Source organism: Eretmochelys imbricata, chromosome 21 (assembly GCF_965152235.1).
Source record: "Eretmochelys imbricata isolate rEreImb1 chromosome 21, rEreImb1.hap1, whole genome shotgun sequence".
Classification (NCBI taxonomy): Eukaryota; Metazoa; Chordata; order Testudines; family Cheloniidae; genus Eretmochelys; species Eretmochelys imbricata.
The window spans coordinates 16058409-16130497 of NC_135592.1; the positions used below are offsets into that span (position 1 = coordinate 16058409).

A 72089-nucleotide genomic window follows, 5' to 3' on the forward strand; every position below is an offset into this window, starting at 1 on the left:
CTTCAGAGGTCCTGAGTACTGACTTCGGAGGAGCTACTTGTGCTCAGCACATCTGAAATTCTGGCCATTAAAGATATATAAAGTATGGGGCTTACAAAGTGAGGGTGCAGCTTGCTCATCTAACATGAAAGAAGAATTACCAGGAGCCCCCCAGTACTCCTGGTTGGTGAAATGAGGCCGCTGGAAGCCCTGTACAAAAGCAGTTGGAGACTTAGGATTTGACTCTTTGTAGCTAGTGTTCTCCATGTATAGTCCACGCCGCAGTTTGCTGTCCATATCACAGCAGTCATCTTCCTCTTAAGTCTCCCCACCCTTTGCATCTACACCAACTCAGCCAAGAGTAGGATAAAGGGTGGAACTGAACTATAATTAGTGTCAATTGCGATGATCCCTTCCCCTACTAATTCCATATGCAAACATGTGGACATGGTCCAAAAATGCATTCCAGCTTTAATCAAGCTGGTCCATCGTGTCCTATCCTACTCCTCTAGCTGTCGCTATCTCTGATGCTTCAGAGGAAGGTGGCAGGAGAGGTATACAGAACAATACATTGGGCAGCGGGATTCCTTCCTGACTGCTGCAGCATAAGATTTGGGAACATAGGACCAAAAAGGAGCCCCGTGGGCCACTGAGCCCGCACCATCCCGGAAATCTTGTCATAGCATTCCATTTGTAAATGTGTCAGGATCTTATCTTACAACTAGTTTGGTTGGTTGTCCTCACTCCTCCTAGCTTCACTCCTCTGATACCTAGAAGCCTTCTACTCATTTTCAGCCTAAATCAATGCCTGGTCTGTGACATCTTCTGCAAAAGTGTCCGTTCTCTTAAATAACTCTTCTCCCTCATAGGTGTTTACTCTCTAAATACATTGGCAGGTAATCTGACCACCTCTCAGCCCACATTTTGCTAGACCGAACAAGCCAAGCATTTTTCAGTCTCCTCTCCAAGGATCTGTTCTCCATTGGATGGGATGGGAACCTGGGACACAGTGACCATGAGATGGTCGAGTTCAGGATCCTGACACAGGGAAGAAAGGAGAGCAGCAGAATATGGACCCTGGACTTCAGAAAAGCAGACTTTGACTCCCTCAGGGAACTGCTGGGCAGGATCCCCTGGGAGAATAACATGAGGGAGAAGTGAGTCCAGGAGAGCTGGCTGTATTTTAAAGAATCCTTATTGAGGTTACAGAGACAAACCATCCCGCTGTGTAGAAAGAATAGTAAATATGGCAGGCGACCAGTTTGGCTTAACAGTGAAATCCTTGCTGATCTTAAACACAAAAAAGAAGCTTACAAGAAGTGGAAGACTGGACAAGTGACCAGGGAAGAGTATAAAAATATTGCTTGGGCATGCAGGAGTGAAATCAGGAAGGCCAAATCACACCTGGAGTTGCAGCTACCAAGAGATGTTAAGAGTAACAAGAAAGGTTTCTTCAGGTATGTTAGCAACAAGAAGAAAGTCAAGGAAAGTGTGGGCCCCTTACTGAATGAGGGAGGCAACCTAGTGACAGAGGATGTGGAAAAGCTAATGTACTCAATGCTTTTTTTGCCTCTGTCTTCACGAACAAGGTCAGCTCCCAGACTACTGCACTGGGCAGCACAGCATGGGGAGGAGGTGACCAGCCCTCTGTGGAGAAAGAAGTGGTTCGGGACTATTTAGAAAAGCTGGACGAGCACAAGTCCATGGGGCCGGATGCGCTGCATCTGAGAGTGCTAAAGGAGTTGGAGGATGTGATTGCAGAGCCATTGGCCATTATCTTTGAAAACTCATGGCGATCGGGGGAGGTCCCGGACAACTGGAAAAAGGCTAATGTAGTGCCCATCTTTAAAAAAGGGAAGGAGGAGGATCCTGGGAACTACAGGCCAGTCAGCCTCACCTCAGTCCCTGGAAAAATCATGGAGCAGGTCCTCAAGGAATCAATTCTGAAGCATTTAGAGGAGAGGAAAGTGATCAGGAACAGTCAGCATGGATTCACCAAGGGCAAGTCATGCCTGACTAATCTAGTTGCCTTCTATGATGAGATAACTGGCTCTGTGGATGAGGGGAAAGCAGTGGACGTGTTATTCCTTGACTTTAGCAAAGCTTTTGACACAATCTCCCACAGTATTCTTGCCAGCAAGTTAAAGAAGTATGGGCTGGATGAATGGACTATAAGGTGCATAGAAAGTTGGCTAGATTGTCGGGCTCAACGGGTAGCGATCAATGGCTCCATGTCTAGTTGGCAGCCGGTATCAAGTGGAGTGCCCCAAGCTTCAGTCCTGGGGCTGGTTTTGTTCAATATCTTCATTAATGATCTGGAGGATGGTGTGGATTGTACCCTCAGCAAGTTTGCAGATGACACTAAACTGGGAGGAGAGGTAGATACGCTGGAGGGTAGGGATAGGATACAGAGGGCCCTAGACAAATTAGAGGATTGGACCAAAAGAAATCTGATGAGGTTCAACAAGGACAAGTGCAGAGTCCTGCACTTAGGATGGAAGAATCCCATGCACCGCTACAGACTAGGGACCAAATGGCTCGGCAGCACTTCTGGACAAAAGGACCTAGGGGTTACAGTGGACAAGAAGCTGGATATGAGTCAACAGTGTGCCCTTGTTGCCAAGAAGGCCGATGGCATTTTGGGATGTATAAGTAGGGACATTGCCAGGAGATCGAGGGACGTGATCGTTCCCCTCTATTCGACATTGGTGAGGCCTCATCTGGAGTACTGTGTCCAGTTTTGGGCCCCACACTACAGGAAGGATGTGGAAAAATTGGGAAGAGTCCAGCGGAGGGCAACAAAAATGATTAGGGGACTGGAACACATGAGTTATGAGGAGAGGCTGAGGGAACTGGGATTATTTAGTCTGCGGAAGAGAAGAATGAGGGAGGATTTGATAGCTGCTTTCAACTACCTGAAAGGGGGTTCCAAAGAGGATGGTTCTAGACTGTTCTCAGTGGTAGCAGATGACAGAACAAGGAGTAATGGTCTCAAGTTGCAGTGGCGGAGGTTTAGGTTGGATATTAGGAAAAACTTTTTCACTAGGAGGGTGGTGAAACACTGGAATGCGTTACCTAGGGAGGTGGTGGAATCTCCTTCCTTATAAGTTTTTAAGGTCAGGCTTGAGAAAGCCCTGGCTGGGATGATTTAGTTGGGGATTGGTCCTGCTTTGAGCAGGGGATTGGACTAGATGACCTCCTGAGGTCCCTTCCAACCCTGATATTCTATGATCACCCTAGAAGCCCTTTCCTGCACCTGATCTGGTGCCTTCATCTTTCTTGAACACAGGGGACCCATGTTGTGCACAATAATCCAGTTGAGGCGGTCTGACCAGTTTCAAATGGGCGTTTTACTCTTCAGTACTTCCACCAGCAGGGAAAGCAAAACCACCACCCTCCAGAGAGAAAAGTTCAAAGACGTTTCAGCCATTTTTATTGGATTTCAGATTTTTCCAGTGAAGCAAATACATATGGTGCAGCCAAAACAACTGACACTATTCTCATATCTCTACAGCATAGACCGTACAGCTACGGATGGGTCAGTTACAAAGACAGATGATGATCTGACACTTCCCTTTCCTAGGAATTTACAATACATAAAATGAAGCACATGTGGGGACCCCCCTCAACCCACAGAGCTCACCTCAGCCTAAGTTAAGGGGGTTATTTACATGACTACTGTCCTCTGGAAATATCAGGCCCAAACATGTGCGGCAGGGCCAGTATTGGGTATGTTCCCTCCCTGGTAATTCTCTTTCCCCCTCCCACCCACCCACTACAAACAAGAGCACATGCTATGTACACTGGGCTTGTTCTCACTGGTATTGCTTTGGGGATATGCTAAGCCCAATTTTGGCATTCAAACACCAACAAACAAAACATCCTTGGCTCAAAATACACTTAGAATGAGGGAGGAGAATATACTGTCGAAGAGGATGTCACAGTTAAAGATATGCATTTACAAACCAGCGCCTCTCTGAACAGTACGGCGTTACTCCCGGGAAGTGAGATTTATGCCCTTACCACGTCAGGTGTTTTGCTGAACTCTGTTCTCTGGCAAATGAGCTGCTTTGAGGGGACACACCCAGCCACTTGGTTGCAGTGACCTCTGTTATCCCAGTGGGCTGATTTTCCTTACAACCGTTTTATACCAGCATCATTCCACTGACTTCAGTAGAGTTACCCCAGATTCACACCACGGTGCGAGAGGAGACTAGAGTCTACTATCACCAATTTTTACAGGGAATAGTAGCTGTAAAATAGCTCCGGGGGCACAGAGATGGCTGATAATGTGTGATTTGCCATATCAGCTTCATGGGCTCTCTTATGTGATTCAGTAACTAACCCCACACTAAAGGGACAATGTTTTTGAAGAAAGAACAAGGAGGACTTGTGGCACCTTACAGACTAACAAATTTATTTGAGCATAAGCTTTCGTGGGCTAAAGCTCACTTCATCAGATGCATGTAGTGGAAAAAATGTTTTTGAAGCTATTTTCTAGCTTTAGCTAAAACGCTCTATGGAAGTAATGGAATTTATACCAGGTATGGATCTGGCCCTTTGAGTGCAGTAATTACTAATGAAATCCTATCATCTTTATAAAGTACCCAATTACAGCAATTTGTGCCTTAACGAAAAGTGATATACGACATTCAGCTACTCTGCAACTGACAGTGATGGTGCCTTAAAATAAAGGCACTGTATGTCAATTAACTGCAAAATTACACTGCAAGTCCCTCAGTATGCCATTGATGCATTTAACAGTTCATCAGGTTGTCCCTATCCCTCAGTATGCCATTGATGCATTTAACAGTTCATCAGGTTGTCCCTATTAACTTTACAGCTTTGGACATTCAGCTCCAGAATTTCAAAGGAGTGTGTCCCATTTACACGTACAACTCCATGCATAAACTGCAAGCGTACAATTGTTGAGATTGCACCTACAACCACCAGTAATGAGAAATGTGACGCCTGCCAAAAATATGCACAATGCACTTTAAAACAGAAAAGATATCTTGCACAAGCCAAGTTTGATGTTCTCCTAAGAACATTTTGAATAACATAAATGGAGCGGTTACGTATTTGAAAGGTATGATGGCATCATGTCCCAGGGCCAAATTCCCTCTTGAGACTGGGACTATGATTTTGTTTAGCCTACAAAGTTGACAAATCCATCCCAGGGAGCCTTTGTTCTCCATCTGTTTCACTTGGCTGACATCCTTGCACAGAAAGCTCAGAAATAAACATGTATGGGTACAAGCAAAGAGATATTGTTCATCAAGGTGCAAAGGGTTAAAAATACCTTTTGCATCCCAAGTGAAAAAGGAACTGGCTAACAGCTTCCACCCTACCATTTCCTTCTTGCCTTTTTACCCGGGCTGGAGACGCCCTCTCCATTCTACTGCAAAAGGGTGCAAGTTCTGCCCCTTTGCTCAGACCTAGAGAATAGCCATAGCAGGACCAACCTAAACTCGGTGAACCAGATCCCAGCTGGTGTAAACTGACAAAACTCCACTGACGATAACAGAGTTTGCTGCATTACCCCAGCTGAAGAGCTGACCCTAGACTTTTGCCTCCCAACAAAACACTTGCATTATTTTCCTTCTCTCTCACTCACTTCCTTAATGACTTCTTTCCAGGAGCGCCACAGAGCCCTCGAATCTGTAGAATGACTTGTTTGCGCTAAGCAATGGTGTCACATGCAGGACAACTAGCCCAGGTCTTCTGCAAACATGTTCCATTCACATAGCTGATCCTATCCCTTTCCCCAAACAATACACGTTCACTCAACAGCACTGGAGTTAGTGTGGACTTTTTCAAAAGAGCAAGACAGAGCCATCGGTTTCATCCTGCTAATGTCATAGAAGAAACTGATTAAGAAGAAATGTACTGGTAGGTCTTTTCTACCACATACAGGATGAACTGGATAGCATCTGGGACCGGAAAGTATTCCAGACTCTCTAACTTCCTTAACCACTCAAATACTAATATTTTATGTTGGTTTCTACCAACAGTGATAAAACAGCTGTTTGTCTTTGCCTTTTATCCCCATTTAGTATGCACAATGTCCCTGGGAAACAATGTCATGTCCCATTGTCAAGCTGAGCCTATCTAATGCCAAGCTTTGCCAGTTACAGCATTATTAGGAAAGCAATGGCGGTATTTAGTAAGATACATGTCTTTTATGTTTGCTGTGGTGTTTTAAATGGTTTGTGGCCTCAGCAGCTTCCATGCTCTACTCTATCGGTGACTAATGTACAGTAACATACAGCTTATGAGAAGATTTTCCAAGGCCCTGCTTCCAGTGATATTTCTCACACATGTTTCAGAGTAGCAGCCGTGTTAGTCTGTATACGCAAAAAGAACAGGAGTACTTGTGGCACCTTAGAGACTCACCAATTTATTAGAGCATAAGCTTTCATGGGCTACAGCCCACTTCATCAGATGCATAGAATGGAACATATAGTAAGAAGATATATATATATATACACACACACACACAGAACATGAAAAGGTGGAGTAAGGGGCTAATTAATTAAGATGAGCTATTACCAGCGGGAGGAAAAACTTTTGTAGTGATAATCAAGATGGCCCATTTAGACAGTTGACAAGAAGGCGTGAGGATACTTAACATGGGGAAATAGATTCAATATGGGTAATGACCCAGCCACTCCCAGCCTCCATTCAAAGCCAAGTTAATAGTATCTAGTTTGCATATTAATTCAAGCTCAGCAGTTTCTCGCTGGAGTCTGTTTTTGAAGTTTTTCTGTTGCAAAATTGCCACCTTTAAGTCTGTTACTGAGTGGCCAGAGAGGCTGAAGTGTTCTCCTACCAGATTTTGAATGTTATGATTCCTGATATCAGATTTGTGTCCATTTATTCTTTTGTGTAGAGACTGTCCAGTTTGGCCAACGTTTTTTACTCCTGCTGATAATAGCTCATCTTAATTAAATTAGCCTCTTACTCCACCTTTTCATGTTCTCTGTATGTATAAATATATCTCCTTACTATATGTTCCATTCTATGCATCCGATGAAGTGGGCTGTAGCCCACAAAAGCTTACGCTCAAATAAATTTGTTAGTCTATAGGGTGCCACAAGTTCACCTGTTCTATTTCTCAGACATGAATTTGCTTCTTGAGATTTAGAAACCATGTAACCTATGAGAGAAAATACTTATCTCTGAATATGAAAGCTCACTTGACAAAGAGTCAAAAGCAGAAAGAAGCCCATGTCCACCAAGTTTAGAAATAACCAGCAATCTAAAACATTATGGTTTGTATCTGTCTACAGTGGCCATCTACAATGGAATAAACACATAGCATATAATTAGTAGTTTTACACATTTGCATAAGAATGGGTTGTGACATGGGTTGGTACAGTTGTGTTTAGTGCATATATACACACACACACACACACACACACCTATATGGTGGGATTTTCCTAAGTGCCTAAGTGGGTGAAGGTGCACAACGCCCATTGGCTTTCAGTGGAAATTGCGGAATTAACTGTTTTAAGTATCTCTTTGGAAAATCCCACTCTGTGTGTATCTGTGTGTCTACACGCACACACACACAATTTGAAAAAAAGAGAGTTATTGACAACAGAAAACTTTAAACTCAAATTCCTCCTCCCCCCGCCCTCCCCCCAAAATGCTTTAAAATATCTGTATCAACCACAAAAAAATTGCATACTTAGTTTGCTTTACAGTTGGATTAACTCTATAAACACTGTATATCTGTAATGTCCTAACTCATCCCTTGAGGATTAAGTCATTCCAGACACGAACCAACGACAAACTCTGCAAGGGAAAGACAAACAAACACCTTGATTACTCATTTCAAAATGTCTTTTCCACATTCAGAAACGTCCTCACCCTTTGACTCTCCGTAATCCTCACATCCTTTCCCTGTGCTGTTCCCCTCCCCTCCCTGAATCTGTGCTAAGATTACAAGTATCTATCAGACCATGATTCTCAGCGGAGATGGTTACATTATTTGTCACAGCTGAAATTCACCGCTGTGCAGGGGGACTTGATTCCATCATTTTTGCCCCACCACGGGGACGTTTTGGGGGGCCCACAGTGTTTGACCACACAGGACATACCGGGGGGCCAATTACTAATTTTGGATGCCCCAATTTCTGGGGTGCCCAAACGCCAGATGTGAAAGGCCTGATGTGTTAGAGATGCTGAGCAGCCCCAACTCCTGTTCGCTTCAGTTGGAGTTATGGGCAATCAACACCTCTGAAGATCAGGTTCTCCCAGTGGCATGCAATTGTGCATTTGCATCCAAAATGGCGACTTTCACACAGCGTGATGTCACGCACACCATGCGTGTGAGGCCACGCTGTGCAGCAGATACCATTTTGTCCTACAAAATGGTGTCCTCCTTGTAGTGTGACCTCACACGTGGTGCATGCATGCCATTTTGTTTGCATGTTTGGAGACTGGACAGAATCGTCCCATGGGCACAGCCAGTCCTGGGGCATCCAGTACATGTGTGCATAAAATGACGGCATGCCACTGGACCCTACATGTCTCAGATTGCTTGACCAAAAATTGAAGCAATGAATTTTAGTGAGTACTTCAAAATCCTGGTGGCCTTAACCTCTCAGCCTTAGCTTCCCTACCTGAAATATGCAGATCCTAGTACACTTCTTAGCTATCTCAATGGGCTTTTCTGAGGACTAATGAGGCTCATAAAGTGCCTAGAAGCTGTTAAGTGCCATATTAAATTTGGGAATCATTCCACGCTAATCACAAGGTCTGATTAATGTGACTCGTGGTTCAAGAATTAACATGTTCTTGGAGAGAGCTGAAACAGAAGCTGCATTGCCCAATAATTGCATTCTGCAAACTGCTGTTGAACAGTTCATATTCTAGCTTGGGAAGAAAGGTCAAAGCCACTGAAGGGCTGTCCTAGTTGTAGAGAGGAGGTGTCACGGTCACATCACATGCTGTGTTCAATGTGCTAGGCCCTGTACGAACATAGAGAAGGTACAGTTTCTGTCCTGCCGACCTCATCTGTGTAGCTGTTACACCATGTGAGTCGGAAGGAAATGGCTTCCCTACATCTTAGACCCATGAGGCAATTTCTGTGTTAGAAACAGCTAGGGCTGATGACTGGAATTTTTTCCTCCCCTATTGAAAATTTGGACTGTTTATTGAAAAACCAAAAACTGGAAATTTTTGTTGACCTAAAACTAAGTTTTTGGCCAAAAAGGTTTTCGATTGAAAGTCAAAGGTTTCTTTAAAAAAGCACTTTTTTAGTGAAAAATGTCACTGACTCAAAAAAAACCCTGTTTTCTGGTGAAACAGGGTTTTCATGGAATATTTGCAACTGGCCCTAGAAACAGCCTCACATGCTTACCAAATGTAAGTGAGCAGAGCAGCATTTACATGACATGACACTGCTGCTGGTTTGTCCTTGAACACCATGTTTTTTCCAGCACTGACAATCCCCTTCTCACCTGCAGGCTGAACTTGTGCTGAAGGTCTCTGCTTAGAATCTGGAAGACAGGGTCCTGAAAGTGCTCCCGGTTAAGGACCCCAACATGTTCTTATCGAATCCTTGCTGCAGAATGAGACATGGAAGTTATTGGAAGGCAGTTAATGCAGGTAACTTGCAAATCAATAATTATCTAATGTCATTACTCATGAGTCAAATTCCTCAGTCCTACCTCAAAGGCCACCTGCATCCAGCAAGTTGGCTGCATTCACTATGTCCTTTGCAGAAACGTTAATGTTGTATGCACCTTATGCAATCTTTTGCCTGCACAAAGCATGCAGTGTGCATGCAAACAGTCACAGTTATTGAGGGAATGAGTCTTTCCTGCATTGTCTTCCCTCTATAGATAGCAGGACCTCAACCCGCCTTGCTAAGGAAATATCGTTGCCTATACTGGAAAGTCAGTAAGGATCAGGTATGTATGATGCATATTTGTGCAACGACCATGTGTAAAATATGCTAGAGTGACTGTCATGTCAAATTGGAGGTGGAATTGGTGTCTTAAGGAGGGCTGCTGTAAGGTTAAAAACAGGAAAAAAAAAACCCTCACCATCAACCTTTGTGTGGATTTGAGGCCCACAAGTTGCCCCCATTTTCCACATTTGCCCCTACCCCTCAGTCAATCCTTTTACTTCCTTATGCTGTTGGCTTTCCATGGTGTGGGGAGGAGAACCCCGGTTTGGTGAAAGAAACCAGTCTGGAACAGAGGCTAGTCGCGACTCTGCCAGTTTGGGGATTTTGCTGGGGAAGGAGAGGGGACCTGACAAATGCTGGCTGCTTCTCTTGTTGGTCTAACGGATTATTCTGTCCCTGAAGTAGGGGAGGTAACCACAGGGCAGGTCTGGGGATAAAAGAGGAAGTGTGGGACTAGAGAAAAGGAACCCGTGTTGGGGGCTGTCACAATCACTTCTCCTCTCGCCACACAAGTTAGGGACTGCATGGAGCTGCTTCTTCCACTCGTGCTGGCTTTGCACCAGTGGATCTGCATGGGCCTCAATGGAGTTATTTACACCAGCGTAAAGGAGAGGTGAATGAGGCCCATATGTTGGTGGGCAGCTCCAAGGGCATTCTCAAAGCCCCTGGCTTTTCTCATAGACACTGGCAATATTCAACACTGACTTACATCCCTAGCAAATTGACCTCGGGGGTAAATCCAGCCTGCTGCTATCCAGTTAGCTGAGAATCAGGAAAAGGCTAACACTTAGCTTCCTCACCTGTTTGAGAATGCCCTGGAACTCCCTGTATGACCACAGATCACCCAGCAGGAGGCGAGCGGCTTCAGCTGCTTTTGGACAGGAGCTGGAAGGATGAAAGAAATCCAGTGACTCTTAGCTGGCCACAACCCACCAATGCAAACAACCCAGCCCCTGTCAGCATGGGGTGAACCAGCTCCACCATTGCAGAGGGTTGGCCAGCCACAATGGAGATCATTCAGCTACATGCTCACAGGTTGCTTTGAAGACATCATTTGGGCAAATGCCAAGGAGGAGGGGGATTTCTGGGATGGTCCAAAGGGGAGTAACTCAGAGGAATGGGAGGAAGCAGAGCTAAAGAGACACTTCTGAACTGTAGAATCTAAAAAGCTGCAAGACAGGAGGGAAATGGCACAAGCCCCGACTCCTTTGGAACTAGACAGCACAGCTCACTCAGTAATACAATGAAAGGAACAACCTCGCGCTACTTTGGGGGGATAGCTGAGATGCGACAGAAGAAATAACAACAATACAGGTCGAACCTCTCTAGTCCGGCACTCTCTTGTCTGGCAACATTCATGGTCTGGCATGATTTTATTTTGTATTTTATGCTTTATCTACTTATTTCCTTGTGCCAATACAGTAAAATTGTGTCACAACACTAACACTTTGTTACGAAGAGAGCCGGTAAGCCTTGGCTAGGCGGCGTTGCAAGCGTTGTTCCATTTATTCGCCTCAGCGAGATAAAAATAAAGAGAGACCCGTTTGACACAATATTGTTCAGCAAATTCTCTGGTTCGGGACTGGTCAGGTCCCAAAGGTGCTGGACCTGTACTAGTACCACCCCTGAAATACTTACTCAGCAAAAATTAATGGGAGTTTGCCCAAGTAACAACTTTGTTAACAAGACTCAGGCCTTCAGGGGTTTGCTTCAGGTCTTCTAAGATTTTGGAACACTTCAGACCCAGAACTGGATCCAAACTTCACGGCTGACTCTGATCACTATAACAGGCCCAATATAAACCCTGACCACCCCGGACTTTCAGAGAGTTCTGACACAGTTCATACTCTGCAACTTGGCCCCAGCTCCAGCCAAAACCTGGACAATGAAGTGCTAGAAAGCAACTCACGCAGGGATGTGGCCAGCTCTAGGTGGGACGCAGCTGTGTCCACATGGCCAGACAAGTAGCAGCAGCAGATGCTGGTCAGACTATGTGAAATGAAGTCGACTGACTATTGGTAAAAACAAACTGACCCCTCCAAACAAGTGTGAAAATTACAGGCAATGATTTCTGCTGAGAGAGAAGGTCAGTTTATACTAGGGCCGATGTACACAGTGGCTGGGTTTTTGACTCTGGAAATCTTTCAGCCTGTGACAAGCTAGAGGCTCTACCCAGTTAAGTCCCAAAGGAATGCTGTAAACCTATAGCAGATTAAGGGTCTGATCCAATTCCTAATGAATCTTTCCACTGACTAATGGAAAGCTGGATTGGTCCTTATTCACCAGAGGTTGCAACAGTCCCTGGGAGGTGGGAGATCCCTGTTCTAGTCCCTTTGCAGAGGGGGGACTGGAACTGTGATCTCCCACAGCTTGGGCAGGTAGCCAGCCACAGGGGACAAAAGAGTGATTTGCATTTTATTAAAAGGGCCCAGAGATGGCGGATCCCTGTTCAATATCCTTCCCCTCAGCAGGCACAGAGGGGAATTGACCAAGGAGATCCAACATTCCAGGTGAGCACCCTAACCAATATACTATAGAGTATATTTAATTTCACATGCTTAGCGGTTGCTTGGCCTAATCAATGGTTAATTAAAATGGAACAACTTCAACAGAAAAGCCTGAGAGCGCTTGCTGTTTAAACCTCTCCTCAGGCCTCAGCAAAACTTGAACTCAAGTCTATAATAACCTAGGGGCTTCCCTAGCAAGTGGGCTACAGAGGACTTCTAATGCTTAGGCCCAATTAATAGTTAATTAAAGTGGAACAGTGTCAACAGGAAAGCCAGGGCAGCTCCCTGTTCAAATCCCTTCATGACAGTCGGTCGCTGGAGGACTCAAACCCCTGTCTTCAGCGGCCTGAGCAAGCTCCCCATCCCTTTACCACAGAACGCTGCTTACAGCAGTTTTTTGCCCAATTCATATTTAACTAAAGAAGACCAGCTTCAGCAGGCAAGACAGAAGGAAAATGTTGTTTAAATCCCTTCTTTTCATTAGGAACAGGGAAGAATTGAGCCAGAGTCACTGCCATTTCAGGTGAGTCCCTAACCACTAGGCAACAGAGGACTTCCTGTTGCTGTGTCTTGCCTTGGCCCAATTAATAGTTAATTGAAGTGGAACAGCTTCAGCAGAAATGACTAGCGGAGCCCCACCTCACCACACCTCTACGTCCAGCGATTGGGACATTCACTTGAGATGTAGGAGAACACTGCTTAAATCCCGTCTCAGCAAACAGCAGGTGATTGAACCAAAGCCTCCCATAGTCTAGGTGAGCACCCAAAATGGTGGGCTAGAGAGTGATTCTTAGGCTTTCTGTGGCCCAAGTAATGGTTAATTATTTAATTAAAGTGAAACCGCTTCAAGAAGAGATGGAGAACAACCCACATCAGAGAACCCCTGGGGTCAGTGATCAGGGCACTCACCTAAAAGAGGGTACACCCTTGTTCCCATCCCTTCCCATCAAGTACAAGGGGAATTGAAGCACATCCCAGCTGAGGGCCCTCGCCACTGAGGAAAGGGTTAGACAGTAGACAGCCACCTTCTTCCCCATCTCCCCTAGTTGTGCTCTGTGGTGCTGGGCAGGTACTTGACAATCACCCATGAAATGGTGTAGACGCCTAAGTCACCTGCAGGAGAGGGGTTCCTGGCTGTGGATCACAAGCAGAGATAGGGACCAAACTCCGTGACAGGCTGGGCTTAGCATGGTCCTCCACCCCCTCGGCAGCATCCCCCAGTGGCTGGCTTAGGTGGCTCTCTGCCTAGTGTGCTGGCTTTTGTGGATCCCATTCTGAGGTGCCGGTCTCTCCCCATTCACTGACGAGGGAGCCTAAGCACCTAACTCAGGCTTAGGGAGTCCCATTGTTCTTCCAATGGTTTTCTAGGCATTTAAAAGTGAGAGCTAGTAATACTGAATATTGCCACACCCAAGTCCCTGTGTGCGGAGACAGAGGGGAACCGAGTCTACTTGGCCCATATTACAGGCAAGCAGCTTGGCGACCGTATGGGTGCTGAGAATGGACATGACTCAGGCAAACAGCCCTGAGACCAAAGAGAGGTTGTTGGGTTCATACCACAGACTCACCGCCAAGTCCCCAGGAGCTGCGAGTGGGCCTGCTTTGTGAATGCCACAAGCACGGAGATCACTGGGGAATGCAGAATAGGCCCCATCAGTGCGCACCAGAGCCTCACCCCCGCAAACCAGGGTGGGGAACTGAGAACAAGCAGTCTCACTGCATGCCCTAGACACAGAGCCCTGAGCCTGGGGTGCCCAAATGGGTGAGAGAGACATTCTGGAGCTCCCCTTTCCCCCGTGCTCCTGCGGGGGGAAGGGGAGGCGCAGGGTGAGAAGAGCGCTATACAAACTCGAGCCAGTAACGGTGCAGTGACTGGGCGTTGCTCATGAAGTCTGCCTGCCCATTCTGCGCTTTCATTCGCTTTTCTCTGTGCGCCTTCTCCACACCTCCAAACGCTTCTCTGAGCGTCTGAGCTTTCTCCAAGACGAGTCTCCTCTCACCTTCTGGGAGAACCTCATTGCTCATGCCGGTGCCAAGTGCCAGCCAGTTCAAGCAGTTCTCTGCCTCATTTTTGAGTTTGTGGATTCTACTGCCATGGTTATTGCTTTTCCTCAGAGCCTGGCTGATGACTGAAGCACCAAGTGGATAGTGCACTGGACTGTGACTCAGGAGACCTGGGTTTGATTCCTGACTCTAGCATTGGCCTGCAGGTTGACCCTGCCTCAGTTTCCCCATCTGTAAAATTAGGATAATGATCCTGGCTTTCTTTGTCAAGCACTTTCTAGGAGTATCGTTAATAATTATAATGCTGGGAACCCAGAGCTATAGCAACTGATTGAATAAGAGGTACATGGGATTCATAACAACATCACTGATATTTAGGGCTGGGATTTCCAATGGAAGTCAGGTGCCCAAATTCCTACTGAATTTCAATGGGATGTAGGTTCCTAACTCCCTTAGGATATGTCTACACTGCAGCGGGGAGGTGCGACTCCCAGCATGGGTAGATAGACTCATGCACCAAATAGCAGTGCGGAGATTGCAGCATGGGCTAGCTGCCAGAGTCCAAGCCTGCCTGAGCCCTGGATCCAAGCTTAATTGGCTTGCCTGAACCTTGGCCCCTGCCACAACATCCACACTGCTCTCATTAACAACTCAAGCATAGCTATACGCGTCTGCCTACCTGCGCAGGGAATCCCGCCACCCGCTGCAGTGCATAGCTCCCAGGCAAGCCCCAGCCTCGATACATAGGGGTCCTCACTGTGAAGTGAGCGCTTTCCATTTGTCACCACAAGATGGTATCTGAGATTCTGCAGTAATCTCCCATAACAAACATCACAGCCTTCTCAGCCCTTACAGTGATAGTACCTGGTGACCACTGGGTCTTTACCAGTGGTCACTGAACAGCATTGCATCAGGGATGCAGTTGCTCTGGGCCCCATGGGCATGTGCACAAGTTGGCTGCATAATCTCTTAACGTGCTTGCACATGGCCCTCCAGCCTCCTCTTTGCCATCACTCACCCATTTCGGCTCAGGTTTACTACATTATTTAGCATGCTGCTCGTCAAATAAGGCTTGGCCATCTGTGGGTTGGACATGATTAGGTTCCGCATGGTGTAGCAAGCGGAGGACATGATATCTCCCAAATTGCTGTTGTTCCCGGACTGGAAGGCCAGGAGACGGGACACATCTGGAAGCACCTGGGGAGCTAAAGAGGAGGAATATTCCAGTCAGGACTGAAATAAAAACCAGTGCAGATAAATCAGATACTTGAGTAAGTCCTATGCAACATAAGGGCTGCAGAATCAGGCCCTAAGTGAGGCATTAATAATCATTCAATAGCTGCTATGGCCTAGATCTCATAGGTATCTATGCGCCTAACTCAGTGGGAGTTACACACCTAAATACCTTTGAGGATCTGGTCCTATTTGATCGAAACAATAACAATGGACCTGGCTTGGTTATGCTCGGGAAACCGTATACACCACCCCAAGAAGCCAAGTCCAGCCCAACCAGGGGAAACACTCCCTCTCCCAGAAAGAGGCCCAGAGAAACCAGCTGATCTCTCTTATCCATGAAGCATGCCAGGGATCAAGTGAGAGGCCCACTAATGGGATGAGGTAGCATTTGTTAATCAGACTGTGCATGACTCCAAAAGATGTCAGCTGAGGGTTCCTTATGGTGGCTACAGGCCAGGACAAATAGCATCTCTTGGCCAGCATCACAGCCCTGATGCTCACCAGCCGTGGGGAGGGGACGTGTGACATCAGTGCACTTTTTTTGGCGAATCTATGTCCGGTGGTGATGCTTGGCATAGTTCAGCTGATGGGTTTACAACAGAAGATGGGCTTGTGAAAGAAGGGGAGAGGCTAGTCAACCGCTCAGAAACTGCTTTTATGGAAGCTCCTTACCCATGGTTTTGTGGAGAATAGGATGTCGGGACATGTTGCTCAGCAAGGAAGCCCCAGATCGGACAACTTCACTGTTACTGGATTGGAGGAGCCGCGCTATACGAGGCAAACCCTTCTCCTTTAAGCCAATCAGCTGGCTCATTGCATTGGACATCTAGGGGATAAATTAGAATTTGTTAGTGATGCCCAACCCATGCAGGACAGGTGTACTTGAACAAAAAAAACTTCAGAAACAGACTTCAAAGAGAAACTGCAGAACTAAAATTCATTTGCAAATTTAACACCATTAATTTGGGCTTGAATAGGGACTGGGAGTGGCTGGCTCACTACAAAAGCAGCTTTGCCTCTCCTGGAATTGACACCTCCTCATCAATTATTGGGAGTGGACCACATCCACCCTGATTGAATTGGCCCTGTCAACACTGGTTCTCCACTTGTGAGGTAACTCCCTTCTCTTCATGTGTCAGTATATAATGCCTGCATCTGTAATTTTCACTCCATACATCTGAAGAAGTGGTTTTTTACCCATGAAAGCTTATGCCCAAATAAATCTGTTAAGGTGCCATCGGAATCCTTGTTGTATCTATACAGTATTTCTGGGTATACACACTATAGTATAGCTAGGTCATAAAATAATCATCAATATCATACTTTATTCTTCTGTAGCCTCTTGGATCCAAATCCTCAAAAGGTATTTAGGTGCCTAACTCCCATTTATTTCAATGAGAATTAGGTGCCTAAACACCTTTGAGGATCTGGGTCTCTCCTATGCATCCCTCTCTGTCCATGAACAACTTATATTAGGGGCTGGGGAGTCAGTTCTCGCCTCAGCCTGCGTGGGGTGGGAGGGTGCGGGGACAAGGTGGGGAGGTTTATGAGCTTAAATCCTATCAACATTAATTGGAGGGTTTTGAGTTTCATGCACAAACTGCCCCTCCCCTGCCACCCATCCCACCCCAAGAGGAACAAACCACTCCTTGTACAGCTAAATGATACTTTTAAAAAGACAGGTTTCAGAGTAGCAGCCGTGTTAGTCTGTATTCGCAAAAAGAAAAGGAGGACTAGTGGCACCTTAGAGACGAACCAATTTATTTGAGCATAAGCTTTCGTGAGCTACAGCTCACTTCATCGGATGCATACCGTGGAAAATACAGTGAGGAGATTTATAGACACACAGAACATGAAAAAATGGGTGTTATCATACACATTGTAAGGAGAGTGATCACTTAAGATGAGCTATTACCACTTTTAAAAAGACAGGCACTTGCATGAAGTTCTGTCCTTGTTTACACTGGTGTAAATCCAGAGTGACTCCGTTGGCTTGATGCATGCCCAGCAACTCAGTCCATTTAGTTAGGTGCCTACATATGGACACAGAAGCCTGACTTTACGCCTTGTTTTTTGAATTCTTGGCCTCAGAGACCAACACTGAACAATTTTATTATGTTGCCAGACAGCTGCATTCTTTCTTCCAATAGAGGCATGTATTATTGGCACAGGATCGTTTCTCCTCTCGGGTAATCAGCTGCAGTTCTAACCACTAGCACATTCTACTGGGTTGCCATGACAGACAGCTTGATTGCCTGCCCTGAGTACACCACAGACATGTGTTGTGTTACCTATTGGTGCTAAGAGGATTGAGGTAAGTATCCCAGGACACTGAGGAGAGAACGGATCCACTAGCCTGTGACCTAAAGGGCTAAAGGATTCCATTCTGCAAACTCCCTGCACGTAGAATTCTGTCACCTTCAATGGAAGATCTGTCTGAGGAAGGCTTGTAGGATAGGCTTTGCAAATTTCCTTTGCAAGTTTCTCCCTCGCAATGTTGAGCTCATTAAAATTCACATTTGCACATGAAAAGATAGTCCAACGGAAAAAAAAAAATCATGTACTTCCATGTCATTTATGTGCTGCTTTTGTTTTGTGCTCTGCAGTTCATAGATTCATAGATAGATTCATAGATATTTAGGTCAGAAGGGACCATTATGATCATCTAGTCCGACCTCCTGGACAACGCAGGCCACAGAATTTCACCCACCACTCCTACAAAAAAACCTCACACCTATATCTGTGCTATTGAAGTCCTCAAATCGTAGTTTAAAGACTTCAAGGAGCAGAGAATCCTCCAGCAAGTGACCCGTGCCCCATGCTACAGAGGAAGGCAAAAAACCTCCAGGGCCTCTTCCAATCTGCCCTGGAGGAAAATTCCTTCCCGACCCCAAATATGGCGATCAGCTAAACCCCGAGCATGTGGGCAAGTTCATTTCATGGCAACCCTGCAGTACTCTAGGAAATTTTGGGAGGGCAAACAGAGATCAATATAAGGAAAAATGCTGTAAATCTTAGCTGAAAGGAACGTGGATCTAACACACAAGGCATTGTGTGTCCCAGATTTCAGCCAAAAGACTCAGCTTAACAAAATGAAGTTTATTAATTGCCTACAAATATCACATTTCAACAAATCTCTACAGAAGAGACCTGGAATCTTCATGGCAGGAAATCTGAGTAGCGTGATTATTCCGGTAATAGAATGCTGACCAGTGTAGCATTCCATTCCATCTCCCCTTTTAAGTTCTACATTCCTACCATTCACAAAACTCTACCTTCCTGAGTCAGTAACTCACCTCACCAATCTCCCTTTTCCTTTGTTGACAAGTCTTTTCCTAAAATACATAATCAATCCCAGCTCGAGCCTGGGATATTCAAAGGTGTCTAAGAGAATTAGACACTCAGCTCTAAAGGAGGGGAAAAATTCGTTTTGGGAAGGATTCTGAAAATTGGCTTTATTTCGAATCGGAAATTCTCTGTGAAGGAAAATACTGAAGAAAAAAAAGGTTTCAGGGTGGTAGGAATGTTCATTTCAACAAAACCATTTCTTCTCAATGCTGACTTTTAAAAAATGTAGTATAATCTAGTGTTTTTAAAAACGGAAACAAAACGTCATTTCAAAATGAAACATCAAAATGTTTTGTTCCAAAAAACATCAAAACCAGACGTTTCAACATTGTTTTGGAGGAAAACCACAAAGATAAAGTACTGCCAAAGTTCTAGTGAAATCAACCTGATGTCATGAAGCGTTTGGATTTAGGCAGAGTTGCACATCCCAGAGGCATATGGTTCCATCAAAATTTCCCAAACCAGCTCTACCCAACTCCCACTGAAAGTCAAATTCCCTATGCCCCTTTGAGAAGCCTCACCCCACTGACAAAAGGGATAATTTTCTCAAATTTGAAAGAAATCAAAGCTTTTCATGTCCAAAGACTGAGCAAATCAAGGCTGACAGGTTAGCGTTATCCTTTCACCAGCTAGACATGCAGCAGAAGACTTCCCCAGTGTCATCGTCAGGTGACCTTTGGGTGGGATGCTGTAACACACAACACTTCTCTGTGCTGTGTACCCATGGGACCCCAGTAACAAGCAAGCACTGAGAGAATGAGCAATCAGTCAACGCTACATTCAGCTAACGCAGCAACTCATGGTGTCAGACTCCATTAGGTGGTCGAGGGACAGCTGCACAGAACACATCCCCGGACATCGGCAATACCAGGAGGGATGAGCTGGAGTGCCGATGAGAAGCGCAGTCAGAAAAGTAACAAATACTTTCTTCATGGATTGTATTTTCTAAAAGGACAACCAACCTCATTCTCAATTACCGAGGGACAATCTCCACTTGTTGATATACTTTGCTTCCCACAATCAGCTCTCTGTACAACTTTTCATGAGTGACGTACCCGAGTATTTGGATTCTAATATCTAAACTGTATTGTTAAATCTATTCACCGAAATTTGGGTTATTGCTGATAATGTACTCTAACATACGATTTTTAAAAAACTAACTTTGTATTTGTGGATAATCTAAACACTATACCCAGATATACAGACACTCCTTTCCCAACTTACGCATTATCTGTCTCTCTCTATATTTTTAACATTAGCTTTAATAAAAGCTTAAAATCCATTCATTTATCTATTTAGCCATCTCACTTAAATTAAAATCAATGAAGTTTAGGCACGAACAAGACCAGATATTCACCATGCCCATCCCCTGTTTTGCACACACGCAGATAGTGTCTTAGGCCCAGTCCTTCCTATCTTGGCACACAGACCTCAGAAGGCAACACAACCAGGGTACTTCTGCTGGGTGAAAGCCATGAAGAAGTGTGTGCTGTGCAGCTATGTCCATCATTGCTAGTATGGAAGAAGGTTTGCAGTGTCAGCCCTAGCCAGAGGAGTGCTGAGGGCGTGTCCAGAGGATCCACGGACTAAATCCTCAGTGCACTCTATGTCGGATGTGTGCGTGCAATGGCATTAGAGTTTAATGCTGTAATAGAAACTGTGGAGCAATTCTATGGGTGCTCTGCAGTTTAGAAGAGGTGCTTTCCCCCTGCAGAGCCCATTGAGGTGTGAGTATGTGAGAGAGAGAGAGAGAGCGCTCACCAGTCCTCTGCTGGCAGTGAGGTTCTGCAGGGCCCCAGCACAGGCCTCTAGGGTGGCATCTTTCTTGCTCTGGTCCATCAGGTTCAGGTATGTGCGGATGGCATCAGAATGGTAGAGCCAGCTGGGCCCTCTGGGTTTGTACTCCTCATCGGGAATGGGTAGAACATACTCATCGATCTAAGGGGAAGTAATAGATTGACATCCAGGAGCTTGGCGTTTTCTACATGAATCACACGTCATTATCCCTGGTTGCTTAGGCGGTCACATACAAATATCTGCATGCACCTATCACGTACAGACAACACATCTAGTGTGGCTGGGCATATGCGGCCACTCTCTCAACTCTCCCAGGTGTACCAACTGGAGGACATGTTACTCTATGTAACTCCTCATACCCCTTTTCTGGTCCTGACAATGCAGGGGCAGGGCAGCTCTTCACTCGAACCCAGTGACAGGGGCTGAGTGAATGGTGCATTTTGCAAGCACTCAGAATCAGGAGCACGTCTTACCTCCAGCTTCCCACTCCTGCTGTTGAAGCAGCCTGTGAGGGTCTTGTCCACATAGGCATTCCTGGCCATGTGGTTGAGCTGGGTGTATTTATTGGGCACCTCGGCATCCAGGCGGTAGGATAGATTGTGCAGGATACAGATGCAGTTCTCCACGGACTGAAATCAGCCCCCGAAAAAACACAACAGTTTTACAGTCAGACAGGAACATGGAACAGTATGCGCATTGTAACAATATTTAATGACAGTCAATGATGTGTTGCGGTGTAAGGCGGATAAACCCTGCTGCCTGAACATAAATATAATACACCAGACTCTGAGGTCCTTACTCTGATTTTATTTACGGCTTGTCTACATAGGGACATTCTGGAAAATTAATCTGAATTACCTTTTAAAGTGGATTAGTTAAACTGCATTAAATCCCTGTGTGGACACTCTTATCTGGAGTTAGAGTAGCCTTAATCTGATTTAGTTTAATTCACTTTCAATTCACTTCTAAATCAGAGCCAGATTTTCAGAAGTGTTCAGCACACAGCAGCGACCATTGTGACATGTAGGCCAGAATTTTCAAAAGAGCTCTGCACCCATTTGCGCACCAAAATCAATAGCCAGACTATCAAAAGAGCTGTGCACGGTCAGTGCTCAGGGTGTACTACTAATTGGCTAGGGCTAGGCACAGGCTGGTGAACTGTGTGTAAGTGGGAAGCTCATATGTCTGGTACCTTGTCATCAGGCCGGCTGGCAGCCACACAATTCTGGGTATAAGTCATGACTGAGTCAATCAGGCCAGGGTAGTTTCTCATGGTGTGACGTCCAGCATCTGCAGAACTCAGGTTTCTGAAGGAAGACATTTTATAAAATGTAGGGAGATAAAGCAAGACAGATAAGCAGCTCCGTTAGCTGCGTATTTTCCATCAGCCACTAAGCTCCCTACATAATTCTGTTAGAATTCAACCCACTTGGAAGGATTGCCTTTATAGGGTGAAATTCACCTCTCTGCAGGGGGCCAGTGCACCACTTAAGTCCCACTTCAACTCTGACGACTAAAGTGGGACCTAGATGGTGTATAGGCCTTGTCACGTTCCTCTCCAGAGGGGTGAATTTCATCCATGGAGATTTTCCTTTTAGGGTAAGTCCAGAGGGAAGATATCCCCTTAGAGAGAACAATGTAGGTACAGTGGGGACACGCAAGATATCTGCTTAGAGTTATTTCCAGAGAGAGGGTAGAATAATGAGTAGCTGGAGATCGCCACAGAGAACAAGGAGCCCACCTTCAACGGGCGTAGGTCAGTATAGCAACATTGACTTCAATACCACCATTACCACACAGCTCTTTCTAAACAAGCACATTTATTCTTAAAGTGAAAACATTACAGAGAAAACATATTAAATCAATACAACGTACACGCATGCTAATAAGCTTACCAGAGATCACCCCAAACTCACACAGAGGGTTTTCTGTGGTCATCAGTTCATAACAAGAACCCCCATGTCTCTCTGAGTCCCTCCTTTCTACTGTTTGGGCCTCTGATCTTGTCCTCATGTGACAGGTGACCACCATGACTAGCACACAAAGGTCCCCTCCTCAAGGAGAAGCTTTAAAAAGTACCTTGTTTAAGAGAGTCCTTTGAAGCCCCTAACATTTCCCAGGGTTTACATGAGTCGTGTCTCTCCCCTAGAGACATTACATACGATCTCACAATACAAACTCCTAAAATACTTTAACTGAATTCAGTAAGGTTTAGCTTAATCCAAGAAGGTTTGTCCAGGATATTGCCGGAATTTGTCATCTCTCTCACACGGGGACACCAGGTTTTAAGAAAAAGGGACAAAAAACTTAGATTTAAGTGGTGATGGTTTCGCTGCGCTATACTCTGGATCAGGTGTTGGCTAAGACAGCAGAGTTTTAGCAGCGGCATGACATGATCTTGTTTTAATGCACCGGTAGCTCGCAAATGAGTGGTTTGCAATAGCTCACAGACATCTGCCAGACAGAAACTCTTAACAAACCTGCGTGGCTAGGCTTTTGTCAATGAGCAGATGTCCAAGTCCCTCATTATTCAAGACCCATTTTAGGCCCAAACTGACCTCAAGTTTGGAATTATCTCCATGTCATTGCTATGCATTATGGGCACAAGACACGACAAACCAGTGCACAGAAGACTGACCCTGCCCCCTGGATGGCTATTTTTGCAGTATCCCCCAGTACTGCCATTTCTCCATTAACATGTATCCACATATTTGAGCTCCAGTGCCTTTACAGGGATGGAGCAGATGACAGCCCTGCTTACAAGAACCATTCTGCTGCATAACTGCACAGGGAAAGTTCTCCTCCAAGAGAGGGATGGAGGCAGGAGCGCGCTGTCCTTCAGAAGTGATCTCCAGCCTCTGGGGGCTGATAGTGACAGGCAGAGAAAGCTGCAGTCCCTGCTGCAGTCTGCTTCATCAGTTTCACAAGCGAATGTAGCTCCCATTAGCTAGCGTGTCTGGTAAGGGCGCGGTCTGTTGCTACATTCCCTAAGGCAGAGCTTTAGTTCATTAAAGTACCTAATTATACAGCTTTTTCATCTCCCCACTGAGTTGTTCCCAACGTGATGGGGAATTTGGAAGCTGGTAGAAGAAACTGCAAGTCAGGACGAAAATCTTCATGCCAAGAAGTTCTCTGGCTTTTCCAAGGAAGAAATAAAACCATCCCAGGCCCAAATACAAGCCTCTCACTTTGACACCGACACTTACACTGGGATGGGCCAACACCTAGTTACTGTAACTGGAATGAATGGATCCAGTATGAAGAAAGAGAATCAGCTGGAATTTGCTGGCAAGAGATAGTCATTAGAGCTGGATCGAAAATCTGGGGGTTTAGTCCCACACAGAAAATTTTGACTTTTCATCAAATAATGAAAACAATTTTTGTTTTCTGGCAATCAAAATTTAAAAAAAATTCAGCTGAAACCTGAATATTTTTGGCCCAAAACCACCAGCCTCATCCCCCACCACAAATTCCTTGTGTTAGCTAAAAAATTTCAAAAAGTTTTCTAATGAAAAATCAAAACTTTTCAAGGAAACAGGACACTTTCTGTGAAAAATTTTTGTTTTATCAAAAACCCAATTTTCTGTTGAAAAACAAGTTCAGTGGGAAATGTTCATCTAGCTCTAGACACCATGAAAACTTTATGAATAGGCTTGGCAGAATTTCACTTGTATTTTTTTAAATCATGACTGGCGTGGAGAAAGTGAATAGGGAAGTGTTATTTACCCCTTCACATAACACAAGAACTAGGGGTCACTCAATTAAATTAACAGGCAGCAGGTTTAAAACAAACATAAGGAAATACTTCTTCACAACACACAGTCAACCTGTGGAACTCCCTGCCAGAGGATGTTGTGAAGGCCAAAAGTATAGCTAGGTTCAGAAAAGAACTAGATACATTCATGGAGGATAGTTCATCAACAGCTGTTAGCCAAGATGGTCAGGAATGCAACCCAATGCTCTGGGTGTCCCTAAACCTCTGACTGCCAGAATCTGGGACTGAACAATGGGAGATGGATCACTTGATGATTGCCCTGTTTGTTCATTCCCTCTGAAGCAACTGGAACTGACCATTGTAGGAAGACAGGATACTGGACTAGATAGACCATTGGTCTGACCCAGTATGGCCGTTCTTATAATTTTGATGGATAATATCAATCATGCTTATTTTTAAGCTTTTTTTTTTTTTATTTTTTAATCAATTTAAATGTTCACAGTTGCAGGAAACTTTGGGAGATCAGACAATAATTAATGACAGTAGATGTTGAGATTCAAAAAGTTAAAGGTTTATAACTGTTAAAATAAGGGGCCCGTTTTAAGCATAGCCACAAAGGGTGTGAGCGATGCTTGTCTGCTGACCTACCTCAAACAGCCTGTAGCATTGAAGAATACCTCAGGGTCAACAATTTCTCTTGTCCTATTACTGACACCATCAGACCACCCCGAGAAAGGGATGATAACACAATCTGTCAAGACAGGGAGGGCTTCGTGTATCAAATCTTCTTTCAGCTCATCAGTGGAGGACAGGTTCCACAGCAGCCCTAGAAAGAAAATGCAAGACAAACATTAAACCTTAAGGTCTTGACGCAGTAAAGGCCTGAATCTCCTATCACTAACATTGCAACTAGGGAATAACTCCATGAAAGTTACATCCATGCAAAACTGGTGCAAAGAAGAAGAGAATCAAGCTCTAGGTCTACAATTGAGGCATTCAAGATAACCCCCAGGTTTGGAGAGAGACGCTCTGGTCCAATCTCCCTGTCCAATCTCAGCTCTAACAGAAAAGGCAGTTTCCTCTGTAACTAACCAACATGTCACTCCATGATCAACCTGCGTGGTGCTGCGTGTGCTGTTCAAACCAGGCTTCCCAGTACAGACCCAGAATGTCACCTCTTCTACCTAGTCCACGTTATCTTGAGAAGGATCTTGAAACTAGTTCTCCCATAATACATTGTACTAGCTCAGTGGTCTCCATCCTTTCCAGGCAACAAAAACTTCTTGTATTTCAAGCAATGTTCACTGCTTCCTATTTAACCATGTGCCCTCTAACCCCCCATGGGACTTGGGCATACTCTAAGTTCTAGTTTCAGAGTATATACAGTTAAATGGGAGATAGTAGAGGCATCATACCGGCCTGGGACAGAGGCCCCCTATTACAGTACAGAATGGAGCCTGGTGTCCCAGCCTCAAAGATCATATTTCTGTACACATTTCAGTCTGGGGCAGTGAGGGGAGTGGACCATCTACCCAAGGCTCAAGTACACTATAATCAAAGACAACTAGGGCTGACCCAGTGTTAGCACATGCACGTGATCCCAGTAGAACCCAACTCTTCAGGATAAGCCTGGGACACTAAATAGACTGTGTAATATTCTCTGAAACAAACCCCCAAAACTCACCTCCTGTCAGACCAGGAAGGGGAACTAAGTGCCAGAGGATGGGACTCTCCTCTGAGAATGCCCTGGACCCAGCTCTCAGGTGATCACATGTAGGCCCTGATGGCTCAAAAGCCCTTGATGGTCACAGCTGTGTTGGTAAACCTGGTTGCATAGGTGTGATCTCTAAGTCTCAGACCTGATTCACGGGCCAGTGGTTGGGAACCCCTAACACTGTACGCAAGATTCACAAAGCTGATAAATTGGGCAATCCAGGGGCCTGATCCTGCACAGCCTTGCACTTTGTGTTGTCATTTGCACATGGGGAAAGCGAGTACAAAGTGTCATGCTGGTCTGATAGTGTTGTACTTTGCACAGGTGCATATGGCAACGCAAGGTGGCAGGCAGGTGAGTCTCAGGCCCCAGTGTCTAGGAGCCAGATCCCCAGGTGTTATAGGCTGGTGTGGAAGTCAATGGAGGTATCCTAAGTTACACGAGCTGAGGATCTCTCCTTTGCTTGCATGTACCTGTCAGCTGTTTCTGTATTTCAGTGTTCGGAGTTCTCCTCAGGAGGCTCACACACTCCCTTATCCCATTCTGCCGTCGGGTTTCTAACTTGTTGGCAGGATTTCTGAAGACCAGATTTCTAAGAGCCCCAGCTGCAGCCTGCTGGACATTTTGGTTTGGGCTGCGGAGGAGTTCAATTAGCTTGCCAATTCCACCTAGCCGGTAGACCTGCAAGAGGAGAAGACAGACAAGGATCAGCATCCCATGAAAAGTTCATCTATTTGCTCTGGTGTATTAAAAGATCACGGCGACAGAAGTTAATGCAAGAAGACAGCATAGCGCGTACTAATTGGAATGGAAAGGATACCCTGAGCATTACAGGATGGCTAGACCCAAAATACCCCATTTTTTACAAGGCAGTCAAATGGCTTGATAGCTATAGTCAAGAGCGTCTGTGCTGACTGCCTTGATGACTAGGGTATAAGATTAGTGGACAGAGCACTGGACTGAGATCAACTGGGTTGTATTCCCGGCTCTGTTATTGACCTGCTGGGTGATGTTGGACAAGTCACTTCATAGCTCTGTGCCTCAGTTACCAAATCTGTAAACACAGGGATAATGAATTATACCAATTTTGTAAAGCACTCTCCACTCCACCTATGAAAAGAGCTGGTATTGTTACTAACAGATGTCAACAATTAAGACTTGCAAGTAATGACCTCAGCTGGAGTAAATTAGTGTTTGCTCCCACTGACTTCAGCAGTGCTACGCTGATTTCTGTCACCTGAGGATACGGCCTCACAAGTCTTATTTCTGCGGTGAAAAGCTACCTAGAGACGACATTATAATTGTAATATAGCAACATTCCATAGTGCTTTACCTGCACCCAGAAACCACGGGCCACATTCAGAGGCAACACGTATGTTGGTGTAACATACACTCAGAATCAAGGGGCCAAACTCTGGGCTGATGTGTAAGGAGACGGGGGTGTGAATCTAAGTCTAAGGCAGCCTACAGTTGATGTAACATACATGTTGATGAGACTGGGAGAAGGTAGCAGTCACACAAGCTTAGACTCTCTGTAGACTGGTAGACTTAATTAGTCTCAGCACTGAATTGGTCCTACTTCTCTGAAGTAACCAGAGCTCCTGTGAACGGAATTCATTGCTGTGAGCCTAGGAGTTAGTGAAACCACCTGTTCATGAATGAATGAAACTGTCAGCTGGGGAAAAATGCCTTGATATTTGGAAGCCTCACTTAACGAGCCTCGGGGCACATTTTCAGAAAGTGCTCAGCACCCACAATTCCAGTCGAAGGCAATGGGAAATAAAGATGTTTGGCACTGCTTGAAAATCAGGCCCCAGATGTCTCACGTGGACCTTCTAAAATGAAGGCACCCAGACCCAGAGCCCACTTCTGAAAATGCAGCCACGAACAAGTTAGTTTACCTCTTGCTTGGCAGATTCATCCTGGAAGCAGGTATGCTGGAGGTAGTATGCACCCATGGCTTGAGATTTCTCATCCGAGGAGCACAGGAGCTGTATGGCTTTCTGGATGGTCATTGCCACATTGTCCAACTCATCAGTGCATATTCTAAACAAAAAGAAGGGAAAGGAGTGTATCAGTCACTATGTGGCAAGTGCAAGATGCTTTAGAGGCTGATGACTTCTTTGAAAGATGCCACCAGATTCAAGTAGGCAACGGCCCCTCAGCCGACTACCGTTAGATCTTATGGGTTTGTTTATCGAGACAGATCTATCAATATTGCAATATGGTCCCTGCAAAGAGAGCTGCAACCACCAAGAAACCTGGTGGGCTAAGTATTCAGGTCATGACTCAGTTTTTACCCAGTCCTTACTCCCATTGACATCCATAATAATGGAATGTCGTTGTTTGTTTACAGAAAGAAGACTGGGAAACTGCGTGTGACCTCTTGTAGATTTCAGAATGATACCCATGATCATACGCATCTACTTTAACCTTTGGGGTGCTAAATCACAGTCTTGTTTCAAGGAAAGCCATTGCTGTTTGTGGCCATGTTATTGTCAGAAAAAGAGCCTAGAGAGGGAGGTTTTAAGTGGAGTTACAGATGAACACTGACAGTGGAATGATTGCAGATGTCTATAGAATCCTGAGGTGAGTTACAAGAGAGTATGGACTTGGTGTGGGGCAGGGGGGATGGAAAGCGTGGGAAAAAACCCACCAGACCTTTGAAAATGCACCTCCTTGCCGTGGAAACGGGGGGGCTGATTATCTCCTGCCTTGCACCTATGCAGAGTGGGTAGAAAGTGCTCCCAATTCACAATGCTAATGACAACACAAGGTGCAATGCGAGGAAAAATCAAGCACTAGCAGTCCAATTGTTTGTTTAATTTTATTTAAACAATTAACTGAATGCAAGTGGAAAATGGTAGGTCACAGGATGGGTGAGACTAAAATGTTCAGGGGATTTGGTGGAGCAAAGCATCCAAAAGTTCAGCTTCTGCCATGATGTTTTCCCTTCTCTGCGCTCCCGTTTACATCAGTGGGGTTTTACCGTTGACTTCAGTGAGGTCACGATCAGGTCCTGTCAGGACATTATGTCTTTGGGAATTGGATGTTTCTTGGTTTCAGCATATGGAGGGAATATCCCTGATGGGAAAATCCAGCAGACTCTAAAAGAGAATTATATCTTTTCTATGGGATTTTTAAATTAACCTATGAGATTCTATATAGAGATATGATCCTCTATTAAATTCTATTAAACAATCCACAGAAAGGTGTCATTCTCTATTATGTTGTATAGGCTGTCCAGAATAATTTCCATGGCATTCTAATGGTTTCATCTCTACTAAGTTCTATAGGGCTTCCCCATAAAGGATAACCCCTCTTGCTGAGATTTTGTTATTAAGCCAGAAACCAAGAAGTGCGGAGTCATGTAAAATGGGGGCAGGAAAGGTTGACTTTGAACCTTCGGAACCTCAGAAGATGTTTGGTTCGGACCATGTTTTGGTGAAGGTTCAGGATAGTGTCATTTTATCTAAACCTTTCTGACCATCTCTACCAGGCTGATGGTAGCTTTGGAACCAAATCCCTCTCTCCACAAACAGAACAGGCACAGCATGAGCTGTGACAGGAGAAGTTTCTCCCTCCACTGTATCCATGCTGTCTGGGAGAGGAAAGTAGGAAAGTTCTATCTCCAGGGATCATTCAATCTTTAGCCATTCTGCTGAGAAGACCAGCCGATGACTGCCAGCTGTGATGGCGGCTCTGATGACGGCATCCAGTTCTAGAAGTTCTCAAAGCAGGGGCAATTTTTATAGGTGACCCACCAGGGTCAGTTTTTCAAGGACAACTCCCCACACGGGCATTTCTACAGAGCGACAAATCCATCCCCAGCCAGAACCATAGGGGGAAATCTCTGCAACCAGCTCCAGTTCCACAGTGGAAAGGGTCAGTAACCAGAATCCATTTTCTCCAGGGGAATTCATCCAGGGGAACAACTCCTCACTCAGGTTAAGTTCTACAACCAGAGCAACTAAACAGAATGGAAACTTTTCTTTTTTGTTATTGAGAGTCTAGGGGCGCAGGGGACAAAGGAGCAGGGAGGAGCTAAGAAAGCCACTGCTCATTGTTTATTAAAAACATTACAGAGAAGATAATATCCACAAGCCCAGCGATTCCTAACATATGACTCAAACCCCCTTGCACTGAACACCTTTCCACAACCATTAGGAACTCAAATATGGCTCAGAGCATTGTCACTCATCTTTGATCCACCCAAATAATTACTGTTGAAGCTTTGGCACCATAGGCAGCTAGCTAGGAGGATTCCCTTACATTCTTCATAGATTCATAAATTCCAAGGCCAGATTGGACCACAGTGATCATCCTGTCTGACCTCCTGTATAAAACAGGACTAAAATTTCCCCAAAATAATACATGTTTTGAATCAGAGCAGATCTTTAAGAAAAACATCCCATCTTGATTTAAAAATTGCCAGTGAGGGGGAATCCACCAAGATGGGGCATTTTTCTAAAGGATCTGCTCTGGAAATTATTTTGAGGGAAGTTCTATGGCTTGTGTCATACAGGAGGTCAGTCTGGATGATATAATGGTCCCTTCTGGTTTTCGAATCTCACCCTTGGCAAGTTGCTTTAATGGTTTGAGAGCTAAAGACCTGAGAGCTGAACCCCAACGTGCTATTCACAAGACACTGAAAGGAGACAGTTTTCTTCCTATCGTGAACGATTGCAGTACGAACCCCAGCCATGCCAGCTGTGATGGATGTCATAACAAAAAGATGCATCACTCTACCTTTGGGAAACAGACACACACTTCAGGGGACTCTTTCTGGCCTCTAGTGGACCAGGCTGTGATTACTTGTGCTGATAGTCATTTGCAGAGGCAGTTTACAGCAGGGAAGAACCACTCAGGGCTAGGCTCCACATTTGGGATTGACCCATGGTTCCATCAGCATGGACAGGGAGGATACACTCCCTGCTAGTGACCTCTCTTCAGTCTCCCAGTCATCTCCGGAAAGGAGCTCCATCAGGCATCACGACCTCGACCAGAGACGGGCCTGCAGTGGCTGGAGATAGCAGGTCAGTGGGGGGTTGCGCTCTGACTTTTCAGAGGACTTGGTATTGCGTTGCCAGGATGTCCTGTGTTAGCCACACGTGGACAGTGATGACCCTATCAGGCTTCGTCCTGCATTCCGGCCAGGCAACAAGTCCAGAGGATCCCATTCGAGTCAACAGCTTTGCTGCCTGTTCCATAGCATCCAGTCTGATGCCTGTGGCCCTTTTCTTTAGCCAGCTCCGGTTTCTCTCAGGTTTTTAGTGCTCCTGTGTCAGTTATTCTCTATACGACTTACGGTCATGCCCACACCTGCTGTCACTTCTGAAGTGATGAAGCATTTGCTCCATGAGATGTTTACCAACGGGGGCAGGTGGGTCACTGCATGCCATTGCCACCGACAGCCACGGTTCACAGCCACACATTTGAAGGTGTACCCAGCGGATGTATCTGAGCCTCTTTCTTCCACCTACAGCTGAACAGTTAGGGTAAAGCAAACATGCCAACCACGTCTTGAAAGATGATCGCAGTGCACATCCGGCATTATGGCGGACACTGTTCCCCTTCCGAAATTCAGGGCATGCTACAGCTCAGTTCCAGCAGTCCTCATGCTAGGGAGGGTCTGCAAGCACCAGAACTCACCTTTTCCTCCTTACAGAGAAGAGCACTGAGTCCCTCTCTGGCAGGCTATCATGGAGAAGGTCTAACTGGCCTAGCATGGTGGGATTTGAATCTGGGACTTGAAGTGCTAAAGGCAAGAGCCTCTACAGCTTCAGCTAAAGGTAGGACCTCCCTAGCTGGTGGCAGTAATAGTTTCCTGTCCTCCTATGTGTACCAGCTGGAGAGGAACAAAAGATGCCCTTGCTCCTAGTGTGCTTTATATACAGCATGCCCATCACTAATTGCTCATAGCGTTCAGTTTGAATCTGGTGGCCTTGGAGCAAAGGGAGCTTTCTCCTAACTGGGCAGAATCGCTACAGATCATTTAGCCAACATGGCCAGCAATGAGTGACCAAGTGCTGGCTCCAGATGACACACCATACGACTGGAAGAGGAACTGACTGCAAAGAGTTCCACTTTAGGGACAATCAAATGGCACTACTTGGGAACTGAGCAGCTGCAGCAGCCATTGGAATAAGCACAACAAAAGACATGTTCTGAGCCCTCAAAGACTTTGAGCTGGGACGTGTGGTTCTCAGTGAGTCCCACCATGTCCCAGGGCGTAGAACAGGAATATCATGCTTTACCTCCAGGCGAAGGGGGAAGCAGAGGTGAGCAAAGAGGAGATTGTCTGCTGTGAGTTAAACAAGCTGAAGATGTTGTTATTCACATAACCACTGCGTCTGCCTGATAACTGTTCAGAGCAAACTCTCCAGCCAGGACCTGGTGTATTGGAGGGAAGCTACAGGTCTTCAAGAGGGAAAATTCTCAAATCAGACTAAAATCTACAAGCAGATCTGAACAAGTTCTACAAGGGGTCAACTATCCCAACAGAACCAGTTCTACAAGGTGGGGGAAAACCCGCAACAAGGTTTTGTTTTACAAGAACAACAATTCCACAATCCAAATTTACGAGAGACAATACGCTTCAATCACAGCCAGATAGGGAAGGGAAGCAATTCCCCAACCAGAACCAGTGGTATATGACTGGAGTCCTTCTTGTACAGAAAGTACTGCACAAGAGAGGTCATTTCTCGAAGGGGAAGATTTGTTGCCTAAAGAACTCAGAGAAAACACACAACCAAGAATAGTTCTAGAAGTACAACACCACCCTGACCAGATCCAGTTCTGTACGAGGGATTACTCAGTCGAACTATCTTTACAATTCTAATGCACTTACCATCCTGGTACCAGAGTGTAAATAATACCATAGCCATACCAAAAAGTTAAATCAACGGTATTTTCCATTTTCTCTTGCTAAGAGCCACTGTGATATGTGCTTGTAGTTCTTTTTTAATTCCACTCATCCCCTTCTTCCTTTTACTTCTTTGTACTTCTCCTCCTCCTCCTCTTCTTTTCTCTGTATCATTTTACTTGTCCCCACCGAGGTAGCTTCGGAATTATTGAAGAAAAGCCAGGGTAAAAGGATGTCTTTACATTTTCCCAGCCCTCTTCCACAGCAAGACCTCTCCAACCTCAGCCAGTTCTACAACGGAGTGATGCAGCAGATGGATCTAGAACCAGATTGGCTACAGGGATCATTCTGAACAAGGCCAGCTCTATATTAGGGGTAATTCTCTGTCCAGGAATGGTTTTACAGCAGGGAGAGCACCCATATCAGAATCAGTTCCACAAGGACCACCACTCGCGATTGTAAACAGTTCTCCAAAAGAGAAAACACTCCAATCCAGCTCAATTTTGCAGGGGTACAATGCCTGCCTATGCACTGCATCAACCTGGATCGATTCTAAAAAGGAGAATTTACTCAAAACAAGACCAGTAGTGCAGTGTGGTCAACCCCAAAACCAGGGCTATCTCTGGAGAGGACCATCAGTCCAGAGAGATTGCTAACAGGGACCCCAGCCAGAACCCAGTTCTGCAAGAGGATAACTGCACAGAACCTGTTCTACATAGGAGGCAATACCTCAAGCACTCTCAGTTCTGTGGTGGGGAACCACTTATTCAACTGCATAACCATGTCCAGTTGTTCACAGGAGACAATTTGACCAGCAAGGCTAGTGTTTCATTGCAGAAAACCTATCTGACACAAAACGTTCCTAGCATGAGGACAATGCCCCACACAGCCCCTGTTCTGCAAGGTGAAAACTCCACCTTAAGAACCACTAGTACACAGTGAACAATGCCACAACCAGGGAAAGTTCTCCAATAGTAACCATTACTCAGCCAAGCCCAGTTCCTCAAGGACAACTCCTCTCAATGATGAGGACAGATGCCCAAGAAAGACCTGTACTTCCAAAAGAACAAAACACTGTCTAGGTCTCCAAGGGGCAGAACTCTCCAGCCAGATCTAGTTCTGCAACAAACTGCACCCAGTCCAGAAGCAGTTCTATAAAGATGGCATGTCACCAGTGAGAACACTTCTACAGAACCTAAAAAACGCACAGGTGACAACTCCTCAACCAGACCCAGGTTAATAACAACCCCCATCAGAACTAGTTTTCTTCTCCCCAGCCTCCAAGCAAGAGTGGCTTTTCAAAGGGAACAGCTCCTTAACCCGATCTACACAGAGGAAGTGTTCTTAATCTCAATTCGCTCTAGAGGGCAACACTCACTAGGCAGAGCCACTTTTACCAGACAGACCACTCCCCAAACTAAACTAGTTCTCTGGTGGGGGACAACCCCCCTGCCAGGTTCAATTTTAAAAAGGACTAAACTCCCCATCCAGAACCAGTTCTACCAGGATGACACCTCCCCAGCCAGGTCTAATGCTTCATGATAGACAACTCCTAAATCAGAACCAGTTCTGCAGGGTGAGCCACACCACAAGCTGGGAGGGTTCTGCAAAGGGGACCACTCCCTAACCAGGGGATGTTTGAAACTGGAGAGCATTTCTGACACAAGGGCAGTTCTCCCTGGAGTAAATCTTCAGAAAACCTCAGCCATTCTTCAAGATAGCATATCATTCCATAATTACAAGTAACTCTACATATGAGAAAAGCCCCGTGTATACCAGCTCTTTCGGTAGGGAAACAGCGATCCAGCTGGGACCAATTACTTAAAGGCAACATTCACCTTATGCAGAAAACATCTTCATTGTTGCAGCTGTTCACTGGGTGTATTTCTTCACCCTACAGCCTCTCAGCCTACTGCCCGTAACTCCTTGGTCAGAAATTCCTGGAATGAATTGCTTCTAGTTATGTAAACGGCGGCTTTCCATCCCAAAACAATGACAGGGTTTATGAAATGAGCCAATGGACAACATCATGCTCTGAGCAATGTGCCATCCAGCCACAAGGTAAGCCATGGCTAAACTGAGTAACATTTTGCACGTGTAAAAGAAGCGAAGAATGCGCATACATAAAGCCAAATCGCCAAAAGATAATGCATCAACAGGCCAGCTCATGGAGTCTCAGACCCTGCTAAACAGCTGTGGACAATTTTCAATGAGGGAGATTTACAAGTGGTATGTAAAGCTAAGAGCCAAAACTCAACGATAATCAAGGGGCATGAACTGGCCCCATAATGGAATTTTCACAACCTCTGGTTCGTGCTCTCAGGCTGAATTAGGCAAGGCTTTCACGCAGATCCTGTTGTGATCGCTATTTTTATTGTAATTATTCATTCTATGCAGTGAAGCAGCACCTCATAAACCAGGGCCCTATTGTGCTGGTGCTGTACAAACAGAGAAATGGCTAGTGAGACAACGCAGGTTTGAACACCATGGCTCAGAGCATCACCTCCTGAGCACAAGCCAGGCTCCTCAATCTCTGAATGTAGATGTTTGAGAGAAAGTGACGTTTGGGACACGACGCATCTCTGCCACCCCTCGTATACCTCTCACACTTGTAAGTAAGTATCTGATGGGATTGCATACTGTGTATAGGGAAAGGAATGAGCAGAGTAGAATAGATCACAGCATAATTTGGGATCCGATTTTGAAGTACTTTCACTCTGTCCTCTTTCTGGACAAACTCCCAGTTGGACTAAATCCCAAGGCCCTTAGTGAGCGTCTGCTCGTCCTTACTCGCCTCCTGCAGAAATCAGCCAGTGCTGCCTAAGCAAAGGCTTGGTTTGGGAGTGCAGTGGGACTCAGTGGCACTCAGCACCTCTCAGGATCAGACCCTTGGGAAGGACTCCAGGAGCTGACCATTTGAAAATTGGACTTGCAGTGTGAAAACCGGTGCTTTTTTGTAGGGAAATGAACGCCAACCCAAAGTGGCATGGTGAGCAGGAGAGGCACACAACAGAGGTCCCTGCCATTCTAGCAGTATCACCCTGCAGAGAAGTCCCAGGCTAATCCACTGAGCTCACAGGCACGTGGGAACTCACCTGGAGCTGGACATAGAATGCCCATACACCCCGTCCTGCCTGCCGCCCGTCACGGGCTGGGCGTACAACGCATCCGGCTTGTTGCAGGAGAGGTTGCGATCCGGGATGGGTTTCCTAGCGGTCCCATGGTGGGTGCTGCAGCTGCTGTACATGCTCTGGCGGTTCAGGGTTGCCTTTTGCACTGCATGGCTTCCCACCTGGTTTCTCCTGAGCGTGCCCCGGGGAGGCTCACAGCACAGGTCAGGCTCACTCCGGCTGCTCTTGAGGCAGTAGTTGCCACCGGGACTGGTGGGGCTGCAGACGGCTTTGCTGTGGTGCCGGCTGCCCCAGCCCTCCATCTGACTGTAAGAGCTGAAGCGTCGATTGTCTGTCTCTCTTTTAAGGGTCCCGTTGTACATCTGAAGGGGGAGGAAACAGGAAACAAAACAATTAAAAGGGGCTTGAAGTGACTCCCAGGAGTTCGTCAAACGGGGCCAAATCCTGAGGGGCACTGAGCCCTGGCTTTAATGGGAGCTGTGGGCACACCACACATTAACTACAACAGGACCTGCTCATGGTACTTTGATGGTCCCCATTATCCTAGTATCTGAGCACCTCACAATCTCTACCATCTCTCTCCTCACAGGTAGGGCAGTGTAATATCCCCATTGTACAGCTAGAAAACCGAGGCTAGAGAGACTAAGTGACTCACCCAGGGAGTTTGGGGCACAGCAGGGAATTGAACCCTGGTCTCCTTGCATCAGGTTAGCACCCTAGCCCCTGAACTACCCCACCTCCTTGTAGTTTTACTTAATATTGTGTATTAATATTCATCCCAAAGGCTTCTAAGCCTCTTACGAACTCTAGATACACCTGACCTACCTCGCCTACCACCAATGCGCAGCCACCTCTGGACTGGAACGTGGCAGCCTTTGAACAGAGCGCAGCAACGCTGCCATCCAACAGAATTTGGCAGGGCATCAGGGCACCTGTTCCATTTCTCACAGACTGGGATCCGATATGTACCCCAGGGGTCTGGAGCTCAGGTGTCTGTGTCACGTGAAAGGCATCACGCCCATCCCGTTACAGATGCTGACTCTAACCCTATTCTATCCTTCCCATTGCTTGCTTTGTCCTTATTAACTCTTCTTACCCATCTTCCACCCTGACAGATACACTAACCCGTAGGTGAGAATTCCCCCGTGGAGGCCCAAAATGGGGCCCATGTGGGGAAAAGAGGATGGATTTATGCATTAAAGGAGTGAATGAATAGCTCATGCCAACAATAACGTTTGAAGTTTTGAGAACAATAAGGTGGAATTTCTTAAGAAATGCCAGGGCTAAGCCAGCAAAAAGCCACCATATTTAGTTAAAAGAAAGGGCCCAGTTCTGACCTGATACACTGGTGTACATCCACAGTGACTTCAGTGGAGTTACTCCACATTTACCCCAGTGTAACTGGCCTGAGATTCTGTTGCAACAACACTTCTGGATGCTAACTGTGGCATCTGCCTCTCAGAGGGCTGCGCTTGGCAGAGGCTTGGGAACGTTGCCAGCTAGGAAAGGGGGTGCTAAGGTGTTTTACCCCACATAAAAAAAACCCAAACAAACCCAGGCAGTTATGGCAGCTTGCCTGATAGACACCTAGCAACACTGGAATTCCTGGCCCATTCCTCTTACAGCGCAGTGGAACCTGCATCGTCAGGACACCCATGCGGACACAGCCTTCGGTCCCAGTTACACGGCTCTCCTGGTCAGCAGAAGATGCCAGTGGGATACGAACGCTGCTGCTAAGGCAGCTGTGTCGTGAGGAGGCCCCGCGGCCATGCTGCAGGCCAGAAAAAAACGGAGCCTTTGTCCGCTGCCTGCTCAGTGCTATTCTAATGTACTCAGGTCCTTCTTCTTCTAATGTACTCAGGTTCTCCCATCACCACTGTGTCTGAGCCCCTAGGCAGGGAGAGCTGCGAGACACGTTGTCCCGATGCCCATGGCCAGTGCCTGTCTTTGACAATGAAGGAGCCAGGCACAGAGAGCGCGGAAGGGAAATAAAACGCACTCCTTAAATCTCCATCAACAGGCCAGGCCCTGAGCTCCTTGCTCAGCCCTACAAATGCTCATGGACGATAGGAAGCTACACCCTGAGATCCTGCCATGGGGCTAAAGCTGCTCTCAGTTCTAGCAGCATAAATCTGGAACGACTCCGGAGCAACTCAGCATCACTGAGGACAGAATCTAGTTTTCATGTTCACTCAGTCCTAACCCAGGCAGACTCCCATAAAAGATTAACAGAAGTCTTCAAAATTTGGCCCACCAGCATTGAGTGGCATTAGGGTTAAACTGGTTCCTCACAGGACCCCCCCATTAGGCAGGGTTCCTAATTCCACACATCCCAGTTGAGTGGAGTGAACTGCACTCTACTGAACAAGGGAAGGCTCCCTTTCTCTGCCTCCTCCAGCTAAGCCAAGCTTTGGCCCAATTTGCCCTGAGAGAACAGGGTAGGGGAAGAAATGACTTGGTAACTTACTGGTCAGCTACAGCGAAGAGGAACTGGGGAATGATGAAACACTGTCCTGGGCCCCCATCCAAACCCTCCCTATGAATTCTGGGAAGGGATAAGCCACAGCCCCATACAAATTAGGGCTCCCTTGGAAATTCAGGCCTCGAACTCAGTGTCCGTGGTTGAGAGTGGGGCTATAATGTTGCCCTGCAGCTCAGAACAGGGCAGCTGCAGATTTTCACCTCATGAACTCCCTGCCTACCCTACACATGGGTGCTGAGTGGATTTGTTGAGAGACCCACTTCTCTGCTTTGGCCTCTGCTCTACCTGCATATAAGGCCTGATCCATAGTCAGTGGGAGTCTTTCCACCGACCTCCCAGGGCTTTGCCTCAGGCCCATACCGTACACAGCAACCCTCAGATAACGACTAGGGCCATGACACTTGAAAGAGTTCTAGAATGGGAACAGCCCAGCAGCTGGCAGCATCCACAGTAAAGCTCATGCGCTGGCTTCGGTAATGAGCTTCTCACCACACAGCAGCTGTTTTCCCAGGAATTTGCAAGAGGTTTCCCAACTACCCTGCCCCACCCAGATAGGAGCTGTGCTGACTTGCTGGTGAGGGCTCACTGTCTACCAGACAAGAGCCTTCCCAAAAAAGGCAATAAGCTGGAATTTGCCATTCCAAGAACAGTGGGGAGGAGAGACAGGTTATCAGCTAAACAACTGCCTGCCTGCCGTGCTAAAATGCAGGATGAAATAATTCCCCCACTGCATACACGCCAAGACAAACAGTGTGCTCATGCCCCCACCCACACATCTCCCCATATCTGCTCTCCCGGCAGACCCCCAATGTGAACACATAGAAAAGAAAAACAGCAGCTTCACATCAATAATATATTAAGTCCTTAATGGAAACATAATAGATAGCTGAAAGGCTGCAGCAAAGGCCCCAGGAGCTCAATATCTCTGCCAAATTGCTGACAGCTCCTCAAAATAATCCTACCAGAGTGAAACCCTGCACTGACTCATAAAGGGAAGCCATAGCAAGGGGGAGGTGCTCAGTCTAACAACCTGCTGCGTCTTTATTCCACCCAGCCCGTAGAGATCACGTACCCTTGAGAGCTTGCAGAGAGCAAAGGTGATGATGGGTAGGCAGGAGAGAATGAGCCCAGCCACTCCTGAGATGTCAGAGCCTCACCCCACACTAATTGCATCCTCACCATTGCTAGAAGCTTCCCAAGGGTCACTGTGGAGGTTCCCATCTCTAAATATGACTTCTCCGTGTAAAATGTAATACTGAGATGGCTTTGGTCAAAGGCCATCTCCTTGGGGCCACTAATCATTGGTGCAAGGGTGGCATTAGCCACTGGATACAGCCAAGTCTTCCCCACACGGCCACGACTGGTTGATGGAAGTTGTCACAGGGCTGCTACTCAGCGAGGCTCTCTGGTGTGACACTAACCCGATACACCTGCCTGAAACTGTTACCAGAGTCCATCTTATACACCCACCTGCCTCCCTCATGTGTATTGCCCTTTCCTCATTGCACACAAAATCCTCCTCTGAGCTGCTGGGGCTGTGCTGTGCATTCAAGTAGCACGTCCACAGCGGGTTTGTGTTTGTTGGAAGGCAGAGGACATTTGGTCCTGCCAACTATTCACCAGCTTGAATTCAAACCTCTGCTGACTAGCATACATGAGATGATGAGAACACCTGCTGCAGGCAGCTTGTTCAGACCTCCAGAGTAGTTAAGAGAGCCCACTTATTATCAGGAACCTTTAGTCTAGACCCCTAGGTTACCTAGGGAGGTGGTGGAATCTCCTTCCTTAGAAGTTTTTAAGGTCAGGCTTGACAAAGCCCTGGCTGGGATGATGCAGTTGGGGATTGGTCCTGCTTTGAACAGGGGGTTGGACTAGATGTCCTCCTGAGGTCCCTTCCAACCCTGATATTCTATGATTCCTTAGCCAATCAGTGCTGATCCTGTAAGAGGCCGGTATTGAATCATATGATCGAGACCCTCCACCCTTCCCTAGGTCCTACTATTTCTCCTTCCTGGAAGGCACCAGCGCAAAGAGAAAGAGCTACTGGCTGGCGGGTTCATTATACCCGGTATTCTAACTCTGACTGAGGAATGAGCACGTCCACCAGAAAAGCAGCAGGGTCCCCTCCAAACCGAGGAATTGCTCTGGCTTCCCTGATAAGCTCATGAGATTGCCAGCCCTGCCTTTGAACCGCTTTAACAAGCGACAGGGGAAGGTCCTCTTGCCTGTGTCAGTCAACTCAGGTTGCAGGGACGGAGGAGATATTTCCCCTGCTTGGATGCAGTGTGACATCCTGCTGGGGCGTCCCTTCCTCCCCTCTCAGGATGAGCACAGGGGCCAAATCCCAGCTAAGTAGGCTCCAGCATGCCTCCTTCTCTCTTCGCTGAACAGAGTTTCCTAACCACGCAGAATGTCCTCTGCTGTCACACTGATCTGGGGCTTAGGCCAGGTGGGGAGGATATCCAAAAATCAACAGCTGGCACAAGCGAGGGAGGGAACGCTCCTGAGTACAAGGCCTGCTTCTCTACTCCCCATCACCAGATTTATGGAGAGGAGAGGACAATCGGGCCAACAGACTGGGTCAAATCCCCTCTCATTTACACTGGACTCTGGATCTACCCTAGGTAGAGCTGAGCAAAGAACTACTTTTTCGGTTTGGTGGCTGAACTGAAAAATACAAAAATTGTTCGTTTCATTCGACCCAAAATAGTTTCCCACCCCCCATTTTGGTTTTTTGGGTTTTTTTTTTTTTTTTTTTTAACTCTTGGTTTGTTTTAAACAAAGCTAGCTAAACTTCTAAATGAAACTTCATTTCAAAATGAAAGAGTTAAAACATTTCATTTAGAAAATGTCAAAACAAAACATTTTGACTTGTTCCATTTTTTCCCCCCAGACAAAAGTATTTGCTGAATTAGAGCCAAATACACGAATAGTTTCACTTGAGCCAAAGCTGGATTTTTTCAGTAAATAAACAATTCATCTGAAAATTTCTGACTGGCTCTCGCACTAGGGTCACAGAGCAGCCTGGATCCCTGTCTAAAATACACAGTGGTTATATACCTATCTGAGCACAGTGTCACCGGCTGTTTCCCCAACTACACCAGTTTCCTGGTCATAGCAAAGAGAGGACCAAAATATATTCGTGAATTGCAGCAGACATTGATTGCTCAAAGGTGATGTACAACGTAATGAATGTAATGAACGTTCAGGGAGTCCCCTGGAACCAGACCCAATAGTACGGGGTGGGAGAAAAGGAGCAGGAGAGGGGACACAGAGAGAGAATGTGCTGATTATAATTACCCTTGTTCTCCTTTATCATGTGGTGTTTCTCGGTTGGGAATTCCACTGGTTTGTACAGTCATCCAAGAGGATTGCTCATGTGCGCACACACATACTCACATTGGATCAGACAGGGTACAGGTCACCAAAGAATTTGTCCAAATCACTTCTTTTCTCTAAAATGTAGCTAAATTGATCACTTAATTAACTCCAAGCGTGGGCTTGGTGCCTCACCTGCAGTGCTCTCGACCTAATATCTAGCCAGCCATCCGTCCAATCCAGGGTGATCGTACCGTATAATAAGAGAATCTGAGCACCAAAAGGTAGCTCTGAGGAATGGCATTCAACCACTCTGCTTCACCTTGACCGGAAACTGGGGGCTGCCCCATGGGATCTTGTGGGGGGAAAGGAATGAGCAGCAGGGTAAAATTGATTAAGGATGCCTTGTTCACCATCTAGACTAAGGGGAACCAACTCTGGAGCAGGAGGCGAACATGTGACTAAGCAGTTTATGCACCCAAGACTCTTCTCCACTTTGCAAGAATCATGTAATTTTTCCTTTCCATTACGTGGACAAGTATCACTTGGGTGAAGCCAGGTGGTCCAGCATTTACTATGGGGAACAGGCTTATTTGAGGATTAACAAAGGGGAATAAATCACTACTTCCCACACACACCTGCCACAGACCCCCAGGCCATAATACAGAGATCTGAACTTCTCCTGGGTGTTTGCTCAGGGGTTTGGTTCAGCCTCACATCTAGCTTTATTATTTTTTTAAGAGTGCAGAGCAGGGCTGGCAAAGCCCAGAAATTGCCCCTGAAAATGAGAAATGAGGCAGCAAATCATGATTCATTCTGCACTGCAAGTTTTGCAAATCTCCATACAAAAGCGCAATGAGAGTCCCCACACAGAGATCTCACTGTGAGACTTTCTGCTCTTCCTACAGCAGCTCTGCACAGCCCTGAGCAGCATGGATTCACTCGGTGAGTTCAGAATTTCGTACAGTCCCTACCAGCAGGGCAGAAGATCTATGGCGATACTGCCTAAACTTGTAGCTCTGGAAAGCTGAGGTCCTCCTAGTCCCATTGACTCCAGGGAAGTCACACGTATCCTGCTAGGACCCTGAGTTTGAGTCTGAAATTCTCATCACCCCTGTAAAACGACCTTAGAAATCCAAGCCTAGCCCCTAGGGGTCATTGATCCATATAAAAATACAATGAGGAAGGGGGCTGAGGGGCAATGGCAGAGTTGCGAAGGTAGAGGAGCTCTAAGAGTCAGAACTTCTCTGACCAAATATCAATCCATTTCCTTTACGAGCAGTAAAATCCACCCACATCTAAATTAACAAGCGTATCTAGGACACCATTCCTCAGCCCAGGATTTCAAAGCACTTTGGGATAATTAATTAAGTCACATAACACCCACAGGGGGTAAGTAAAAATGTATCATTATCCCCATTTTACAGATGGAGAAACTGAGTCATGGCAAGTCACATAACAATATTCATTAGTATTATGGTTAACAACACTTAGCCCTGTTATGGTGCTTTTCATGCACAGACCACAAAGCACTTTATCAAGAGGGAAGAGTCATTCTCATGATCCCCACTGATCAGATGGGGAAACTGAGGCACAGAGCGGCGAGGTGACTTGTCAAGGTTGCATGTCAATGCCAGCACCAGGAATTGAACCCAGATCTCCTGATTTTCTTTGCAACTCCACGACACCCCCACACACTCCAGTGGCTGGACGTTTCTGAATTCTGCCACCTAAGAATGCAATCTTTTTATTACCCAGCTCTCTCTCTTTTTTTTTTTTTTTTTACACTCATTCCCAGTTTCAGTTGCATTTCTAGAGCAACAGACAGCAAAAAAGGAAATGATGCCATATAAACATGTTGAGACCGAGTCTCTCCCAGGCCGCAGGGAAAAGCTACAGCAATGAAATATGACTGGGTCCCACCCTGAGTGGATGGGTGGAGAACACCCTTGATCTTGCTTGTGAAATGGAGTGGCTGCTGCATGGCACGGCACGGCACAGCAAGGGGAACACTTGCAAAAGCAGCAAAAATACACTGTTCCTCCAGAGACGCTCATCCCCTCCCATCCACTTCTGGAAGCTGCTTCTCTGTCGCAGGCAGAGAGGTAACTTTGATCTAGTTCTGTGAGGAGCCAACTTGCATTGGCCAGGGAAGCAAATGTTAAGCTTGCGGCTATTGTGAAGGATGCAAAACCTTGGATCGGGACTCACGGATTTGGACGCCTGCGCTTGTGGCTGTATGAAACAAACAAAATTCCTTTTTCTTTAAGAAATATGCCCCAAGCATCCTTTTTTCCCCACAGATGTTTCAGTAGCAACAAATAACGACCTTGATCCTGAAATCCTAACTCAGGCAAAACTCCTGTTGAAGTCAGTGGGAATTTTGCCTGCAGAGAGAGTGCAGGACTGGGGATAACAAAGCCATATTCCATGGTCTGCTAAGGCCCATTCTGCGCTGCAGCTGCTGGAGGACTCAGTGTGAGCAGGTGGACTCTGCTGGAAGAAAGCAGGTAGCTAGAGCTCTGCCACCTCCTGCACCAGCTGCTTCCACAAATGTCATGAGTTTGAGGGTCTCAGGACAGTTCCTAGTGGAGAAGTGTCACAAAAGGGCATTTACTCATTAATGTAATAACAGGCACTAATTTACCTCCATGTTAGCATCATCATCAGACAGACCAAAGAGTTAAAGGGTCATGGACACCAACTTATGGCCTCCTTGCTAGGATGGCCAGCTGTCTGCCTCGTTTGCAGAGACAGAGCACTCTGCTGCTTAGTATGTACCCATTCATGGGTAAGCGGAGCACTCCAGCCTCTAGGGCTGCCAATCCAACACCTTGCATTCCCCACAACATTAACATAAAAGAAAAAACTAGAGGGCAGGGCAACATCGGCAGGGAAAGGCAACCGCGGGCCTAAAGGGTCTTTTGCTGTGCTAATTATATGGGGCTTCTGCTCCAAGCATTCCTTCCCCTTTCAGAACCCTCTGGGTCAGACGCTGGTCAGTTCAGTACAACAGCTGCAGCTTGGATGAGTCCCTGGCTGTCAATAGGTCTGTGATCACCAAGATGGGGAAGTGGTGGCAACCTCTAGGTTCAGGACTGACATGCAAGCTTTATCTGGTCTTTATTAATAAGTAATTTGCAGGCTTTTATCTATGTGTGCCAGCCACTAGTGGGAGACATGATCACACATGCTTATCGAGAGTGCATCACATAGTAAAATGAGATACAAGGGAAAACCCAGGAGTGACAATGCAGATTCTCCAGGTAAAGAAAACTGCAGAGGAAAGAGAATAAACGAGTAACACGCAAACCATAGGCCAACCAGCAACTCCATGTACTTCCTAGATAACTTCTCTTATCACCAAAGAGACATTGGGTAGAATCAGTGATTCAAGGTCACCTACCAAAAAGAACAATATTTAGAGTGCAAATTCTTCAGGGCAGGGACCGTATCTTACTGTAGGGGATAGAGAAGGATTTCCTTTAGTACTTTTCATACTCTGCGGATAGACAATCAAGGCTTGCAAGGATTATAATGGATCACTGTGCCCAACGTTTTGTCTGGACTCAGTGCAAAACCATAAGTGATGTCACGTTCTTATCACTGCCCTGCTAGCTCAAAAACCTTTAAGACTTCACAGAAACGATAATTCTAATCAAGACATCATGAAAGGTGTTAAGGAAATTGCCCCTCTTATTATTGCCACCTTTTCCATTTCTTAAAGTAGAGGAAATGCAAATGGGAGACACACCTGCATAACAGAGTTTAGACATTTTATGAGTTTCAAGCAAACTTGAAGACAGAGCTCAAAGTTCGCTGAAAACAGGTGGTGGTGGAGGTTGGGTGGTGGTGGTGGTTGCATTCCTTTAATACCTCTAGGGAGCAAGCAGAGTGGAAAAAGAAGTTCCCCTGTCTGGATGTAGTGTGTAATCTCAAGGGCCCAAGCAGATTTAGGCCTGGGGTTACATTTTCAAAAGCACCAATGTAACCAAAGACTCAGCACCGTTTTCAAAAGTCACCAAGGAACTTAGGACCCTCACTGAAAGTCTATCGGACTCAGGCACTTTGAGGAACTGTACCCCTGGCCCGTACCTGGAGAAGAGACCTTCAGGAAACAGCCAGGTGCGGCACAAGTCAATAGTGAAGTCGTGCCCAGCTGCAATGCTAGGGGGCACTGTGCTGTTGCGGGTGCCATCTTTGGGAGAAGATGTAGAACAGAAGCCCTGATCATTCCCAGTCATCTCATCTGCTTTTTTCCAAGAGGACTCGGTGACCCTGAACCCTAAGTCCTAACTCTAACCAGCACTGAGTTTGGGGATAGGTTTGCATTCGGATCTGACCTGTGAGTTCATTGCTAGTTACCACTCAGGTCAGACACACTCTCTGCCCGCTGCTCATTCAACACCGGGCGCTCCTGGTGGCCACAGCTGTTGTCGGTCAGCTGGCGCTGGCTAGGGGATATGGAGGATCATTCAACAAAGCAAAGCACAGAAGACGTGAACCAGTATCTAAATTGTAACCAGCCTTTGGCTTTCACCAGCCAACAAAGACACAGCATTTATAGCAAACATGCGGGAACAAGAGAAGGAGCAAGAACAAAGCTAAATAAGGGGAGATTTAAATCCCCAAACTGCCAGTTGTACCCCCAGGGTGTTTTTACACAATGGCCAAATCACTGAAAAGTATCACTGGGCTTTGTAGGGTGCTGCAAATACCACTCAGGTTATCCTGGATTCAGTGCCATCAGCTTGGCTAAACAGAGGGCTCTGAAATGCAGCATTTCCGCCTCAGGCAGAGCAATTAGGTGGGGCAACAGCTTCAGTGAGACCTACCTTCCTACCTACCCCCCGCACTCCTGTCACTGAATCTTTCCCTTATTTGCAGAGATAAGCCTGAAGCAAAATACTGGATCTGATTTCAGAAACAAGTTTCCTTGAACCTACCCCCATAATGGCCCCAAACCATCCACCCAGAAGTAGAGGAGAGTTCTGATCCAGATTGTGGACTGCTGAGATCCAGGCTTCTTGTGCTGCCCAAACAAATTTATTACCTCCGTTCTCAGGGAACAAGAAAACTTCCTCCCTTGCCCACCTAGAACATCTGGAGGCTGTGGATGTCCATCTTACTCTTGTCTCCACGGCACAGTTGGCTCCTCATATTGACCAGCAGTCCACTCCTATGGACTCTCATGCTGTGAGTTGCTCTCTGTACCCCCCAATAGCAAGGCACAGAGAAAAGAACACCTTACCGGATACCCCCAGTTGCTGTTTCCTGTCTGGGCTTTGGCATAATAGCTGCCCCGGGTCGTCCCATAGTTAATGCCATCAGCCAAACCATCATACATGGAACCTGCAAGCAGAAGAATAACATTAGGAACGGAAAGCTAAGCTCCTATGTGGTTTGCATGTGGGACAAGGAGTTCTTTGTTCTCTGATGGGTCAAGGTCTTCCCCACTGTCCACCAGAGAAGGACAATGGATGTATCACAAATCAGGCGGAAGAGAAGCCCTCTCTCAATGGACATGGCTGCATAAGGCTAGAAGCCCCTTCTGAGTAGTCATTGGGAAAGGAATAAAGGGCAGGAGAGGGGTGATCCGACCTTCCAGTCACCTCTAAGGATCACAGTCTTCCATCTTTTCTTGTGTTGGGTAATGCCTTGCTCTGAGAGCAGTCCCATGAATTTCAACTACTCATTGTGAATCAAGGTGAAAGATTCTAGCCCTTAGCTAATGGTGGTGGAAATGGAGTTTAGAGGTTCAGTTCTGTCCTTATCCAAATCTCTTAGATCAAGAAGAAACCCTGCAGGTTTTCTAATCAGCTACCAGCATAACTCAGCCCAGAAACATGAACTTCTCAACAGCCTACAACTGACCAGCCCTGCTGTGTAAAGCCTCTTTCCATCTACCTCCCACTGGCAAACTCTAAGAAGGTAATCCTTGCTTCATTTCGCCAATTTCCCCTTCCTTCCAAAAGCCTTTTATATGAGGTCGCATTGACCATTAAGAACAAAGATTAGAAGAAGTGTTAACTGTCCTCCAAGCTGGAACTCCATTGTACCTTGTGACAGCACAATACAGTGTGAGTTACTAAGACCTACATTTTTGAAAGTGCCCACTAATTTTGGGTACCCAAAATGAGACATCCAAGGCCTGGTTTAAGGAAACGTAAAGACCCACTGGCTCCAAATGATGGAATTCCACTGGAGCGCTGGGCACTCAACACCTCTGAAAATCAAGCCCAAAGCATCTCAATTTGAGCACCCAAATTAGCGGGCACTTTTGAAAATTTAGCCCCTTCATCTCTTAGTAGAGATGGTCCTAAACTGGAATTTCCATTCAACACAAAAGTCTGGAAAAGAATTTGTTCCATTTCAGAATGAAAAAGCAGAATTTCAAAATTTCACATGGAAAGGAAATCTGAAAAAAATAATCAAAAATACTTCATTATGAAAATTCCAAAAGAAAATTGAGCCTGGAAGCCCAAGCTCCATGGTCCCTGGCCCAGCCATGGCTGCCAGAGCTTCCAGGCTCTCTGTCAGTCTGGCTCACGGAGAGCCAGAAGCCAAGAAACTCTGGGAACCTTGGCTGAGGCCCTCCCAGGCTCCCAGCTCTGGGGCAGGCAGCCTGGAAGCCTTGGTGCCCATAGCCCCAGGCCAGTCTGCATGTCTGGCTGTCCCAGAGCTGCAGACTCTGAAAGGCCTTGGCTCAGCATCCCACCTGGTGAGCTTACAGGAAACCTGGCAGATTTCTGATGGACACCTGCCTACAGGTCATCCAAAGGTTCCATGAAATATTTTGTGTTCTAGAAACAGGCATTTGTTGATAAAGCCTTGTTTCATCAGAAAATTCCTCACCAGCTCTCTTTCTCTCTTACATCTTTGACTGTTTGGTGTGCCAGCTCTGAGACACCCTGCAGTCATTCACACTGAGCTGTTCCTCTTCAAAGTGCCTTACAGCCACTAATACCAAGATCCTCAAAGGTATTTAGGCTCCTAACTTCTAACTCATTAATAACACCCACATTGGGGCATGAACAAACATGGCGCAGGTGAGCACTCCAGCCCAGCCAGCCTCTGGAGGCTGGCACATTCTAGTTATCACTCTAGGCCAGAGTAATAGCATGGAGGATGACCACGACCATGTGATCATTCTAGGCTGGAGCACTATACCAGAGGGGGAGAAACACTGATCCAGAAGAGGTAGGAGAAATTACCCAGAATGGGCATCTGCAGGGAAATTTTCCCCGACCCCTCAGTGCCCATGTCTAGACTGAAGATTCTATTGTCCATTAAACTCAAGAGGTTCGGAGAGTAACTTCTCTAGAAACAATTCTTAATTTGGGCCAGGGCTGAGCACCAGCATCTCTAGGCTTGGTAGTTCACAGCCCCGGCACATCTGAGCTTGCCACATCAGTTATGAAAGTGAAAACGATTTCTTGAGCCCAGGCAAATAATTGCTTGAGCCCCAGCACCTCTTTCATTACAAATTAAGCACTGTCCAGAACTCTATTAATTTCTCTATAACCCTACTCATTTCATCCGTATTCACTTCCAAAGGACTTTCCTATAAGGGCTGTATTGGCAAGACATGTGTGGACGGATGTACGGCACACTCGCATCTCTCCAGTTTGAGTACTCCCCCACTCTGTGCATTCCCCTGGCACAACTCTCCGTGTTGATTTCAATGGGGCAGGTTGGTGCACTGACCGCTGGGGTGGGGAAGGAGGAAGGTGGGACACGAATCTATGGGTTTAACCCATGCAGTTCTTCCCGGTGATATGTGTTAGCTAACAAAGCCAGCACTAGGGACAGATCCTTTGGCCCCAGTTGCCTGGAAATAATTTCTTAGCTAACGCTCTCCTGATCTGTTCTCACGTCCAGTAACACCCAGAGTGGAGCTTCTATGCCTTCCTCCCTTGCCCACTTCCCATGCAATTCAACAGCTCCCCTTTTTGTAAAAGGGCCACTCTCTGCAGCCTTACAGCTCTGCAGGCTGGGAACTTGCTGCTTTACTCAACTTCATCACAAGAGTCAGGAGAAAACTCAATTAACTAAAAATAAGGGAGGGGTGGAGCCTGGCTCCATCCCATAATGCTCTGTGTAAGCCAGCTAAACATAGCACAACTACTTCATTACACACTCCTGAGGCCAGGAAGGGTTTGGTGCTCAGGGCAGGTCGTGGGCTTATCTGACCCTCACTGTTTTGGGGATAATTTTTCCCCTCCCCTCCTTTTTCATAAGGACCTTCCCCAATTTGCCCTGAGCTGCAGCAAGACCCTTTCTTTCCCTAGCTGAGCATCACCCTGAGTCATTCGCGCTCACTGCTCGTCAATGGAGAGAGCGCTAAATGCTTCTTGAACTGGGTCACCAGCCAGCAGAGTTGCATGGTCATGGCCTGCCAGGCTGACAGATATTGTCTCACTGTTTCTTTGTACTCCCCCCGTCGGTCTGTAATACTTAGACTGTAAGCTGTTTGGGGCAGGGGCTGTCTTTTTGTTCTGTGTTTGGACAATGCCTACACAATGGGGTCCTGTGTACTCCAACAATACAAATAATAAATAAGCCCCTTTGAGGCACATGTTTGCTTTTCTTGTGTAGCCTCATTACTATGGGCTGGACTCGCAAGGAATTTTGCATCATGGACAGTTCGCCCCTCCCTCCCCCCCGCCGCCGTGAGATTTAACGATTGGCTTTATTACTGAGAATTTCTGTTGTATATATAGCACCAAATGTGCTATGCTCTTTAAAGCCTGGGGTGTGAAATCTGCATTCTCTACTGTCATGGAATTGTGGCCCTCAGCTGGTAGAATTGGACAGGAAATTCAAACTCCATGCAAGAGAACATCAGGGGCATGGGGAAATCAGTGTAAAACATCAGCCTCATTTTGTCCTGTCCTACTTAAGTAGTTGATGCTTCGGTTTATCATGAGCAGGGGGGCTTTGATAGGAGAGGAGGACAATGTAGGTCTCCCATAATCTGCCTTTCCAAGTGGAGGTGGCTGTTGTGTATCCCAGATCTCGAGGCTCTGGAATTGAAAGCCAAAGTCTCCTGGAAAATGGCATGGCGAGGGGTGGAAAAGGGAGAGTACCAAGGAAAAGTCCCAGAGGAGGAGCATTTATGGAACTCTTTATTGGGGCTGGGAAATCCGCTGGTCCTGCTCACTGGGGAAGAGCCTACACTTGCCACCAGAAGTATTGAGACCTAACGGTTCAATGTGTACTGTACACCATTTATTTTAGCCCGGCAGTTAATGAGATCTTTAAAACGCGTGCACTTGGACTAAGCCGGAGTCTGTGTAAGCCAGAGGGTTCCTAGTGGCAGGGTGAGACACAACATGAAGGACCACACCCTCAGCAGGTGTGGATCAGCATAGCCGCCCCAGGGGTCCTGGCAGAAAGAAGAGGAGGACTGGAACCATTTGTCTAGTGGGGGTGCGGAGAGCCATTGAACCAACGGCAAACCCTGGATACAATGAGAACAGGAGGACTTGTGGCACCTTAGAGACTAACCAATTTATTTGAGCATCAGCTTTCGTGGGCTACAGCCCACTTCATCGGATGCATAGAATGGAACATATAGTAAGAAGATTATATATATAAACACACATACAGAAAACATGAAAAGGTGGAGTAAGAGGCTAATTAATTAAGATGAGCTATTACCAGCAGGAGAAAAAAACTTTTGTAGCGATAATCAAGATGGCCCATTTAGACAGTTGACAAGAAGGCGTGAGGATACTTAACATGGGGAAATAGATTCAATATGGGTAATGACCCAGCCACTCCCAGCCTCTATTCAAAGCCAAGTTAATAGTATCTAGTTTGCATATTAGTTCAAGCTCAGCAGTTTCTCGCTGGAGTCTGTTTTTGAAGCTTTTCTGTTGCAAAATTGCCACCTTTAAGTCTGTTACTGAGTGTACACGATGGAATCCACCTCAAGCCAGGGGGTGGGGCAGCACGCTTAGTTCCGGCGCCTGTGAGCTGCACTGAAGTCAACAGCAGCTATGCTGATTTACACCAACTGAGATCTGGCCACAGCATTATAGTTTGCAGCTGTACACACTAAAGGTGACATTGAACAGAGAGATGCTGGCAAGAGCAGGCTCGGGGCTGGTTAGAGTGCTGTATGGATCTCTATCGTTCCTTAGAAATAGCTTTTCTTTTACAAAGAAAGTAAGTCTTTTGGGTCTGCCCCTGCAAACCTTGTGTCCTGCTGAGAGGGTCTTCAGTAGGGCTGCCCATGTGACTAAGGGCTAGTTGCAGTGAGCGAGTTGCAGGAATGCCATTAGTCAATGGAAGTTAATCAGATTCCTCACAGGCAACCTGACCTTAAGCAGGGCTAAAAGGACTGATGGAGGGATAGGGGAGGAGATAAGCTATGTCAATGGAGCAGTTTTTCCATTTTTTTTGCAAATTCAGAAGGTTGTTTTTTTTCCAAACCTTATCTATTTAAAAAAATGCGAAGTGACACCACAAGAATAAACCACAGCCACCCAGTAAACAAGGAACAACCCAGGAACCCACACCACAGCGAGGGAATGGGTGTGTATTAATCTCGTTCATGTAGCGGAGAGCAGCACAACAAGAACCAATGGCTGGAAGTTGAAGCCAGACAAATTCAAATTAGAAATAGGGAGGGCGATTAACCATTGGAACAAACTAGCAATGGATAGCAATGCATTCTCCAGCTCTTGAAGTCTTCATCTCAAGACTGGCTACCTCTCTAGAAGACATGTCTTAGCCAAACACAAGTTACTGTGCTCAATGAAGGGCTAATGGGATGAAATTTTATGGCCCATGTTATGGCTTTAAAAAAAATATCAATGTATGTTTATTCTAACAGCTCTGGAGTACGCAAAGTCCTCTATCCAGCCACAACAGAGATCGGCCTGGGGCGGCAACAGAGTAAGCTTCCCACACTCACTGCCATAGCAGTAGGAGCTGTAGGGACTCATCCCAGGATGAGAGAGTTCATTTTCCATGGCCCATTTATTCACTGGCCTCTCTGCACAAGGTGGGCACTGAGTCGCTGTTGATGAAGACACCTGCTCACTCAGAATCAGCCTGATTTGGGGTGGAATTTTCAAAAAAGCACCTCATTTTAGGACCACAAGCCCCGTTGACTTTCTACAAGCTCCTGGGTCACATAGGACCTTTTGAAAAATCCCATGCTAATCCAACTCCTTTCAAGTGACTTTGCTTTGAGATTCCACCCCCGCCCCACTCTCTAGGGAACTTTGGGATATCTGCTCTGTCTTCTGGGACCTTGTGCAATTTATATATCATGTGATGAACCCAGCACAATGTTGGGTGCCATAACATGAAATGCTATTTAGTCCCTGAATACACACAGAAGAATTAAAAAGCAGAAAATGTCCCAGAGTCGATGTTTCCTAAATATCTGGGCCAGGAATGTCCAAGGTGATTACCAACAATTAGCCAAATTTTCAACAGCAGCAGCCAGGTGTGAAGCATGGATTTAGGAGCCTATCTACCTAAACAAGGTGCCTGGTTTTCTAAAGCACGGAGTGCTCTGCAGTTCCCATTGAGATCCATGGGAGTGGTGGGTGCTCAGCACTTTGGAAAATCAGGGTGTTTATTGGATCAAATCCTCAAGGGCGATTCTGTTTCAGAATGTAAATATCTGCCCAATTTCTCCAGACATTTTTTGAATGGCACCCACTCCTGCCCATCAGCCGTAGGCTGAATCCCCAGCAGAGCTGTGGCAAAGGTGTGGGGCAGAATCGTCACGGACACCTGCAAAGATTTCTGCCTACAGTTGAGGTGTTTGTGGTGAACAGCGACCATAACATCACGAACTGGCAAAGTTGTCTGAGTCCCTGCCTCTTCATCCGGCACCTACTGTCAGCCTGGTTTGTTTCTTATTCCACCAGATCCTGAGACCACAAAGCCTTAATCGATAAAAGTGAGAGGAGCTAGGAACAGATTTACACATGACCACATCTTCCAGTTACCCCTGTGATTAGCGCCTTCAGCTGCCACAGACAAGCTTGCCTCTGCCCTCTTCAGCACCACCTCCTGGCTCCCACAATCACAGCGGTCACAGCTTCATACACTACCATCCTGGCATAGTATGGGGTACTGCCTACACACATTCCGCCACAGAGCTGCTACATCCCCCATGCAGTGGGTTTGGCATGCAAAGGAAATAGTTCAAGGGGGCTTAGGAAGCCAGCTGGAACTGTATAAACATTTGGCCCCTACCCCAAACTCCATAATGCAGCCCTGCTTCTCCTCGGAAGCCAGCCCCACATTCAAAGTCAAGTGCTGCTGTTACCTAGAACATTTGGATATTTGACCCCTCTCATATTTGAGTCATCTATACATATCTGCCTTGAGACTCTTACAACCTTGCAAAGCCAGTCTAGATCCTCAAGGGTTGAGCAGAGACCTTTGCATGTCTCATTCAGCATCAGTGTCACTCATCCTTCCTGCTAACACCTCTCACTATCCTTCCATCACAGCTGGACATCTTCTCCCCAGGAGGATGTGTCCCAGCTTTGCCGCTCTTACAGCAGGAGTGAAATCCAGATCACAAGGCCACTGGAAATCACAAGCACAACTGAGACCGGAATAACTTGGCGCAATGGATGGTGAGAGCGGCTCAGCTGTAGGTGACCCAATCACAAAGCCCTTCCCGACACATGGACCACGCTGCACGGGGAGGGGGAGAGGGTGGGGACGCGGTTTGGCTCTGAGGTTTTTTTGGTTTTTGTTTTTTTCCCCCTCTGCTGGAGAATTTCTACAGTTCCCCAAAGGAAGAACAATGAAGCAAACTCTAAAGAGAAAGGATGGTCCTGGCGTTAAGGCTCTGCCTTAAGAGACAGGGCTCTTCAGTTCTTTTCCCATCTCTGCCACAGACTTGCTGTGTAACCACGGATGAGTTGCTTTGCTTGTACCTCACTAACCCGGTCTGTAAAATGTGAGCAACGTTGCTGACCTGCTTTTCAGTCGGGTTCATAAAAGCTCTTTGAGCTCAGGTGCACAGTTATAGTAATGAGCCGGGGGAGAGATGATTGTCACCTTTCAAATGTGATAGGGATTCCTCATCCTCCATCATCTCCTCTTAGGTGCTAACAAATCGACAGAGCAGCGATTGCTAGAGCAAACCAGCCATATGCTGTGATTTACAAAGCGCATTTACATTTACAAAGAATGTATCCTGTGATTTACAAAGCGTGGGCTCTCCACCACTCTAAACTCCTTAGCATGCCTGAGCTGCTACACTGTCCCTGTGTAAAGACAGCACATGTCTAGCTGGCTGCACTGAGCCTAGCAGGGCCATTACAGGAAACCATGCGTTGGGCTGCTCATGGTCAGTGTTCCTAAGCCTGGACTAGAGGGGGAGGAAGCCACCCAAAGGGCACAAAGCTGTGAGCCCAGATACAGAGCAGGTCATAAGACATTTGGCAAATAATCCAAACAGCAGGGAAATACTCAGAGGAAAGCTGGGAAAATAGATCACTGTCTGGGAAGTGAAACACTATTTAGAGTCAGGGAACGAGCAGTTAATAATGCTTTGCACCTTCCATCTGATGCTGCCAAAGCACATCATGAAGATACATTAACTATGCCCCAAAGCAAGCCATGAGAAGGGGATGATTGCCACTTTCCACATGGGGAAACGGAGGCACGGGTGGTTAAAGTCACTTGCTCAGGATCACACAGCAACAGTCAGGGATTGAACCCAGAGGTCCTGACTCCTAGTCCTGTGCTAGCCCTTCCAGAGGCTGTAAGATTTCCTGCCATTTCCTCTGGACAGAGAAATCCCAGCAGGCAACTCCAGAGAAACGGGCCAGCTTGTCTCTTTTCGACAAAACCCAGCAGAACCAAATAGCCTAGATTACAAAGACCCCAAATAAAAACCCACTGTGGGTTCTCAGTTGGCTCAGGGAGGGGGAACGTGAATCCCTTGCTACTCGGAGCGCGGCAGCGCGGAGCAAACCCTTCCTTTGTTTTACCTCGGTTGGAGTGCCCAAGGTTCGACGACTGAGAGGATTTTTGCTTCTGCCGTTTCACCGTCATCATCACCTGCTCCTGGACTCTCTGTTTTCCCGTGCCCCTAGTTTTCAGCTTGTGATCCGAGGGCAAGGCCAATGTAGAACTGGCCTGGTCTTGGAAACACTCATAAGCCAGGGCTGTTTTCAGCGGAGAGTGAAGCATGGCTGCAGAGAGAGCGAGTGGAGTACAACTTCACCTGACTGCACTTCAGAAAACACAATGGTAACAATTCTTGAGCTGGGGTTAAACCTCAAGAATCCCTCCTTGCCATACGGCCCTCTGCTGCTGGCTTCTCCGCGCTCCTTCCCCTGGCTCTCCAGCTGGGGTGTGAGCCGGCACGCCCTCCGTCAGACTGGATATACAGCCCCCTGCCTGCACACACCCACTCCGAGAGCACAGCACGCTCAGCTCAGGTGCTGCAGGGCAGGCAAGTTATTGCTGACCTGGATGCGATTGCGCTTTTTACACTCATTACATAAAGGCACCAGGCAATAGAGAAGCGAGAGCAGGCAGGTGGAGTGGGAGGGGAACAGACTCGGGAAACTTCATCCTCGGAGTGACGGCTTCCAGTTCCCCTTCGCAGATTCATTGCCAGCTGTGTGTCTAGATAGAAAACTCTACCCTGCGTGACCGTCCTCCTCCCTGGCAATTGATCACTGGGCCCTTCCCCGTGCAGCCTGCTCCCGCCCTTCTTTGCTTTGAGGTTTTTTCTTTTCCCTAGTACGAACTGGATCAGCATCCAGCACCAACGGCCTAGGGGATAGGTGGCTTCTCTACGCTGCAGGGTAAATCCAGGTCTGCTACAGCGGCCACGCTGCAGTGTAAACCTGGGTTTCAATTGCTGGACCCAGGTCTCTCAGCCGTGCCAACGCGTCCATATTGCGCTATGCTGAACTTCTGACTTTGTTGCAAGCCCTGTCATTTTGCAGCTCAAGCTGCAGATCCAAGTCTCAGCAGGACTCAGGCTCTGACCCACCCCCACAGCAGGGTCCATGGGCACAAGTTCAGAGTCGTTCCTGGCCCAAGTCAGACTGATTTCTGCACGGACAGGAGCGGGGTTTGGGCTCAATCCAGAGTTTGAGCTGCCTGGCTTGACAGCGCAGCACAGACGTACCCTATGGGGCAAGAGACGATTTCAGACGTGGTGTCTGCTCAGAGGACGTGTGTGGGGGCAACGCACTACACAGAGCTCAGGGGAGCTGGGTTCAGATCCTGGATCTTCCACAGACACCCTGTGTGACCCTTGGCAAGTCAATCTCTCTCTGACTCCGTTCCCCTTCTGTCAAAGGATAACCCTTCCTTTGTCCACTTAGCCTGAAAGCTTTGGGGGGCAGGGAACGCCTCCCACCATGTGTATGGACAGTGCATAGCACAATAAGGCTCTGTGCTCGGTTAGGGCCTCTAGACCCTGTTCTAGTCCTGCCACTGAAGCACAATGGGGAGCCCTCCCCAAGAGAGACCCCTCCGGAGTCAGAACTGGTCCTACTTCTGCTCTTCATTCCATGCACTCAACAGGAAAATGCACGGGACCCTGGCCCGGATCCTCAACTGTCTGTAGGTGCCTAATTCCCATTGATTTCAATGGGAGTTAGCCCTTTGAGGACCTGGGCATCACTTCCACTCCAACATGAAGATGGCCTACAGCTTCTCACTAAGAAAATCAAATGCAGGTACCGGATACATGTATGATACATGTGTAACCCTTCTGCCCATCAGAGTCAGCAGCAAGAAGGGCCAGGTTCGGTATCTAAGGGTTCCGTTCCAATAACGCAATGCAAAAGCAGCTCGAGCCCCCACCCAGTGACCTGGGACAAATATATACCACCCCCCTGGGCGCCTCTAAGAAGCAATACTTCCACTCTTGCAAGCACAGAGTCTGAGTGTAGCAAAAGCCTTTTAATAATAGAGAGAAACAATGTGGCATTATGTTGGGGAAACACCACCGACAGGATTCATAACACAACCCATGAGCAAAAACCCACCCCAAGCAAATTGGGCCATGTCCTTTCCCTTTGGTTCTTGAGTCCAGCAACCCAAAAGTCACCCAAAGTCCCAAAAGTCCAACAACCCAAAAGTCTCTGTCCTTGGTCAGGGCAGCCCCAGAGTTCAAAAGTTTATCTACAGTTTTACCTCCCAGCCTGGGTGGAAATGGGGGGGGTTAAGGGGCACCTTACGTGGTCCAAAGCCAACTGCCTTGCCTCTCCATGGGGCTCCACTCCGCTCTGCTCCACCAGCCGTCCTGTGAGCCGCTCCAGCTGTCCCACAAACTGTTCTGCTCCACCAGCCATCCCATGAGCTGCTCTGCAATATAGCTTCAGCCCCCCTCCCCAACACAGCACTTAGTGATTTCAGCTTTTAGTAATTTTAGCTCTTTAGTGATTTCAGCTTGTAATAGGGGAGCCTCAATGCTGGTGCATCATTGACCCAAAGTGAATTCAGCTCAGCAGCCTACAACTAGACTCCTAATAGAATCAAAACTAGCTCTGATATTCCACAATGGAGAGAGGAGAAGATACATTTGGAGCCCATACCACCAAATATTAACACCTATCCCCAACCTCTCTCAATTCACTGCATTTTGGAACTATGACCCTTGCCTAGTGAGTGCTGCTTAGTTGATGGCGAGTCCCTCCATCATAACAAAAGGCCAAGTACAGTTCCACTGTCCTTGATTCACACAATCAGGATACTAACAGTTTATTCTTCCTGCCCCAGTAACAGAGAAACTGGGGCTCCTACAGCAGCCAAAGTGACCATCTAGGCAGGGGGGTGTGCCTACGCAAATGAGACCAGCCCCTGAAGTTCTTTTCCACAACCTGCCACAACTCGCCACCAGGCGTCAGGGTAGAGCTCATCCTGACTCTGCTTGCACATGCATAAGAAGCAGAGCAGGTCAGAAAATTTAGGAGTGGGGGAAATTTACGGGGGGTGGGGGTGGGGGTGGGGTTGACATTAAAAAATAGAAAATTTCAACCCAAAACTACCAAAACCCATTTCCCCCTCAAATTTTTCAGCTTTGAGTTTGTCAGTTTTCCAACCAAAAATATAAACATTCTTGGGGAACCAGATACTCCCTGCAACCATTTTTGTTCGGTCAAAAGCCCAATTTTCCAGCCCTAACAAACAGGTGCATCTGTAGGACAGGGAGTGTGAAACAGACAAATTCAGATGCAGAAGCAGGCCGAGGCACTAATTAGGATCGGTGTAGGCACAGGTACCGCTGAGTACAGGTGCAGGGCTCAGACACGCTTCAGGAGGAACAAGCTCCTCTGCATTTCTGTACAGAGATCCTTATAATGCAGAGACTTTACATGCTTCATCCTGAGGCTTCTCCTTACTGGACCTCACTGACACAGAGGGTCAGTGATCTGGCTTTGCATGGCCGGAGGGCTAACTTGAAGTGCTGGCTGGGGTCACACATAAGGTTGATGGGCTTTGTACAGAGATGTGAGGAAAACACAGAGGGGACTTGGTCACCATTTCGTTCTGCCCTTTTTCACACCTCCCTGAAACATTTTGTGAAAACAGTCATTTGACTAGGGTGACCATACGTCCCGTTTTGGCTGGGACAGTCCCCTCTTTCAGCTCCGTCTGGGCCATCCATCCATTTTTGCCAAAACTGGGCATTTGTCCCAGCTGCAAGGCAGAGCGGGAGGTGGGGGGGTGTCAGCTGAAGGCAGCGCTGCTTACAGAGCTGACCCCCCCAGGTGGCGCGGAGCTCAGGCGGTCAGCCCCAGCCACGGGCGGCACGGGGGGGGGGGGTGGTCAGCCCCAGCCGTGGGCAGCACAGGGAGGCCAGCTCTGGCAAGCCCAGCGGGGGCGGAGAGGGCATGGCTTGGGAGAGCCCCAGCCACCCTGTTTTTGACTTTAAGAAATATGGTTGCCCTTAATTTGACTGCAAAAGTGCCACAAATTTCACGCTTTCGTGACGCCAGGATCACTGTCAAAACAGCAAGAAAACACGGCAACGTTCACACAAAGAGCACTTCAGGTGTAGCTACGAGTATTTCACCCACTTTTCTTCTCACTTTAGTCCCTACTCACTCTCTTGTCCACTGCACGACAAAGTTAATTATCCCTCGTCTGGGATAACCTACACCGGTGGAGCATCCGCCAACCAAACCAAAGAGTGCAGTTTTTAAGAATCTTACTGCAAAGAACCAAGGCCATCAAAATCACCGTAAACAAAGGAGCGTCCTTGCAGCTCAGTGACAATGGCAGGTCTGGCCGGCATTAGAGGCACCATCTGCACCGTGACACAGGGGAGACAATGCTGAAGGTGTGGCGACTCAACCCCAGACCTGCTGCGGTGTCTTATCAACAAGCAGGGTGCAAATCCATGCATCTGCAACTGTCATTAAGCAAAATGCCCATCTGCTGTCCTGGGGTGGAGCACACAATTCTCTAAGGCATCAAAGGAGCTTAAGATGTGAGCGATGGAAGTGTGGCGGGCAAAAGCAGCCGCTGGCCAGCTTCCAACGAGGTGCCTAGCACTGATGGATGCTTTCACATACCGGAGCAGAACATGATAATGCCATGAGTCACCGCTCCACACCTCGCAGACTAAGGGCGACACACCTTGTGCATCTGGCCTGTTCAAAGCATTTTTGTTCCGAGTTTCTGGGACTCTTGCCAACCCGCTGATTACAATCAAAGGGCTCGCTCGCCTGATACTGCTCCCAGAATGCTGCAGACCTCTCTGTTGGAACTTGTCAAGCGCTCCTGAATTAACAATGCCTACGGAGCTCGCTCTCAGGTATCTTCCCGGGAAAGAACAGCTGACCGGAAATCTAGCCCTCCACCAGATTTCCAGCATCAGCCCCTGACCACATGTAATGTTTCACAAAAGGCCCTTTCCTCCCCAGCAATAGGACCCACGTGATGCTGCCGTGGCATGTGGACCTGCAGAAGGAGCTGGCTGGATGGCCTCGCAGCCAAGTGCGGCCCAGCAGGGTGGGATTTTGACTCCTAATTACATGCCACAGCACTGAAGCACATAACATTAGAATGGCCCCTTCTATGGCACTGAGAAGGAGAAGGCTTCGGGGGGGGGGGGGCACTGGGAGTGTCTGGGGCAGCCTCCCCAACATTGCTCCTGCTTCCAATGAGCCCCCTTGAATCTCCCACCACCACTGTTCCCTCTAATTTTTGACAGGCCGTGTGCGCAAAAAAATGTTTCTGTGCAAATTGTTGTGCTTCTGTGCAAATTTGTGTGTGCGCGGTGTTTCGCCGTGTGTGTGGGATTTAGGATCTGTGTGCGTGTGCACACGTGCACAGCTTAGAGGGAACAGTGTCCACCACCCCAGCCTCTTCCCTTTCGCCCTCCTGTCAGCAAGACCCTGAGGGAGCCAGCTGCTGCATCCTCCTTTCCCTGGCAACTCCAATCCCTAGCGGGGCCATTGAGAGCAGAGCAGAGCCAGGTCCTCTGCCCTCCAAGCTGGTGCTATCATGTCTGGGAGGAGTCACTGCAGGATAAACCCTGCTCAGGCCCTGCAGCCTGGTCGGGTGAGTGAGACGGGTGCTACATGGCATGCCTAGAGCAGGGCCCAGTGTGCTGGATTCGGTACAGACACCAAATCCTTGCCCCAAGGAGCTCACACTCCAGACAAGGCAGAGAGGAATGTTCTGATCCCCATTTTGCAGCTGGGGAGGTGAGGCCCGGAAAGATTAAGTGACTTGGCCAAGGTCACACAGAAAGCCTGTGGCAGAGCAGGGAATTGAACCGAGGTGACCTGAGTCCCGGGCTAGTCGCAAGGCCAGCTCCTCCATCTGCCATTGGTATTTACGAGCTATAACAGCCCAGAGATCTTCCTGTGGCTCTGAGGTTTTGCAAAGCTTGGGTTAGTTTTTACAAAACTCAAATTTGGAGCCAAATTTGCACCTTAGAAATATCAATTTTATGCCAGCAGTCTCTCTGTAAGCCTGAGAAAAAAGTGAATGTTAATATTTTCCATAGTTTATGGCGCTCTGCTGGCTGCAATTAGCCAATTGGCTACAAGCGCGACAGGTGTTTATTGCCACTGGGACAGAGACTTCAGGCCTCTCAGAGGCCAGCTCCTGCCTAAACCCAGCTCAGTGCTAGCAAGAGGCACCATTTCTTTGTGAGTGACGGGATCTCAGCCGGGCTGTGGCCCATCCCGCGATGACGTGAGAAACTCCAGCCCTCTGTGAATTCCATCCCTACCTGGGGAAACCCCTCTCATGGGCCACTTCCCCCACTGTCCCACCGCCTGGGGCAGAGCAGCCAATCGGGGCTCCTGCAGGGCGCAGGCAAGACTCCCACCTCCTTCCCACCCCATCCCCAGGGACTGACGCCGTTCTCACAGGAGAGGGAGAGCAGAAAGCACTCAGCAGTTTAGGGCAGTTCCTCCGTCCTATGACCCCAACACCACCCAGCCTGGGAAAGGGCCCCATTGCAGCCTGAGGGACCTGAGAGAGGGGACGAAGAACACCCAGAGGAACAGAGATGAAGCCAGGAGTGGGGGAGATGACAGAACTGATAAGAGGACAGGATTGATTTGGAGGTTGGGGGACAGAATTAATTGCTGGGCAGGGAGCAGGCAGATGTGGGGCGAGCGCTCCTGCTGCAGGACCCACATTCACCGTACCCAAGACATCTGGGAGAGTGGGTGACGCTGTCACTTACACACCAGGGACGGGCAGGGGGAATTCAGCAACTAAGAGACACAAAAGGCAAAAAACAAAACCCCCAAACGATCTCTTTTTTTAATAAAAAGCTGACCGCTTTGGGGGTCGATCTCGTGATTTGCTGGGCTCTGACTCACGATTTTTGAACCGCTGGGGTTGGTGGCCCAGCCAGCTGCAGTCAAACAGGGGAGAGAATTTTTACATCTTTCTCTCCTTGTTCTTCAGTTTCCCTCTTAACTCCCCTACTTTCGATCAGTCACTTTGACTGTGGCAGTTTATGCTCCTCTCTATGGGCTTCACGAGGGTCAGGTTCCAGTTGTTGAAGGATCCCTGTGGGTTCAAATAACCTCTTTCCCCCTGCCATTTAACTGGGCTGGGTTTGTTTCTTGCCCTCCTGCTTCCTTTCTTTCCCAGGACGGCTCCCCAGGGGTTCTGGGACTCGGTCAGAGTTGCCTCAGTAGCCTCCATGCTGAATCTGAGGACTTCAAAGGGCTCGCTTTTGCCTGGGGGTGTTTTCGAGGCACTTCCTCAGTGCCTGACTCCAAGGGGGGGATTTTCCATTTCAGGCAGAAATTCAAGCCTGGATGGCAACAAACTGCCTGAGTGGGACCTCTGAGCCCTGCCACAGCCGGGCTGAAGCCGTTTGTTTCTGCAGGAGTGCTGTTTAGGAAAGACTGAAATAAAGGCAAAGGTGGTGGAGTAGCATTGTAGATCAATGAGGAGGTAGAATGTAAAGAAATAAGAAGCGATGGAATGGATAAGACAGAGACCATCTGGGCAAAAATCACATTGGGGAAGAAAACTATTAGAGCCTCCCCTGGGATAGTGCTTGGGGTGTGCTATAGACCGCCGAGATCTAATTTGGATATGGATAGAGCCCTCTTTAATGTTTTTAATAAAGTAAATACTAATGGAAACTGCATGATCATCGGAGACTAACTTCCCAGATATAGACTGGAGGACGAGTGCTAGTAATAATAATAGGGCTCAGATGTTCCTAGATGCGATAGCTGATGGATTCCTTCATCAAGTAGTTGCTGAACCGACTAGAGGGGATGCCATTTTAGATTTGGTTTTGGTGAGTAGTGAGGACCTCTAGAAGAAATGGTTGTAGGCGATAATCTTGGTTCAAGTATCATGAGCTAATTCAGTTCAAACTGAACGGAAGGATTAACAAAAATAAATCTGCAACTAGGGTTTTTGATTTCAAAAGGGCTGACTTTCAAAAATTAAGGAAATTAGTTAGGGAAGTGGATTGGACTGAAGAATTTATGGATCTAAAGGTAGAGGAGGCCTGGGATTATTTTAAATCAAAGCTGCAGAAGCTATCGGAAGCCTGCATCCCAGGAAAGGGGAAAAAATTCATAGGCAGGAGTTGTAGACCAAGCTCGATGAGCAACCATCTCAGAGAGGTGATTAAGAAAAAGCAGAAAGCATACAGGGAGTGGAAGAAGGGAGGGATCAGCAAGAAAAGCTACCTTATTGAGGTCAGAACATGTAGGGATAAAGTGAGACAGGCTAAAAGTCAAGTAGAGTTGGACCTTGCAAAGGGAATTAAAACCAACAGTAAAAGGTTCTATAGCCATATAAATAAGAAGAAAAGAAAGAAGTGGGACCGCTAAACACTGAGGGTGGAGTGGAGGTCAAGGATAATCTAGGCATGGCCCAATATTTAAACAAATACTTTGCCTCAGTCTTTAATAAGGCTAATGAGGAGCTTAGGGATAATGGTAGCATGACAAATGGGAATGAGGATATGGAGGTAGATATTACCATATCTGAGGTAGAAGCGAAACTCAAACAGCTTAATGGGACTAAATCGGGGGGCCCAGATAATCTTCATCCAAGAATATTAAAGGAACTGGCACATGAAATTGCAAGCCCATTAGCAAGAATTTTTAATGAATCTGTAAACTCAGGGTTTGTACCATATGATTGGAGAATTGCTCACATAGTTCCTATTTTTAAGAAAGGGAAAAAAGTGATCCGGGTAACTATAGGCCTGTTAGTTTGACATCTGTAGTATGCAAAGTCTTGGAAAAAATTTTGAAGGAGAAAGTAGTTAAGGACATTGAAGTCAATGGTAAATGGGACAAAATACAACATGGTTTTACAAAAGGTAGATCGTGCCAAACCAACCTGATCTCCTTCTTTGAGAAAGTAACAGATTTTTTAGACAAAGGAAACGCAGTGGATCTAATTTACCTAGATTTCAGTAAGGCGTTTGATACCGTGCCACATTGGGAATTATTAGTTAAATTGCGTAAGATGGAATCAATAGGAAAATTGAAAGGTGGATAAGGAATTGGTTAAAGGGGAGACTACAATGGGTCCTACTGAAAGGTGAACTGTCACGCTGGAGGGAGGTCACCAGTGGAGTTCCTCAAGGATCGGTTTTGGGACCAATCTTATTTAATCTTTTTATTACTGACCTCGGCACAAGAAGTGGGAGTGTGCTAATAAAGTTTGCGGATGATACAAAGCTGGGAGGTATTGCCAATTTAGAGAAGGACTGGGATACCCTATAGGAGGATCTGGATGACCTTGTAAACTGGAGTAACAGTAATAGGATGAACTTTAATGGTGAGAAGTGTAAGGTCATGCATTTAGGGATTAATAACAAGAATTTTAGTTATAAGCTGGGGACGCATCAATTAGAAGTAACGGAGGAGGAGAAGGACCTTGGAGTATTGGTTGATCATAGGATGACTATGAGCTGCCAATGTGATATGGCTGTGAAAAAAGCTAATGTGGTCTTGGGATGCATCAGGAGAGGTATTTCCAGTAGGGATAAGGAGGTTTTAGTACCGTTATATAAGGCACTGGTGAGATTTCACCTGGAATACTGTGTGCAGTTCTGGTCTCCCATGTTTAAGAAGGATGAATTCAAACTGGAACTGGTACAGAGAAGGGCTACTAGGATGATCCGAGGAATGGAAAACCTGTCCTATGAAAGGAGACTCAAGGAACTTGGCTTGTTTAGCCTAACTAAAAGAAGGCTGAGGGGAGATATGATTGCTCTCTATAAATATATCAGAGGAATAATACCAGAGAGGGAGAGGAATTATTTAAGCTCAGTACCAATGTGGACACAAGAACAAATGGATATAAACTGGCTACCAGGAAGTTTAGACTTGAAATTAGACGAAGGTTTCTAACCATCAGAGGACTGAAGTTTTGGAATAGCCTTCCAAGGGAAGCAGTGGGGGCAAAAGATCTATCTGGCTTTAAGATTAAACTCGATAAGTTTATGAAGGAGATGGTATGATGGGATAACATGGTTTTGGTAATTAAATATTCATGGTAAATAGGCCCAATGGCCTGTGATGGGATATTAGATGAGGTGGGATCTGAGTTACCCAGGAAAGAATTTCTGTAGTATCTGGCTGGTGAATCTTGCCCATATGCTCAGGGTTTAGCTGATTGCCATATTTGGGGTCGGGAAGGAATTTTCCTCCAGGGCAGATTGGAAGAGACCCTGGAGGTTTTTCCCCTTCCTCTGTAGCATGGGTCACGGGTCACTTGCTGGAGGATTCTCTGCTCCTTGAAGTCTTTAAACCACGATTTGAGGACTTCAATAGCTCAGACATAGGTGAGAGGTTTTTCGCAGGAGTGGGTGGGTGAAATTCTGTGGCCTGCGTTGTGCGGGAGGTCAGACTAGATGATCATAATGGTCCCTTCTGACCTAAATATCTATGAATCTATGAGTCCCCCGCGGCACTTTGCTGGGCTGGCTGAGCCATGAGCGAGCCTGAGGAGACAGGCTGCTGGAGCAGGGCTGGTTTTTACCACAGCACGAGATGGTGACAAAGTTCAGTGCAGCAGCAGAATTGCTAGCGGAGGGCAAAGGGCGTTCTGCCTCTCCACTGCCCTGGGACCTCATCCCCCGGACTGAGGACTCTGCACCTCCCTGCTCCCGGCTCTGACCTACAGATGCTGACTGTCATGCATGGCCATGCATGACTGTCAACCTGACTGTCATGCATGGCCCTGCTCCCCTTGCTCCTTATGCTCAGCAATGGCTGCCTGCAGGGGCATGAGCTGAGTTACCAAGGAGTTCTTAACTCCCCAAGCCCTATCTGAATTACCTCCTCCCCACTCAGACCAGACAGAGCTGGGTTTTCAGGTTGCCTGGACCAAAAAAACATGTATCCGTAACCATGCCCTGGTGTCTCATGTGGAGTGTCAGTGTGCCACTGTAACCCATTGGTGAGCATGTGCATCTCCCCTCCCCACTGTGCCCGATTCATGGATGATTTGACTCTTACTGACCCAACTTGGGAGCTGTGGCTCAAGTCGTAGCAGCTCATGCTTTTAGCTCCGGAGGTTCCCACTTCGGCCCCTGGTGTGTCAGCTTCCTGAGTGTCTGAGGCCAACCACAGCTTGAATCCCAAATGTCACCCCCTCCCACCCTGACTTATGTAACAGCCCCCATCATGGCCAACACGCTAGAGAATGAACCAAGGATTTCCAGAGCTAAGAGCACAAGCTGCTACAACTTGAGCTAAAACTCCCTCCCTGGGCCTGTAACATATACACCTGAAGGTAACCCCAGCTCTCCCCACAGCTGAGCAGGGCCACCTATCCTAAAAGAGGCAAAACTGCCTTTTCATCTGATAAAGCTTTTGACATGGCACAACAATCTGCTTCAATTATTTACTAGTTCATTGTACCAGTTCATTGTGTTAACAGCAGTAAGTCTCTTGCTGCGAGGCACTTAGACTGCACCAGGTGCCAGGCAGCACGATGTTCTGTTATCCTTAGATCTACCTACTGTGCTGGATGCTCTATGGATGCTAGGAAGGCAAACCTGTCCCCAAGAGTTAGCCCCCAAGAAGGTTCTATAGTGAGGAATCAGGCCTGGGATGTGGAGAGCTTAGAGACAGAGAACAGGACGACACATTGCCTTCCTGGTCCTTAGCTAACACAAGGGTGCCAGACATCCTGAAGAGTTCCTACTGATTGTAATCCAGGTAGGAACAAATTGACATCAGAAAGAGAGATCAGATAGAAACAAGGATCACAGTGGGGACCTGGGAAGAGAACTGAAGCCAAGGTTGAATTAGGTGATCTTGGAGAATCTTCCAGTGAAGAAGATAGAAGGCTGCTACTAAAGACCAAGTCACAAGGGTGCTGAAGTCATGGAGCACCGGAGGCAGGTGTGATGAATCATAGAATATCAGGGTTGGAAGGGAGGTCATCTAGTCCAACCCCCTGCTCAAAGCAGGACTGATCTCCAATTAAATCATCCCAGCCAGGGCTTTGTCAAGCCTGACCTTAAAAACTTCTAAGGAAGGAGATTCCACCTCCTCCCTAGGTAACACATTCCAGTGTTTCACCACCCTCCTAGTGAAAAAGTTTTTCCTAATATCCAACCTAAATCTCCCCCACTGCAACTTCAGACCATTACTCCTTGTTCAGTCATCTGCTACCACTGAGAACAATCTAGAGCCATCCTCTTTGGAATCCCCTTTCAGGTAGTTGAAAGCAGCTATCAAATCCCCCCTCATTCTTCTCTTCCGTAGACTAAACAATCCCAGTTCCCTCAGCCTCTCTTCATAAGTCATGTGTCCCAGACCTCTAATCATTTTTGTTGCCCTTCGCTGGACCCTCTCCAATTTCTGCACATCCTTCTTGTAGTGTGGGGCCCAAAACTGGACACAGTACTCCAGATGAGGCCTCACCAGTGTCGAATAGAGGGGGACGATCACGTCCCTCGATCTGCTGGCAATGCCCCTACTTATACATCCCAAAATGCCATTGGCCTTCTTGGCAACAAGGGCACACTGTTGGCTCATATCCAGCTTCTTGTCCACTGTAACCCCTAGGTCCTTTTCTGCAGAACTGCTGCCGAGCCATTCGGTCCCTAGTCTGTAGCGGTGCATGGGATTCTTCCGTCCTAAGTGCAGGACTCTGCACTTGTCCTTGTTGAACCTCATCAGGTTTCTGCAGAAAAGGACCTAGGGGTTACAGTGGACGAGAAGCTGGATATGAGTCAACAGTGTGCCCTTGTTGCCAAGAAGGCCAATGGCATTTTGGGATGTATAAGTAGGGGCATTGCCAGCAGATTGAGGGATGTGATTGTTCCCCTCTATTCAACACTGGTGAGGCCTCATCTGGAGTACTGTGTCCAGTTTTGGGCCCCACACTACAAGAAGGATGTGGAAAAATTGGAAAGAGTCCAGCAGAGGGCAACAAAAATGATGAGGGAACTGGAACACATGATTTATGAGGAGAGGCTGAGGGAACTGGGATTGTTTAGCCTGCAGAAGAGAAGAATGAGGGGGGATTTGATAGCTGCTTTCAACTACCTGAAAGGGGGTTCCAAAGAGGATGGATCTAGACTGTTCTCAGTGGTAGCAGATGACAGAACAAGGAGTAATGGTCTCAAGTTGCAGTGGGGGAGATTTAGGTTGGATGTTAGGAAAAACTTTTTCACTAGGAGGGTGGTGAAATACTGAAATGCGTTACCTAGGGAGGTGGTGGAATCTCCTTCCTTAGATATTTTTAAGGTCAGGCTTGACAAAGCCCTGGCTGGGATGATTTAATTGGAGATCAGTCCTGCTTTGAGCAGGGGGTTGGACTAGATGACCTCCTGAGGTCCTTTCCAACCCTGATATTCTATGATTCTATGGAGATCAGCACCCCACGGTGCCAGGGGCTGTACATACAGCTGGGGAGAGCCACTCCCTGCTCTGAAGTTCTAACCCAAAGGGTGGGATGGGAGACAGGCACAGAGAGGCAGTGATTTTTCCCCAGGTCACCGAGGAGCAGAGCTGGAACTAAAAGCCACATCTTGTGAGGCCCAGTCCATTGCTGGGTTAATGAGGGTCCTGACAGCCAAGCTGGAGGGTGTTTCTGACTGGAGGGGGCTGTAGGCCTTCAGAGCGAGAGATGCTTGTGTCTTTTCCCCTGGGCTCTGAGCATCTAGAGCATGAGACGCTGCAGGTTTAGATGCTCTCCGGCAGGAATACCAAACAGAACTGGCTGGGCATTTTCCATCAGAAATTGCAGATTGGACAAAACCAAGACTTTTCATGGGAATGTATTAGTATCAATGAAGCTTCTGTGAAACTAGAAACATTTTACTAGTAAAAGTATGTAAGAGAACACTGAGAAGAGAAAATCAGTAATAGTACTCACATATATCACTTTGTATCCATAGATCTCCAATTGCTTTATAAAGGTGGATAAGACAACTATCTCCTCTTTCTGGATAAGGAAAACTGAGGCACTGAAGGCAAGTGACTTGCCCAAAATTACACAGTGAGTCTTCTTCGAAGCTTGGAACAGCACTCGCCAGGCCTGGATCCCAACTCCCCACTCCAGCGACTGAACCGTGTTCAAGAAATAACTCCCACTGCACATGTGAACACCAAGCAGGCATTCTCAGAACCATAGACATGAAAGGCTAGAAGAGACCTTGTGGGGGTCATCTAGTCCAGCACATTGCACTGAGGCAGGACCAAGTAAACCTGGACCATCCCTGACACATGTTTATCCAAGCTGGTCTCAAAACCCACCCCCCACCCCCAATGATGGGGGTTATTATTCCAAGGATTCCTCCTGCTTGTGTTAACCTATCGATCAACAGACCATGAGGTCACATACTAATATTTTTGACACACAACACAACTCCACCTCTTTCGTCCAGCCTCATCAATCCATCAGGGATTCCACTGACATTCCAGCCATCATGCCGGGTTTCATTCTGTGCTGCGCTACATCATAATCTCCATCATTTACTATCACCTCTAGATCATCTCACCTTTTCTCCAGGCTCCTGGCCGCTGTGCACAGCCTCTTGAATATTCTCCTTCCTCTTCTTTATTTCAGAGAAAATCCATCTTCTCCCTTGGGCTGTTGGAAACACCTGCCAGAGAGAGAGAGAGGGGAGTCCCCAGGATAATGACACAGTTGTACACTCAGTCAACAACAGCACATCTCTTTGCTACTGGAAGAGGGGATGGGGGCAGGTCCCCTCCTGCTGCAGGTGCAGTTTCCCTCTCTTCCCGAGGAAAGCGACTGTCTGGGAGGAGCCACACACTTTAGGGGCTGAGTGTGGATGTGCCATATCCCCTCCCTCCCAGAACAGTAACTCTGTTATAATATTTATCAGGCTGCAACGCTAGAGACAGACAATGAAGAGCATGGAGGTGAAGTTCCTTGGTTAGAATAAACTGAATGGAAAACAAAGAAATGACAGTCGCTCAAAGGGGACTAAGCTACAGCAACCTACAGCTGCTTTACTTCTGAAGGAGAGCCTCCGCACAGGTGTTTAATACACTTTAACATCACACCTTTAGTTAATTCAGCTTAATTTGTCTGAGTATGCCCTAACAGCAGTGTCAGTGTAAGACACAGGAGGTAACTGTCCTGCTCTACTCAGCACTGGGGAGGCCTCAGCTGGAGTACCGAGTCCACTTTTGGGTGCCACACTTTTGGAAAGATGTGGGCAAACTGGAGAGAGTCCAGGGGGAGATCAGCAACATTGATAAAAGGTTCCAAAAACCTGACCTGTGAGAAAAGGTTAAAAACATGGGCATGTTTAATAAGAAAAGGCAGCTGTGGGAGGACCTGATAAGTATTCCGGGGTCTTATATGGAGGACAGGGATTAATTGTTCTCTGTGTCCGCTGAAGGTAGGACAAGAAATAATGGGCTTATTCTGTAACAAGGGAAATTTAGGTTAGATATTAGGGAAAACTTTGTAACTCTAAGGGCTGTTGAGGTCCGCAATAGGCTTTCCAAGAGAGGTTGCAGAATCCCCATCACTGAGGGCTTTTAAGACCTGTTTGGACAAATACGTGTCAGGGACGGTCTAGGTTTAATTGGTCCTGCCTCAGCACAGGTGGCTGGACTATATGACCCCTCAAGGTCTCTTCCAGCCCGGCATTTTTATGATTCTGTGAATGCCTGCTTGGCACCCTGCTTGGCATTCACATGTGTGGTGGGTGCTATTCATTTAACATGGATAGGATAGAGGGTTGGGACGGGTGGATTCTATTCCAAGCTTTGAAGTGGACTAGCTGTGTAATCTTGGGCAAATCACTTGACTTTAGTTCCTCAGTTTTCCCCATCTGGAAAGAAGAGATCTTATCTACCTCTGTAAAGTCATTTGAGTTCTATGGATAAGTGACGTGTTGAGTATTACTAATTTTCTCTTTTCGGTATTCTGTTATATACTTTAACTAGCAACATTTTTCCATCTGTTTTGACAGACAACTGAGTTTTTCACTATATGAAGTTTTTCAAGGAAAGGGTCTGCTTTCCACAGAACATTTCATCTTTCGGGGGGGGAGGGGGGAAGGAACACCCAAAACTGGCCCTAGTGCCTCATGGGAGTTGAAGTTTGGAGTCCTTGCATTCCCATTCTCCTGTACAGAGGGACTTCCCCAGCCA

The 72089-nt window shown here is 47.1% G+C and overlaps 1 protein-coding gene across 1 annotated transcript; it reads right to left on the reverse strand.

Moving 5' to 3' along the window:
- Nucleotides 1-9481: 9481 nt before the first annotated feature.
- PKP1 (plakophilin 1) lies at nucleotides 9482-56202 on the reverse strand. The gene is made up of 13 exons (XM_077839420.1): nucleotides 56001-56202; nucleotides 47270-47370; nucleotides 36183-36580; nucleotides 28124-28268; nucleotides 26696-26903; nucleotides 25157-25334; nucleotides 21986-22100; nucleotides 21267-21422; nucleotides 20758-20934; nucleotides 16321-16474; nucleotides 15431-15617; nucleotides 10702-10786; nucleotides 9482-9553 (listed from the first exon to the last, which is right to left on the reverse strand). Exons 1-13 carry the CDS (start codon nucleotides 56200-56202, stop codon nucleotides 9482-9484), a joined length of 2178 nt encoding a protein of 725 aa, XP_077695546.1.
- Between the last annotated feature and the right edge of the window lie 15887 nt (nucleotides 56203-72089).

Bases quoted from the DNA above. Each gene is read 5' to 3' on its own strand.
- PKP1 (XM_077839420.1), bottom strand. From the start codon at position 56,202: ATGCTTCACTCTCCGCTGAAAACAGCCCTGGCTTATGAGTGTTTCCAA. The intron at 26,904-28,123 runs GTAAACTAACTT...CTCCTCTTGCAG, and splicing joins ATGAATCTGCCAAGCAAGAG to GTCTACCGGCTAGGTGGAAT. The intron at 15,618-16,320 runs GTAAGGAGCTTC...CCTCCTCTTTAG, and splicing joins TATTCTCCACAAAACCATGG to CTCCCCAGGTGCTTCCAGAT.